This window comes from Cannabis sativa, chromosome 6, assembly GCF_029168945.1.
Source record: "Cannabis sativa cultivar Pink pepper isolate KNU-18-1 chromosome 6, ASM2916894v1, whole genome shotgun sequence".
NCBI classification, from domain to species: Eukaryota; Viridiplantae; Streptophyta; class Magnoliopsida; order Rosales; family Cannabaceae; genus Cannabis; species Cannabis sativa.
The window spans coordinates 20,698,888-20,770,976 of NC_083606.1; the positions used below are offsets into that span (position 1 = coordinate 20,698,888).

The 72,089-nt window shown below is 31.5% G+C and overlaps 5 protein-coding genes across 6 annotated transcripts; 2 read left to right on the forward strand and 3 right to left on the reverse strand.

The window, feature by feature from the left end:
- The first annotated feature begins 12,177 nt into the window (after positions 1-12,177).
- On the forward strand, positions 12,178-14,993 carry LOC115695848 (uncharacterized). The gene is made up of 7 exons (XM_030622937.2): positions 12,178-12,867; positions 12,987-13,064; positions 13,197-13,231; positions 13,318-13,373; positions 13,648-13,743; positions 13,899-13,982; positions 14,664-14,993. The coding sequence occupies exons 1-6, from the start codon at positions 12,457-12,459 to the stop codon at positions 13,958-13,960; spliced, it is 738 nt and encodes a 245-aa protein (XP_030478797.1). The 5' UTR covers positions 12,178-12,456; the 3' UTR covers positions 13,961-13,982; positions 14,664-14,993.
- LOC115695849 (uncharacterized) lies at positions 14,945-16,286 on the reverse strand. Its single transcript, XM_030622938.2, has 4 exons — positions 16,060-16,286; positions 15,898-15,968; positions 15,462-15,551; positions 14,945-15,173 (listed from the first exon to the last, which is right to left on the reverse strand). The coding sequence occupies exons 1-4, from the start codon at positions 16,181-16,183 to the stop codon at positions 15,150-15,152; spliced, it is 309 nt and encodes a 102-aa protein (XP_030478798.1). The 5' UTR covers positions 16,184-16,286; the 3' UTR covers positions 14,945-15,149.
- Positions 16,287-20,849: 4,563 nt separating this feature from the next.
- LOC115695717 (uncharacterized) lies at positions 20,850-22,657 on the reverse strand. Its single transcript, XM_030622786.2, has 2 exons — positions 22,392-22,657; positions 20,850-21,465 (listed from the first exon to the last, which is right to left on the reverse strand). The coding sequence occupies exons 1-2, from the start codon at positions 22,546-22,548 to the stop codon at positions 21,074-21,076; spliced, it is 549 nt and encodes a 182-aa protein (XP_030478646.1). The 5' UTR covers positions 22,549-22,657; the 3' UTR covers positions 20,850-21,073.
- An 8,040-nt stretch (positions 22,658-30,697) lies between these two features.
- LOC115724575 (monodehydroascorbate reductase 1, peroxisomal) lies at positions 30,698-44,070 on the forward strand. 2 transcript variants are annotated; one of them, XM_030653890.2, is made up of 3 exons: positions 30,698-32,252; positions 32,493-32,569; positions 42,129-44,070. In XM_030653890.2, exon 3 carries the CDS (start codon positions 42,183-42,185, stop codon positions 43,842-43,844), a length of 1,662 nt encoding a protein of 553 aa, XP_030509750.1. In that variant the 5' UTR covers positions 30,698-32,252; positions 32,493-32,569; positions 42,129-42,182; the 3' UTR covers positions 43,845-44,070. The 2 variants fall into 2 exon arrangements, with proteins under 2 accessions (XP_030509750.1, XP_030509752.1); XM_030653892.2 differs by lacking the exon at positions 32,493-32,569.
- An 18,344-nt stretch (positions 44,071-62,414) lies between these two features.
- Positions 62,415-66,291, reverse strand: LOC115694735 (G-type lectin S-receptor-like serine/threonine-protein kinase At4g27290). The gene is made up of 7 exons (XM_030621826.2): positions 64,748-66,291; positions 64,550-64,657; positions 63,954-64,099; positions 63,646-63,856; positions 63,305-63,542; positions 63,079-63,229; positions 62,415-62,990 (listed from the first exon to the last, which is right to left on the reverse strand). The coding sequence occupies exons 1-7, from the start codon at positions 66,024-66,026 to the stop codon at positions 62,682-62,684; spliced, it is 2,442 nt and encodes an 813-aa protein (XP_030477686.1). The 5' UTR covers positions 66,027-66,291; the 3' UTR covers positions 62,415-62,681.
- Between the last annotated feature and the right edge of the window lie 5,798 nt (positions 66,292-72,089).

A 72,089-nucleotide genomic window follows, 5' to 3' on the forward strand; every position in this document is an offset into this window, starting at 1 on the left:
CACAGTAAGCCCGCATTGTTGGGTTTTATGCCCTAAATAAAACTCATTTCAATATAATCAGATTTACTTATTAATATAGATCAGAAATAACATTTAATGTTGCATGGTTCACATGATTTATTTCATGATTATATGTACATAATGTATGAATTCATCTGAAACCCTTTTCACATACTTGATCCTGTTTATTGTGCCGTCAACACATTGGAAAGTAAACATGACTATGTGAATAAAGTTTCCTAGATTTATCAGACATAGGGTTTTACTGATATGATAATCTACAACAGAGTTTACTTGCATTTGGAGAAGTGCTATGTTCTTTCCAGAGCATTGGTTAAAGTAAAGCTCAGGTTGGATGCATGGAGTATGCATCGGAAGGGACCGATATTGAACTTTGACTTAGATTTATTAAATTTACCGTAATATCTATTCAAGTCAATATCGCCTAGTTGATCCTAGATCAAATGAACTTAATCCTGATATGATTAGGCTCAATCTTGAAAGGCTATTCGTGTTCTTTGATTTGTTAGTTAAGCCTACTTTTAGGTCAGGGTGATACGTACATTTTGGGAACACGGTAGTGCAATTGAGTGGGAGCGCTATCATAAACATGGAATCTATAGCTTCTATCTGGCGAATAGTAAGCAAAGGATGATCTCCTTCGAGCTTGACCAAACGAACATAAATGGTGGAGTACTCATTTCACATAAGCTGAAATATCATTTATACGGGGTCAAGTGTTTTAAGGAATAAATACATTGTAGGGTGTAACGGTAATTTAATCCTTTTTACAGTGTAGATCATTCATATAGAGGATCATTGATCACATTAGGATTATAACAATGGATAACTAATGATGTGTCTATATGGTGGAACATATAGAGCATTCTATATACTGAGAGTGCAATTCTAAGTTCTATGCGTGGATTCAACGAAGAATTAATAAGTTAGTGAATTTTAGTGCTAAATTCTTAATCTACTTATTGGAAGCTCGGTTATATAGACCCATGGTCCCCCCACTAGTTGAGATAATATTGCTTGTAAGACTCATGTAATTGGTTTTGATTAATCAATTATAATTCTCAAATTAGACTATGTCTATTTGTGAATTTTTCACTAAGTAAGGGCGAAATTGTAAAGAAAGAGTTTTAGGGGCATATTTGTTAATTATGATACTTTGTATGGTTCAATTAATAAATATGATAAATGAAAATATTATTTAATAATTATTTATAGTTATTAAATAGTTAGAATTGGCATTTAAATGGTTGAATTAGAAAATTGGCGTTTTTGAGAAAATCAAATGCAGAAAAGATAAAACTGCAACATTGCAAAAAGTGAGGCCCAAATCCACCTTGTATGGCCGGCCACTTTTGTAGGGTTTTCCTTCTGATATATTTTCATTATTTTAATGCCAAATAATTCAAACCTAACCCTAGTGGAATGCTATAAATAGATAGTGAAGGCTTCAGGAAAATTACACTTAAATTTTCTATTTTTCCTTCAGAGAAAAACCTGAGCCTTTCTCTCTCCCTATCTTTAGCTGTCACTTCCATGCGTTATTATTTCTCATTTATTTGGGAAAGATAATTGATGTGTTTCTTTCCTATAAATAGAGAAGCCATTTCATTATTCAGGGATCTGAATTCTATTCTTCAAGAGAGCTCTTATGCTGTAAAATTGTAAGCTTTCGAGAGAGATCAAGAAACTCAATTGCTTCTCTTCTCACAAGTAATACAAGTAAAAGGGGAGTAGGCTATTACCACTATCACGGAGTTGAACCTCTATAAATTTGTGTGTTCTTATTGCTTGATTTTATTTAATACTTATCATTTATTCTTATCGCTTTAATTGACATATCTTCGTTGGCTAAAAGTGAGGTCAATAATTTATTTTGTAATAAATAATTTTCTTAAAATTTATTATTTAAATAAATTGCGAAAAAGACAAAGTATTATCAAGACAAAGCCATCACCATTGTCTGGTTAAGATAATGTTGATGCTAGTCACTATGTAAGGACACATTGATAGGCATCTATGAGGTAAGATGAGCCCCACTAGATTTATTTTTAGATTAATTAATTAATTTATAAGATAAATATTTATTTAAATTTGAATTTAAAAAGTGGCTACAAATATTTATGGTGGTTGAGATATTCTCTCAAAGTTGTTGAGAGATTCTCTCCTGATGGTTGAGATATTCTCTCAAGTGGTTGAGAGATTCTCTCAATTGACTATTAGATATTAAGTTTAAGCTAAATATATAAATTTAAAATAAATATCTATAACAAAATCAGGTACAAATATTTATTCAAAAATATTTAACTATTATTATTTTAATTTTTGAAATAATATATATCTTATTTAATTAAACCTTTATTATTTTAGTAGTTTAAATTAATATATTGGTATATCCTAAATCTATATATACGTATAATTTAAGAAACCTCAATAGGTTAAAAAAAACTTTTCATTATTATTCACTTAGATAGAAAATAATTTTTTTTGCTCATGTGTTGAGGAAAACTCAAGAACATATATATTTTTATCCAAATTAGCCCACAATCATTCTTATGTGTGGTGGTGGATTTGGAAGATCGCAGTGCGGGTTTGTCATCACCATATTAAGGATACAACTTACAAAAAGATTTGAGGATACCCTGATTCACTTCAAGAGGTAAATATATCTTTTCTTTTATTTCAGATTCAATATATGTACATATGGAGATCTTTGAGTGTGGTACGATGATAATCTCTATAAATGCTTTCATCGCGCATTTGATTTAGTAACACAAAACTAATAGAAAGCAGAGGAAGTATTGCTTCTGGCTACATTTCCATTCAACATAATTATTTGTTGGATCTTTCCCATGGGAGTAAGGAGTCTCCATTGAATCCTTGAAGATGAATTAGATAGGGCATGAAGTTCGCTTTAGTTAGCCCAATTGTTTGAAATGTGGCCTTGAACAGGATATTGACTGAGCTTCCATTATCTACTAAGATTCTAGATACTCTTTTATTGGCATGAGCCTTAATCACGAATGGATCATTGTGGGAAAAGTGAACATATCTTGCATCTTCTTCAATGATTGTTATTGGTAAATTTATCATTCAAGGCCTTTGTGTTGGCGTTTGCACTTTCTTGTTCAAGCTCATTGAGGCATCTTTTTTGAGTGTTTTTGGTACTTTCAGCAATGTATGGGCCTCTAGATATTGTAGCAACGTGACCATTCACTGGAGGTGAAGCAAAACCTTGTTGGAATATATTTTACTAGGATCTTAGATCTACTCACAAGTATGTTGTTTAAACACCCTAAATATGAACTTTCTAAAACGATAAATTAAACACATATAAAGTTAAGAAAACCTTACATTGATGCAGCGGAATTAATGTCTTCTTCCACTCAGATCTCTAACCCTTGTATCCTTTCTGTAGCAGAGTATAATCAAGATCTAAGCCCGAATGTCCTTCTTCTTCAAGTTTGATCCTTCACAGTCTTCCAATCTATGATTGAGTTACTGCTTGCTGTGTGTGGGCACTTACTCTTTCACTAGGGCTGAAATTGATGAAGGGAAAAGAGAAGAGAGGGTTTCCGCCAGGTATAGAAAGTGAGGAAGGCTCAGTTTTTCTGAAGAGAGAAATTTCTGTTAGAAAGCTAATGAAAGCATGTGTTGTGACTGAGCCATCACTTTCTATTTATAGGCAACTACTAGGTTTAGGTTAAGAATTATTTGGCATTAAAATAATGAAAATATTAATTTGAAAAAACCTCATTAAGTGGCCGGCCAAGGTGTCATAGTGGGCCCCACTTGATTTTGCAGTTTTATCAAATTTTATCTCTATTTTCTCAAAAAGGCCAATTTTTCAATTCTAACTTTTTAAATGCCAAAACTAATTATTTAATAACTAAAATAGATTATTAAATAATATTGTCATTTAATTTAATTATTAATTAGACATATAAAGTCCATTAATAAATAAATAAACCTAGAAACTTTTTTCTTTACAATTTCACCCATGCTTAGTGAAAATTCATAAAATTAGACATAGTCTAACTTTAAAATTATAATTGATCAATCACGAATCAATTAATGAGTCTTACAAGCAGAATGTTCTCAACTAGAATGGGGACCATGGATCTATATGCTGAGCTTCCAATAAGTGAACCAAATTTACCAAGTAAATTCCTACTTATTAATTCTTCGTTGAATCCACTCTTAGAACTTAGAATTGCACTCTCAGACTTATATAGAGCATATTGTATGTTCCACGATATCAATATGCTATCTCATTTAACCATTGTTATAATCTTATTGTGATTTAAAGATCCTTTATATAGATGATCTACATCGAGATGGGATTTCTTTACCGTTCTCACCCCTCAATGTATTTTGCCCCTTAAAACACTTAGCTACATGTAAATGGTGTTTAGTGATCTAATCATTAGTCAGTTAAACAAGAGCTCATCCATTTACTTCTATTTGCTAAGCTCGAAGGGAATCATCACTTGACTTCTATACACCAGTAGAAGCTATAGATTCCATATTTATGTTCAGCACTCCCACTCAATCATACTATCATGTTCCCAAAATATACGTATCACCCTGACCTAAAAGTAGGCTTAACTAATAAATCAAAGAACATGAATAGCACTCCTGAGTTGAGCCTAAGCATATCAGGATTTAGATTCTTTTAATCTTAAGATCAACTACTGATATTGACTTGGAAAGATATGTATAACGGTAAGTTTGTAATATCTTAACTTAGTTGCAATATCGGTCCAGTCCAATGTATACTCCATACATTCGAAACTAGTATACTTTACTAATGTCCTGGAAAGAACATAACACTTACTCCAAGTGTAAGTACATCGCTAATTATCACATTAGTGTAAATCCAATAACACTGATGAAACAGGGACCAATACTTTTGATTCATATGATCACAATCACATTCCACTGTGTTGACGATACTGTAATTGTGAATAAACATATGGTCTGGATTTAACTGATTCTGTGTGTAAATGTAATAAACATATTTAAACCATTAGCATGTAGAATTCATGCAAACATCAATCACTTCAAATTTCTTATATTGATAACTAATCAGATTGTAAAGAGTTTTATTTAGGGCATAAAACCCAACACACCTAAAGGGTAGAGGTTCCCTGGTTCGGGTGTTTGGGTATTTTCAGATGCCTAAACCTTTGGTACCCCTGAGGGGCTTGGATTCCCTGAGCTTGTTGGTAAACCTCTCCCCGAGGAGGGGTTATAGCTGCTTGCTATCCGAGAATGACCAGCTAACCTTGGTCTACCCTTTGTCTTGGATAAATGATTGGAATTCTCACCCACTCATGGAGACGCCCATTCTTGATGAGATTCTTAATCCCGTCTTTCAAATTATCACATTCATCTGTCGTGTGCTCGACATCACCATGGTACTCGCACCTCTTACTAGGATCCCTTTTATATTTTTACCCTTGTACATCGATGGTGGCCTTTTGTAACGAGCTGTATTGCACAGAGCCATGTGGACATTCTCTCAAGGGTCTATAAAATTAGTATACTAGTATACTGGGCTTCATATCCTTTCTTTACTTTCTTCAGAGACTCACTCCATCTCTGACTCTTTCCATTCCACTTATTTAGGGACTGACTTACTTTTGCCTCTGAAACTTCTGTTTGTTGGTTCAACTGCGTTTGTCCGAGAGCAGCATTGTATTCGGTCTGTTATGCTCTGAAACCACAAAAATTTGTTTATGGAAGTGAATACTCTGATTTAGTGGGTCTGTAAATAATTGGAGTTATGTATTGGGTTCTAGGAGGGACAATAGACGGAATCGACAGTTGTGGTGTATGTTGGATTATGTTTTACCAGGATCTAGATTTACTAACAAGTATGTTTCATTAACATCCTAGTATGAATTTCTAAAAACAATGACATTAAACACATATAAAGTTTTAGAAAACCTTACATTGGGTGCAGCGGAATAATATGTCTCCTTCCACTCAAATCTCTAACCCTTGTATCCTGTCTGTCGCAGAGTATCACCAAGATCTGAGCTCGAATGTCCTTCTCTTCAGTTTGGATTCTTCACAATCTTCCAGACTATGATTGAGATACCACTTGATGTGTGTGGGCACTCACTCTATCACTCAAGGGTTCAAAAATTTGAAGAAGAAAAGAGGGAGAAGTGGTTTCGGCTATAGATGGATAGGAGGCTCAATTTTTCTGAAGGCAAAAATTTCTCATTTTCAATCTCTATTAAGTGTGAGCCATCACTATCTATTTATAGGTAACCACTAGGTTTAGGTTAGGAATTATTGGGCATTAAAATAATGAAAATATTAATTGGAAAATCACCATTAAGTGGCCGGCCATGAGTTAATGGGCCCCACTTTGGTATTTTGTAATTTTGACAATTTTCATTTCTATTTTCTCAAAAACGCCAATTTTCCAATTCTAACCATATAAATGCCAAAACTAATTATTTAATAACTAAAATAAATTTTTAAATAATATTGTCATTTAATATATTTATAAATTAGACATAATAAAGTCTTCCAATTAATAAATAAAACTTAGAATCTCTTTTCTTCACAATTTAGCCCTTGCTTAGTGAAAATTCACAAACTAGACATAGTCTAATTTTAGAATTATAATTGATTAATTAAAATCAATTATTTGAGTCTTACAAGTAGTATGGTCTCAACTAGAATGGGGACCATGGGCCTATATTGAGCTTCCAATAAGCTGAACTAGAATTCACCAGGTAAATTCCCTAACTTATTAATTCCTTGTTGCATCCACTGTTAGAATTTAGAATTGCACTCTCAGTCATATAGAACGCTCTATATGTTCCACCATATAGATACGCTATCACATTTAACCATCGTTATAATCTAAATAATCAAAGATCCACTATATAGATGATTTACATCGAGTAGGGATAAATTTACCGTTTCACCCCTCAATGTATTTTGATCCTTAAAACACTTAGCTACTTGTAAATGATGTTTTAGTGAACTAAAATGCAATCACTGAAACAAGAGCTCTTCCATTTACATCTATTTAGCTAAGCTCGAAGGAAATCATCATTTAACTTTTAAAAATACCTATAAAAGCTATAGATTCCATATTTATGTTTAGCGCTCCCACTCAATCATACTACCATGTTCCCAAAATGTACGTATCACCCTGACAAGAAAGTAGGTTTAACTAACAAATCAAAGAACATGAATAGCACTCCTGAGATTGAACCTAAGCATATCAGGATTAAGATCCTTTGATCTAAGATCAACTAGTGATATTGACTTGGAAAGATACAATGGTAAGAATTATAATATCTTAACCAAGATCAATATCGGTCCAGTCCGATGTATACTCCATACATTCGAAGCTAGTATACTTTGCCAATGTTCTAGAAAGAACATAACACTTATGCAAAGTGTAAGTACACTTCATCGCTGATTATCACATCAGTGTAAATCCAATGCACTGATGAAACAGGGACTTTGTCTTTCGAATCATATAATCACAATCACATTCCCCTGTGTTGACATTACTGTAATTGTAAATGACTATATGTTCTGGACTTAATAGATTTTGTATATATATTAAACCACAAACATGAAAACAACATGAAAACATAAATGACTTCTAATCTTTTATTGATAACATCAGATTAGATTGTAATGAGTTTTATTTAGGGCATAAAGCCCCAACAGTGTACACGTGGCATTATTGACATTGAGTGATGGTGCTGAAGCCACTCTAAAAACTCTGGTATAGGCTTCTTCCAACCTAATATATCCTTGGGCCCTTGTCAAAAAATCTGATTGAGTATCAGACCTTTGTGTTTGCGATTCATTCCAGAATAAGGACCCTACTGCAACTCCAGATTGTAGGGCCACTAACTTCATATCGTCATTTACATTAGTTTTTGTTGTCACCTTCATCATTCGATGGGTGTAAGCCTTGAGGCTTTCTCTGGGTTGCTGTTTGATGTTGTTCAGCGAGCTATTCATATCGAAGTCCTTGGAATCCATAAATTGCTTTTGGAACATGGACTATAAGTACTTCCAACTTTAAATGGAGTTGGACGGTAATCCCTTCCACCAATCCTTGACAGATTTGGACAATGTCAAAGAAAAACACAAACACTTCGCATATTCGCTGACTTGAACTACTTGATCATCCTATTGTGCTTGGATAGGTGGGCCCTAGGGTCCTTTTTCCCTTGTACAATTCAATTTAAGGCATTCAAAAAAATTTCGGCAGTTGTGCATCGATGATTCTCTTCACGGATGGTTCTGGATCCTCATCTTTCGAGTCAGATACGGCTCCACTTTGTTTCCAAACCAAACGGTCTGTGAGCTTTGTTAATCCAGCTATCTGATCTTCTAGCCATCTTATATGATCATTTAGGAGCTCGCGTCCTCAGACTCTATCATTGATGTTATTTCTCAAATCGCCTCCATTAGGCCTTGCTTTCTCACCCTTCGCTTTTTTCTACTTCGCATTTAAGTGAGCCCCAAGGTCCGTCATTGACATGCTATCTTTTGGGTCTAGGTCCTCCACCTAAACGCTCTAGTTAATAGAATTATTGTGGCAGTTTTTCCATCCCCAAATGTTAGGACCGTGTACATAAGCACTGACCCATTGTACTGCATGAATCTACCCTGGGAATTGATTGGTTGGCTTGGCCCTGGCACTTTATTCTCCCTTTCTCTCAGTTGGGGTTGGTCAGCTACATTTCTGTTGTTTAGTGGATCATTATTTGTGGGTCTTCCCAGAGGGGTACCCATTATGCCCTTCCCTTTGTCATTCATTAGGGGAAGAGGGCCCAGTTCCAAGATGGTTACACTTTTTATTAGGAGGGTTTTTGCTGGGGAGGATATCTTGAGCTTGTAAGCATGCAAGAGCTTCTTGCATTTAACGTGGAAACTTCCTCTTACTTGCTAACATCCTTTGGGTGTTTGCAAGTTTTTACTGAAGCTGTATTACTTCGAGATCTTGCTCGTAATACTCTTCTTCATACACTTGGTTATAGTTTTTGTTGTGGTCATCCTTAGAGCCATCTACATGGCCATCCCGCTCATCTTCCTCAATAGGATCATTTACGAGTTGATTCTCGTGATGTTAGTCTTCTAGGTGTGAATGATTACCTGCCTCTATCGTTTCCCCTTCCCCCGTGGCACCCACCTGAGTGTTTGTTAGGGGGAGCTAGTTCTCATTGTCGTCGGCAACACCGTCCTTACCATCTTGAGCAAGAGGCTTGAACACTACTTTTCATGTTGCAACCATCGTTGTAGATGACAATTTTGGTAATTGTTTCCTCAACTCTCAATGGAAGTACCAAAATATTTACCAAGATTTTGAAAATAGATTATAAATAAATAAGATTAAGAAAGCAATAAATTAAAGAAGAAGAAAGAAGAATTTTTATGTGGTTCGACTGTTAATAAACTCTAGTCCACGAGTCAATATTATTGAGCTAGAAAATTTTCAACGTATTTCTTACAAGTATTTTTTCTCTAGAGGATGAACCCTAATTCTTAGGACTTGATCCCAGAAATTGCTTTTCTACTTTTGCTTGATTGGGTAATGTTCTATTTATAGGTGAGATCCGGGTATGGGAAAACCCATACCCATTAGGGTTTAAAGGTGTCAACTACGTCCACTATGAGGTAAAATACAATATATTGATTTTGGGTCAATTAAGTGAGGCCCAATCCATGAGGCACGATTTTTTGCACGAGAGAGGACCATTTGAGGTGTCATGCGTAGCCATGCCCATAATGAGAATATCAAATAATATATCTTGGAGAAAAAGGTGATCTCTTCTTTTAGTGGTGCGCACACTCCCCAGGTCAGACGTAGGGAAAAAAACTCTAACACTGTGGGGCCCTGTGTCTGTAGGGCTCCACGTAAGGTGATGTTCAAAAGCTTTTTGAGTGCTTCTTCGATTGCCCATCTCCGAATAGCCCCATGAGGGTATCGAGACTGGTCCTAATGGAGTCTTTGTCTTCTAGGTTGAACGACATCTCTTGGACCGAAGCGGTTCGACCTTGTTAGGTTGGTGCGACTTTGCTAGTGGGTTGAATTGCTATCCTGATTGGGCCCAGGTTTGGGTCTGCCTTGACGGATGTTCGACTTTTGAATTGTACACATCATCACTCCAAAAATACAGATAACACTAACAAAATTATATACCACTATTATACATTACAAAATAGCAAATAAAATATCATCTAAGAATAAAAATATATCTTAAATAATAAATCTATATTTTGCAACAAAATATATATAAGAAAAATCCATAAAAAATAAAAATAAAACGGTATAACTTTCAAATATTTTTATTTTAACAAAACTAATAAAGACATAACATGATATTTTAGGGATATATTTGTAAATCTTAAAAAAATATAGGAAATATGAAAATTTTATGTGGCAAAAAATAATTTAAACAATAAATAGTGTAAACAAATTATTTCTTTTTATTAATTTATAAATAAAGACATTTACTTACATAATGTTTTTAGGCCATTTACTAAGTCCATTTGGCATGCAAGATTGGATTAAATTATGCTCAATGTAATTTGTGTTTTAGAATGGAGTGAATTATTCTTTTAATAAACACAAATCTAATTTAAAATATATTTAATTTAATAGCTAATAATTATAACATAAATTTTAAAATTAAATAATAAAATTTGAATCATAAAGTTAAATAATAAGCTTTTGTAATAAATATTAATATAACATATATAAATAAATATATATGACAATTAAATTAAATAATGTATCATGCTTTAATATAATAAAAAAATACAAAAAGACATAATAATGTATTTCAATAATATTTTTTTCATAATATTTTAAACTAATTATTTAATTAATCTAATAAAACTATTACATTATTAGCATGAGAATTTTTAGTTATATACAAGTAAATTAATTATAAAACAAAAAAATGTAAAAAAAAATACAATTACATAATTTTATATAGTTTTGTAAATATTTACATGTAAATACTCATATTATATAATAAAAATAAATATAAATATTTACGATTTTAACATGTTGATTATTTTTACTTAATTTTTTTTTTATATAATAAAACACATAAAGCTAAATATAAAAAATCATAAGTCAATATTATATTTTAATATATTACTAAAATCATATGTTTATTAAAAATTTAATACAAAATTAAAAAAATATATACAAACATATTTACAAATTTTATTTATGTTTTATAAACAAGTATAAATGTTCATTAAATATTTAATTATTATTATTATTATTATTTATTATTAATCTAATATATTTATTATGAAATTTTTTTAGTAGAATCAATATAATTTATTTACTAAAAATTCATAAATAAATTTAAAAATTAAACATTTATGTTTATTTTTTGAAGAAACACTTATGTTTATAAGTTATCCAGAAATATGTTTAAAAAATGAAACTATAACTAAATGTAATATTATGTATAAACAATATGTTTATATTTATATTAATAATGTTTATAAATTATTAGTCTAATATATTTATTATGATAATGTTTGTGATAATATTGTTGATATAATGTATTTATTAAAATTTAATAATAGTTTTATAAATCAAATATGCATATTTATTTTTTATTTTTATAAGACTTAGGAAATATTTATTACCTTATATAGATTTTATAGAAAAATAAAATTATGTTTGGGTATCTAATATAGAATTTATAATTAAATATAAATAATATTTTTTTTTGTATTATATAGTGTAAAAAAGTGATATAATGTATGCAAAACTATACATTCCTGTTATTAAAATTTTAATATAAATATTTTTAATAATTCAAAGAGAATACACTATATAGTACTATATTGTTTGTATTAGAATAAAAATACATATTATTTAATTAATATTATTTTAAAATTTTGATAGCATATATGATAACTCAAAATTATATATTTTTACTAATTTTTATATATAAATTTTGAAAATAAATTTATAAATAAATTTTTCATTCTTTCACTAAATTATTTCTAAATCTAAAATATATTTACAAAATTTAAAATTAAAAAAGATGGATAAAAAGATAATCATGAATTATTTATCTTACATTATTGGATGAGATAAATAATGTCTCACAAATAAGATTAATTAGATTAGTGCATGACTTTAGTAATATTGTCTAGACTAGTCTAATTTTGGACAAATAATTTCATGCAAATGAGATTAATTAGATTAATTATGGAATTGGAGATTGGGTAGAGCCATAGAGGAGCTCTAGAGAAAAGAATATTGAAAGTGACTAAAAACTGAGACCAAAAAAAAATCTGTTGGCTTTATATTTATTAAAGCATTTAAGTGACCATGAAATCCCCCATAGATTATCCTAAACCATTATGTGGAGATCTTCCCAAAAATAGCCAATAGCCCAATTTGCCATGACAACTGCTCTTCAGTTCTCCATCAATTTTTCACCTTGCCAATTGCACACCTTGCATGGTGACACATACCGAAAGCCCATTACTTTCAGAGCCACAAAAGTTTGTACTTTACATCATAGCAAGTTTAAATTGAGAGTTTACAAGGAGAAATGGTCTTTCTTGGTAGAAGAAAGGTGGAAAGATGAGATTTTTCTGAGGAAAAACAGGAAGAGGAGGGGGGTTCTTGTGAGGTTTAATGAGGGTTTTGGTTTAAATGGTGGTGAGAATGGTGGAGGTGGAGGTGGCGGTGGGAAAGACGATGGTGCCACTGCTAGAATTCTGGGTAATCTAGCTTTGGCTATCGGGTTGACCTATCTTTCCATGACTGGACAACTTGGTTGGCTGTTTGATACCATTGTTTCCATTGGGGTACTCTTTCTTGCTCTTGCCTTTAAGCTGTTTGATTATTTGACTCTGAATATTTACTTAATATTCTTGTATTTCTTAATTTGAAAAATATTCACTGATTTATCCTTATTCATGCTCAGCTTCTTGCAGTTGTTGTACCCATAGTTGGTATTGGAGCTTTCCTCTGGTGGGCAGGACGGGATATAGTTCAGGACACTGTAAGACCCTTTCTATTTTCCTTTCTTTATCTTTTTCGTTGAACAAGTCTAAAAGAATTATGGTTGTGAAATGATGTTACTTGTGCATTCTTACTCTATATTTGCTTGCCTAATTGACTGGTAACTTTCCAGTGCCCAAACTGTGGAAATGAGTTTCAGATCTTCAAGTAAGACTTGTTTGTAGCCTCATATTCCTGTACATCACATCCACGAAATTTTTCTTGTATTGATTTATATTTTTTACTTTTTACAGGTCTACTATGCAAAGTGATTTGCAGTTTTGCCCTTTCTGCACCCAACCTTTCTCCAGTAAGAGTTTATTCTTGACCCTTTTGCCTCTTTGCATTCCAATTTTTTAGTTCATCACTCTTTCTACTATTAGACTATAGATGTCATTGGAAAGTTATTTTATTGCTAGCTAGTTAGTTAGCCATAATGTTCCCCTTGTGTCTCTAAGCTGTTTTTGCTTATGATCTCTGTTCCAGCCATATCTTAACTGGAGAGATTATCTAAACATTTATTCAAGTTTTCTCTTTTAGATTAAGCTAGAAATCTTCTTATCTATTGTCATTTCGTCTGTCAGTTGTGGATAATAAATTTGTTAGGGACTCTGTCAAATTCTCCAACCAGTCTACAACATTCGGAGAAGCCTTCAGTGATTTCACTCGTTCTAGAAAAGGTTATCCCACTGAACATCTTCTGTAGTTTTTTCTTTCACTTTATCTTATTGAGAACATCTTCCTCCATTGATATTCGCACACACGAAAATGAGCCCTTGGCTGAACAATTTTTACTTGTCTGAATTGCTTTTAATGAATCTCTACAATATTGCAGAGAAAAAGTATTCGTCCAAGGCAGTAGTTGATGTAGAAGCCGAAATTAAAGATGCAGATTGAGACTTTGTAGTGTAATCATGTGGTATGTTGTAAATTTCATCGAATAAAGTTTACATGCGTTATTCATAAACATGTTTTTAACATCCTATGATTGTAATTAGACCCAAAGACAGTATTTACTGAATAGAGAATACCAAAGACTGACAGTCTTTTACTTCACATGTTTCCCTAATTTACATTAAAACAGAGATTAGAATCTAATTTAGTACTAAAATAGAACAAAAGAAATTTCACCGTACAATGGGATGGGAGAAATACTTTTCTTTTTCTACCAAAATGATAAAACAAATACAAAAAAGTATTGGAATGAGTTAACAAAGAAATGATAAGATATGTAAACATAACTCGTCATGTGAAATAGTATTAAATAATAATTTTCCCATGAAGACAATTTTACAGGTAATGGTAATAAACTGATGCTCTAGTATAAAATTTTCATATATACGTGTATACATATTATATTGGTCGCATGGATTTGAGGGTGATTTTTTTTGCTTACCTTAAACTGCTTATGGATTCGTTTGATTTATGCAGTTCATCAAATTGCTTTGGAGATTTGTAAATACAATAAATGCCCATTTAACATTAACTGTAGCGATTAACCACTTTTTATTTTCCTTAGCCATTATAGAAGTTCATTGTGTACTAGTTCAAAATTTACTCTTCGATATTTTATGTCTAAGATGACGATTTTGTTGTACAGATATGTAAATTTGAAGTGGAGATACCCTTTGTGAACAAGCCCATTGAGCCAGACTTTAAGAATTAAAATGGTTTCAAAGTTGCAAGTGAGAAGCCAAGTTTGATAAGAAAGAAAATTCAACCTATATAACTTTTGTCGACCAAATGGCTACTTGCAGTCTTCCTTAATAATATTCTATTCTTTTGTATTTATAATTTTGATGCTCATGTAAGGAAAGATATGACATAAGTATAGTACATACATTGTTAAATGAGAATCTATTGGTTAGAAGACTAAGCTCATTGGCAATTGCCTATTAAAGCAACTATTAGATTATGGAAAGAAAAAAAATATGAGTTACTAATAAACTTATCATTATTAGAACAAAATTATGTATACAGGCAACTATAGGTATATATATTTTTATACAAGCCTAAGACGTTGATGAACATAGAAAATCCACTGTGTTACAACAGGAGTGTGCCAAGTACTGAATCAGCCTCAAAACTAGTGTGATGGTTCTCCAACTTTCTGCAAGAAAAAGTTATAAAAAAATATCATATTCTGAGAACTAGCTTAAAAATATGAAACAAAACATTTGTTTTTTCTGAATATCCAGTTCAGATTATAGAATATGATCAACAAGTACACTCTCAGGAAGAGAGCAACAGCTAATAATAATAATAACATGATAGATAGGCCATCCAGCCAGGCAGCCACACTCTACCATGCTTTGATTCACCATATAAGAACAAGACATAAAAGCTTGTCATAATTCTAAAAATTAAATTAAGTAAATCAATCAAACTATCACCATACCTTGTTATTCTTGTTCTTCTTGTCTCCCATGAAATACTTGTATCCTTCGTATGTTAGGATCCCGCATGCAGTTAATGTTATTATAACAAACTGCAAATGAAAAGCTTCAATTTTTATCATGACATATCCTATCTTTTAGACCATGTTTTTTTTCTATATAAATTCTGAAAAAGCTCTTGATCCAATTTTGCAAATTCAATCCTTTTTTTTTTCGTTTGATGTATAATCTTGACAAGTGTACATTTAACCAGTTTAAGAATATAATCTATTATTGGCATGAGGTAGATTGGGAATTGAAAATTGATAGTACAAGATTTTATGTGTGTGTAAAACATAAAAAAATAAAAAGAAAACCTATAATCACTGTATGATAAGTGTTTGGTCAGTGATAGAAGGGCTTTCTTATTATTAGTACAAAAAAAAAAAAAGAGCTTACAGGTTCTCTCTTCCATCTTGCTGGGTTCATTGGGTCTTCCCAAAAGTTCACCTTGGAAGTTCCGTGATGGTCTGTAACACATTCAATCATATCACACATGACTAAACTCGATCAGATTATGAAAAGCTTATACATATTAGATAATTAATTAGTAGTATTTACCAGCAGTACGACCGGCTAGGCCACGCCGATGGAGTAGAGTAGCTGCCTGACCCTGAAAGGTGGTTGAGGCCGCTGGTTTAGGAATCGAAAGCTGAATCATATTCGCCATTGACCGCACCGCCATTGTTCGATGATTAGAGTAAAACAGAGTGAGAGAGACAGAGATACGTGTTCACCCTTCAGAAATCAAATACTTGTAGCATCATCTAGACCAAAAACTACATTTTTTATTGTTTATCTTAGCATAGAAAAAACAATATAGTATAAATATATATTTTTGGTTAAATCTATATTACACCCAAAAATAATAATTATTTTGGTATATTTTTCACTTGTTTTACCATTAATTTTATAGTCTAATTTTTTTTTTTAATTATAGTTATTTAATTATTTTAAAAAAATTTCAAATAATTTATAATATTAAAAATAAAATTTAACATTACTTAAAACACTTATATGAGCTAAAATAGCTCAAAAGGTAAAATTATTAAGAAATATTGTTAAAATAAAAGGCTTCAAGGCTCAAAATTTTAAATTATCAATAGTGTAGAGAAGCACTATTATTTCTTCAAATATTATTTTAATAATTTTTTCTCTCCTTTAATTCTCTATCATTTATTTTTTGATTTTTTTTGGTTTATATAATAATATATAATAAAAAAAATATAATATTTAAATGGTGTAGAGAAAAAATAGAAAAATAGATGTATGATGTAATGTAAAAGTGTGAGGTAAAATAGAAAAAAAAAAAAAAAAGTAGTTTTGGTGAGGTATTTTGAAGAATTAGAGTAGAGAAGCTAATATGAGTGCTCTTACTAAGTGTAAAAGAAAAAACTGTCACAAATTATTTAAATTTTATTCCTAACATTATAAATTATTTAGAATTTTTTAAAAATTTACCAATAAATTTAAATAATTACAACAAATACAATTATATATATGATAGACTAAAAAAACTATCTTCAATGGCGAAACTAGGGCTATTCATATATTATACAATGGGAAATTTACAAAAATACTGGAATTTAGATTAATTTTTACAAAAATACTGTCACACAAATTTTTTTTCAAAAATACTGTGTTTTTATAAAACACCAATAAAACACAAAGCAGAACAACTCAAAACAACAGTAGAACACTAGTAAAACACCAGTAGAACACCAGTGAAAACTTAACACAGTATACTGCAGTATGAAACTTATAAAAAAATACAGTAAAAAAGTAAAAAATACTGCCTGACAGTATTTTTGTAAAAAAATAGTAAAAATTAGTATACCATGTAAATTTCCCTATACAATTCGTGATTCCAAACCCCAACTTATCCGCCACGTGACATTTCCAGCCTAAGACCGAGTGGTTAAAGCCCATATAAAAGTCATCCAAGGAGATGGGCCCAAATTGCATAGAGATATGGGACCTCAAGCCCATTCTGAGTACGCGAAGTTGTCGGGCTCAGAAAGCGAACCTCGTCCAGACGCTAAGAAGGAATTATTGCCTCCTAAAAGACTATAAAACAGAGTTCTTAAGCAAAAAACAAGAAAATGAGAACGAGAGAAAAGGGAGATGGAGGAAGTGTAGACTTGGTGAAATGATTGCCCAATCTCTGTAAAAGACAGAGACTAGAGCTTACATAGCAAATACATTGAACAAGATACAAAGCCAGCTCACACAAATTATGACTATTTATGTGATTAAATTTGAGCAATGTCTTTAGTTAACTGTAATGAGTCAATTGTGAGACTTTAAATTGATCTAAAAATAATGCTAGGAAGATGATAAATTCCTATGAATTGTGTGCTTAACTGTGGTTAATTCATTAAAAAAAAAAAAAAAACTGTGGTTAATGATTGCTCAAGATTAGTTTTTTTTTTTAAAAAAAAAAAAATCACGATAATTGAATTATCAAAATTTGCTAATATTTGAGAAGATAAGTGCATGGATAATTATTAATTTTTCATCTCAGCCACTCTAAAACTTGTTCGATAATCATTTGAGGTAAAATCGATTAATTACATATAATTTTGAGATATGATATAGACAATTTTTTTAGATCGATTGAACCTTTCAAGCCCACCCTATTTGTGAATTCCCTAGTTTTACCAAAGTTGAGCCTAAATGTTGAAACTTTGTTTTTTTCTTTTTGACCCTATACAATAACCTTTGAGCCTAAAAGTTTTCTTTTCCTTATTCATCCATTTTCACACCATAGTCTATGAATGATTTTTGGTATTGGTAACGGTGTGTGGATTTTGTGGAAAAATAGTATTTGGTTATGTATGAGTTAAGAAAAAAAATTGAAAAAATATTCCCTTAGAATGAATGTTTGTAAGTTGCCTAGATTAGTCTATCTCCATAAATTTTAAAGCTTTATCTAAGTTAAATAAATTGCATGTTTCATGGATTTACTGCTTAGGTAAAATAGTTAATTATTAAGCGCTTCGCTTTGATTACGTACAATAGGGAGATCAGGATAATTGACTACTTCAGCTTTATCTACAAGATTAATAGTTTGATTGGAAACTGAAATTACATTTATTAATAGGAATTAGGAATAATTGTTGACGGTGGCGAATAACCTTTAACTAGTTTCTCATATCATAGTCTCTCTTTAAACTTGTTTTCTTTTTATTTTTATCATTGCTATTTTATTCTAATCATCAAAATCCCTTCTCTAATTCTAGTTACTAATTTGTGAATAACTGAATAAACATAGTCCTCGTGGGATCGACCCTTACTTACAATTATACTAAAATAATTGGAGATATTAGAATTAAAAAAAATATATATATTAAATTTGATATGGCATACGACATGCATCAATTGCCTTAGTAGTTGCCATGTACTCAACTTCTGTTAAGAATAGAGCTATCGCCTTTTGTAGATTTACCTTCCAACTCACACATCTTCCTTGCATTGTGAACACATATCCTATGATAGATCTTCTTGTGCCTATGTAGCCTGCATAGTCTGAGTCTACATAATTTGAGACATTAACCCGTGTTTTGTAGCATTTGCTGTAGGTAAGACCTAGATCAAAAGTGCCTTTGATGTATCTCATAACCTACTTAAAAGCATCCCAGTGCTTCTCTCCAGGGTTTGCAATAAACCTGCTAATAATGCTCATTGCATATGCTATGTCTAACCTTGTACAGACCATAGCATACACCAAACTTCCAACCCCATTAGCATAGAGTACTGAGTTCATGACTTCTCTTTCTTGTTCTATCTTGGGAGCTTGGTCTTTGGACAGTTTGAAATGGGCATCTAAGGGAGTTGACACAGGTTTTGAGTTGTCCATTTTGAACTTCTGTAGTACCTTTCTAAGGTAGTTTCCTATTGTCAAAGTCAGAGATTCAGGTTTGTTTCTTCTAATTTCAATGCCTTGTAATTTCTTAGCTTCACCTAGGTCTTTCATCTTGAATTAAGACTTCAATAGTGACATCATTTCTCCAATCTCACTCTTACTTTTCCCTATCAACAATATGTCATCAACATAGAGAAGAAGAAAGAGTGTACCATTTAAGTATACACATGGTTATTGAAATCTTTCTTTTGTGATTTTCCTCTAACAAATAAGCTTTCTCCATTGTCACCTTGATTGTCCTCTGTTTTCTTCTTAATTTCCTTCAAATTTAGAGCTGTCTTGACTTCGAACATTGTAAGAGTTTCTTTGCCATAGAGCATTGCATAAGCAAAGTGCTCATAGGATTTTGGCAAAGAACTCAGCAGAATAATGGCTAGATCTTCTTCTTCTTCTTCTTCTAATTTCACTCCAATGTTGCTGAGATCAAGAGTGATTTTGTTGAATTCATCTAAGTGATTCCTCAAATTTTTCCCTTCATCCATTCTAAGAGTGTATATTCTCTTCTTCAAGTATAGCTTATTGGCCAGGGACTTCTTCATGTATATGGTACTGAGTTTGTTCCATAATCATAAAGCCTTGTCTTCACTAGACACCTCTCTTAGGACTTCATCACCTAAATTGAGAAAAATGGCACTATGTGCTTTAGTTTCGATCTCCTTCTTCTTGTTCTTCTCATTTTCAATCTCCTTAAGACTCTCTTCATCAATTGCTTCTGAAATTCCATTGTGGACAAGAAATGCCTTCATCTTGATCCTCCATAACCCAAGATCATTTGTTCCATTGAACTTGTCAATCTTAAATCTTGCAACATCCATCTTCTTGATGATTTTTGATGTCTTCATATCTGAATCTTGATTGAGCTAATCCCTTGCTCTGGTATCACTTGTTATGATTGATCATCACAATTGACAATCAAAATTGGATGGTCATTGACGAGCTATACACATGACCAACAACAACAAGAGATGTAGCAGAAAAAAAACAAGCAAGAACAAGAGATTGATAAATGTTGATTTAATTGATTTATGGAGATAATTACATTGAGAGAATGAGAGAAGTAAATCTATACAAGGCTATATTGAAATGAATTGAACTCTAAGTATTTATACCATTCAAACTCAAAACAGAAAAGTACAACTTGTAACTAACCAAAATACAGTTAACAAAAATAACTATCAACTAACTTGTATCTAGCTTTCTTTCAAAAAAAAAAAAAAAACTTGTATCTAGCTTTGACATGAGATGGATCACCGTACATAAAAAACTACAAAAATACTATAAAACCAATAATTCTATATATAGAATAGAAATGTATATTAATTTGATAAAACTGAGAAATAAAATTCATATTTTTAAGAGAAAAAAATAAATAAATATACTTTTTTTAATATTATATGGATTTTCCCCCACATCAAAATAAGCAAACTAAGATAAAGAACCAATAATTAGAAACATTATCATTACATATATTAAGTTTTTTTATCACGACTATAGGAAAGGACCATATTTATTTATACATAAATATTTGTAATAACTGTAGCAATAACTGTACCAAGCCTATAAAATATTCATATATTTCCTAACACTAGCTAGCATAACCTCACGTCTTTGTGGTTATGAAAGCAAAGTCTGCTTAATATACTTCCCATTTTATAACCTGGAACGAATAAAAACCATCTTCTTATTCTCTTGAAGATCATATGCTTTCATGTCTTCCTCTGGTTTTTTCTTGGAAGATTCTAATTCCTCAACGGGTTTTGTTGATACCTTGTCTTGTTGCTTTAAGTCGTTCACGCCTCCTTGAATCTTCTCCATCTTTGCTAGCATGTTTTCATAACTTGATTTCTTCAAAGCTTCTGATTCCCTCACATTGTTTGCAGCTGATATATTATGTTGTTTCTCTATATTGTTCATGTCATCTTGCCTTTTTTTCTCCATCATTAACTTGAAATCTCGTGCCTTGTTCTTTTCACTAAAAGGAAGCAACGGAAATGGATCTTCCTTTAACTCTTCTTGCTCAACCTTATTGATATGCTTTATACCTGCAACGATCATCAAATGGTGAGAAACTTAGTTAATTAGATGCGTTCTTATTCAGTATAGACATTTTCTTTACAATTGAAATCATTTCCAACAACAACAACCATTAAAATCTCAACGAGGTAAGTTTTTTATTGTTATGAGAGGTATTATCATTTACGCAAAGAGAACTTAGGAGTAGTGATACAAGCCACATATGCAGTCAATAAGATGGGCAGAGAGCCAAGAAAATCATTAGAATCATTGAAGAAACGGTTCCCAGTAATTTACAGATGCAAAATCCTAAAAACTCATTAATTGTAATAGAAACAAACAACTTTGGTTTAGGGCTAAAATTTGTGATTCAAAGAGATAAACCGTAGTAAATTAAATTAAGAGACAAAGTCAATCGGATTCCTAAGTAATCGAACACCAGGAAAATCTAATTGATATGAGTGATGTTTAGGATACACACTTTTGACACACATAAAATAAAATTATTATTAAGAACTCATTAAAAATCGCATGGTCTCATACTTGGCAGCAAATCTGTTTGTCTAAAATCACCCACATCTCATGGGAGGAAATCATTAGCCTAAACTACAACTCCAACTAACTCTATTTGGCGTCAAAGTAATAGAAAAACGATAAAATAACTTAATTTTTTGCGCAGCATGACATTTATGGCCGCTCAAACTATCAACAATTGTAACGCGTATATAAATTCAAAAAATTCTCAAGCTGCAATGTGAAAGTGGTTAAAATATTCAATCTAATCAAGCCCATCAATCCAAATTGGTTAAAACATAATTTGTTTTTGCATTATGAACAAGTGTTGAAGATTCCACAGCATGCCAACCACGAATATGAAATTAAATTTTTTGAAATATCGAAGTGTTGCTTTTTTAATTAAAGAAATCTACAGGTATTAGAGAAAGAGAGAACAAACCATTTGATAATTTGGGAAAAGAGTCGAAGGTGGAGTCGAACGCGAATTTGGCGACGAAATTCAGGATTTCACCGATTAGCCCTCGACGTTGGACCTTAGATATGGGTTTTTTCAAGCCCGTTTCGTTGGATCCCTGAATCCGAATTGCTTCCGCCATTTTCCGTTCCTTGCGTACACTAGTAATGAATGAAAGTATATTTACTCTTCTTTTGTGCTATATTTTCTGCCAAAGGTGAAATTTGCCGGACTTAAAATATTTACAAAATAGTCTCACTTAATTTATTATATGCAATGCAACCATAATATATTTTTTTTTATTGGGAAATAGGGTGTAAAAAGAACACCCAGCAAAAAATATATAAAATCAGCAAAACCACCAGTCACAGTACAGAACAAACAATAAAAGCCCAAGTGAAGAAAATTAATACAAGAAAACATCCACTAAGGGCTCGTTTGGTACGTCGTATTGTATTGTATTGTATTGTATTGGATTGTGTTCTATTGTACAATGTTTGATATTGACTTGTATTAATTAATTATGCAAAGTTATAATATATTTTCAGTACACTCTATCCCAACACCAACTACGGGTCTGGGTCCGGCTTCCGAGTCTGGGTCTGAGTCCCAGGTCTATGTCCGAGTCCCGGGTTCGGGTCCAGGTCTCGGTCTGGGTCCGGGTCGCGGGTCTCAGTTCGGGTCGAGTCCGAATCCGGGTTCAGGTCCCGGTCCTGGGTCCGGGTCCGGGTCCGAGTTTGGGTCCCGGTTTGGATCCGGGTCCCTGTCCGGGTCCGGTCAGGTCTGGGTCCGAGTCCGATCAGATCTGGGTTTGGGTCCGGGTCCGGTCCTCGGGTTTGGGTTCGGATCGGAGATTGGTGTTGACCCCAAATCCTTTGTAAATATTATAATACAAGTTAATACAGACCATTTATTATGTATTAAATAATACAACATACATTGTATTAAAAAATTTGGTCGTAATAATTAATAGAATACATTGCTTTATCCATAGTGTTATTTATTATTTAATACAATACGACCCTTATATGGCGTACCAAACGAGTCCTAACTAGCCAATATTAGGACACCACTCAACATAGTCGTCCAGCACGCTAGGGTCAGGCGCCACCTGTGAGACTAAGCCGAAAGTGTTGGTGCTGAATAGGGGTGTTCATCCAATCCAATCCGCACTATTTTGCTCATAGTGCATCCAATCTGCACTAAGTGCGGATTTTATTTTTTAGATTCAATCCAATCCGCTCAATAGCTCAAATTCAATCGAATCCAATCTGCAAACGTGCGCATTGGATCGATTATTTTAGATTGGTTACTCTTTAATATTAAATTATTAGATATTTATGAAAAAAATATTTTTTTTTTCATATAACTAGCAACAAAATAAAATAAATTATAATTATTTATGCTCCAACAATACATTAAAATAAATAAATATCATATTCAAAGGAAGAAAAAAAAATTGTATGTATAAAGAAATGTTTACTTTTATTTTAAATTGTATGTAGAAAAAATTTATATATAAGAATAAAATATACATTTGATTTATTAAGTTTTGAAATATAATTGTATTATATGTATTACACTTTTAAATTACTATTTTCTTTACATTAAAATATTATTTGTATGTATAATTTTTTTTTTTTTTTATAAAGATGTATAGATTGGAATGGATCGGTTACTTTTACATGTCAATCAATATCCAATCCGCACAAGTGCAGATTTTGAATTTTCCAATCCGCACAAGTGCGGATATTCGCACTTTATTGGATTGGATTGAATCAACTATTTTATGAACACCTCTAGTGTTGAATGCCCATTTGGCGATGTTATGCGCCATGTAATTGCAGCTTCTTGAGATGTGAATTACTTCCCACTCCCTGAACTGACTGTAGAAATTGAGAAAGCGTCCTCTAGTTGTGGAGAGAGTATGGTCCACATCAAGGTCGGTGTTGGTGTGGAAAGATTTTGTGACCACATCGTTATCACATTGGAAAATTACCAATTTATTATGACCAAGCTCCACTGTGAGTTCTGCTACCAGACAAATTACATGAGCTTCACAGAGTAAGGGTTCAGTAAAATGGCACCATGCTATTTTGATGGCCAAAATGTCTCCCCATTCATTCCTAATAACAACAACTACATAGAACCATCGACAATCACATTGACATCTGAGTTGCAAGACACCCAAGATGATGGAGGGGTCTCCAAGCTAAAATTAACTCTAATGAGTTAACAGCTAGGAGTGATCCTTTATGCTTTTTTTTTTTTTTTTTTTTTTTTTTTTATCGTGTTGATAAGTTGTGGTAGGGGATAAAACTCCTTTATGAATTTTCCCATTTCGCTCTCTCCAAACCGCATCCACAATGCAAAGGGTTGAAACCATGAATTCATCAAACGAGACATTCGAAGGTCGATTACGAGAAACTTGGAACCAATTAAGCCACTCTCTCCAGTTTCCCACCTTTAAATGATCCGTTATGATTCCCCAACTTGTACTAAATCAAATTACTTTTGCCAAACAACATTCCCAAGAGACATGGATTGTAGTTTTCAGAGCACTACCACACAATATACAAAGATTTGAATCTAGATTCATAAATGAAGACAATTTACCTTGTTGTGTTGTCTGTTTTAAATAAAATCCATTTCATTATAATCAGATTTACTAATTAATAAAAGATCATAAATCATTTTATGTTGCATGATTCACATGATTTATTTCATGATTATACTTAATGTATAAATTCCATTAAGTCCAAAACATATATATATATTTATTCATAATTATGGTGTCGTTAGCACAGTAGAATATAATCATGATTATATGTTCAAAAGTTTAAGTCTCATGATTTGTCAGTACACTGAATTTAGACTGATATGATAACTGGCGATAAGGTATACTTACACCTTGGATAAGTGTTATGTCCTTTCTAGGATATTGGCAAAGTTTACCAATATCGGATGTATGGAGTATATATTGGGTTGGGCCGATATTGATCTTGTATAAGATATCATAAACTTACCGTTATATCTTTCTAAGTCAATATCACTGGTTGATCTTAGGTCTATAGATCTTAATCCTGATATATGGTTAGGTTCAGCTTAATTATATTATTTATGTTCTTCAAGTTGTTCGTGAAAGCTAACCAATGGTTCTTGTTGATATTTACATCTATGGAACATGGTAGTTCAATTGAGTGGGAGCGCTAATCATAGATATGAAATCTATAGCTTCTATAAGTATATAGAAGTAAAACGATAATTTTCTTCGAGCTTGGCGGAATAGAGATAAATGATTGAGATCTCATTTCAGTAATTATATTAGTTTACTGAAATATCATTTATAGGTAGCTAAGTGTTTTAAGGATAAAATATATTGAAGGGCAGAACGGTAAATTTGTCCATATTCAGTGTAGATCATATATAGAGGATCTTTGACTATTAGAATTGTAACAATGAATAATCATAACGTATCTATATCTTGGTACATATAGAGCTATCTATATAATTGTGAGTGCAATTCCGAATCTATAGTGGTACAAGGAGGAATTAATAAGTTAGAGAATTTACTATGTAAATTCTAGTTCTACTTATTGGAAGCTCGGTTATATAGGCCTATGGTCCCCTCACTAGTTAAGATAATACTGGTTGCAAACTCAGTTGATTGGTTTTAATTAATCAATTATAATTCTAAAATAAGACTATATTTTATTTATAAATTTTCACTAAGTAAGGGCTTAATTGTGAAGAAAAGAAGTTTTGGGGTAATTTATTAATCAAGAGACTTTGTATGGTCTAATTAATAAATAATATAAATGTCAATTTTATTTGATAATTAATTATAATTATGAAATAAATAGTTTTGACATTTATAGGATTGAATTGGAAAATATGATATTATTGAAAGTAGAATAGCCAGTTGAAATAAGGTGGCAAAATTGTAACTAGAGATTGGTCCTTATGTGGCCGACCACTCTAGTTATTTTTGCCCAATATTTTGTTCTTTTTTAATCCATATAACTCAAACCTAAGCCCTAGTTGAAACACTATAAAAGGAACATAATGCTCTCATCTCATCCAACTATTCACTTCAACCAAATCAAATCTAGCTTTCATTCTCTTGCAACTAGAAGATGAGAGACACCTTATGAAGTGATTCAAACCCTCCTTCATTGTTCTTCAACCAACTCGCCCATAGTGATAGAGTTCCATGCCCACACATAGCAAGTCAAGTACTCAATTATAGTGAGGAAGACGGTGGTAACCAACCCGAAGGAGAGAAAGAGATCTAGGCTCAGATCATGATAATACTCAGCGACAGAAAGGAACAAGGGTTAGAAATCTGAGCGGAAGGAATCATATTATTCTGCTGCAATCAATGTAAGGTTTTCTAAACTCTTTGTGTTTAATTTCATTATTTTAGAGATATTTATATTTCGGATGTTAATTCAACATACTTGTTAGTAAATCTAGATCCTGGTAAAATATTCCTAACAACTGGTATTAGAGCCATGGTAATGATTTACTTTCATGAAATATGAATTTAAAACGATGAATACACTAATTGTGTTAATTTGGATGTATTCATGTTGGTTTATGTGTTGTTTGATGATTGAATGTGTATCATGAAATTTTTCCATGAAAATAATTTTATTTTCGTTTTGAAAATAATTTATTTGGATTCCTTGTGAAAAATTAAGAAATTTTTGTTTTAACGAAACTTAACTCCAATAAAAAACGAGAAATTTATGAAGGTTTGAAAAGTGGGTGCACATGGTGTCGAAGCTTGGTGCCCGCATGGACCAGAAGCTTTGGACAAGAAGCCCATACGCGCGCAAATGCTGGGATAAATTGTGTCTGAAGACATGGTATCACCCCATTCAGACACGCGTGATGCTGCATGCACGCCGAGGAGGACCTTGCAGCTGACTGAGAAACCTCGGTTAAGGAGGCTACAATACTCCTAGTTTGCGCGCACCCAAGGCTGTGTGTAGCCTATCTCGTGGGTAGCTTGCATGGTTGAATCCAAAATGCAATTTTTGTGGATTTTTTCTACAAATTTTGAATTTTTCCAATTTCAAACCCTAAAAATTAAAATAAAATATTAATTTTAATATTTAAACTTTAATATCAAAATTTATAAATTAATAATTTAATTTTAAATAGATAATTATTAATTTTAATATTTTGAGGTTTAAATTTAAAAATTTGATTATTTTTTTTTTAAAATTATGGTCAGATTTTAAAAATTTGATAATTTTTTAATTTTTTTTATATTATTTAATTATAAGGTTAGATATTTTAATCGTGGGTATATTTTAAATTAAAAGATAGTATTATTCTTTTAATTTGAAATATTATATTAAAATAATCTTATAGGATAAATTAAATAATTGTAAATTTAAAATTAAGCAACGTATTTTTGTAGACATTCTAACCATAATATTTTCAAATTCAAAAATAGATTATTTTGTGGAATATTTTATTTTTTATAAATTATATGTTAGAAAAATAAAATTTTATATCATTTTACTTATCAGACATTTATAAATAATATTTAAAATATTTAAATAACCTAGATATTTTGTAGAACTTTAAAAAATGCTCAATTTAAGATATTTTAACATATAATTTAGAAAATTGTCATTTAAAATAAAATAATAATTGACTAACCGTATGTATTTTAAAATTGGCTTATTTTACTATTTTAATTTTATTAAATTATAAAATTAGAAAATAATATTAAAAATATATATTTGGTTATTGTCAAATAATTTATCTTATTAGATATTTAATTTAATTTGATAAAAATAATTCAAATGAACCTACATATTTTAAAATTAGTTTAAACTTAAAATTTTGAAAAGATATTTAAGGTTGTTTGAACAACCCTAAATTTTTAAAATGTAGTTGGTTAGTTAAATGATAATTTAATTATATATGTAATAAATATCTTATTTCACATTTGTTACATGGTATTGTTTGTTTTATTTAAATTGTTTATTCAATTTTTCTACAAACCTATTATTTATTTGATCTAAATTGCTATGTGGTATACCTAAAATTCGGCTGGTACTTCAGAGGAGGACACTTGTCAACCTCGAAGAATACGAATCAACAAATATAATGATAATTATATTAGAAGATATTCAAATGGAATAACTCATTAAATGCGGGGCTGATAGAGTATATATATAACTCGTTGACTGTAAAGTCTTAAGCGAGACACGAATGTACAAACTATTAATTCACATATTGATGAGAAACTATTTCGTATATGAAGACACAATCATAAGGACGACATCAGTAATACAAAGCGAGGCACCAACCTCGCTACGTAGGAAGAGATTGTTGGAAATTATTTTACCAGGATCTTAGATCTACTCACAAGTATGTTTATTAACATCCTAAATATGAACTTTCTAAAACGATAAATTAAACACATATAAAGTTTAAGAAACCTTACATTGGGTGCAGCGGAATAATATGACTCCTTCCGTTCAGATATCTAGCCCTTGATTCCTTTCTGTAGCAGAGCATTATCAATATCTGAACCTGGATCTCTTTCTCTGAATCTTTGATGCTGAAACTCCTTTGCTGATGATCTTTCTTCACGATCTTCCTCACTATGATTGAGGTATCACTTGATGTGTGTGGGCACTACTCTAATCACTAAGGATTTCGAAATATTGAAGAAGAAGAGAGAGAGTGGTCAGCTAAAGATAGGGAGAGAGAGAGGCTCAGATTTTCTGAATCAGAAGAAGTGTTTTTCCTGAAGCCTTCACTATCTATTTATAGCATTCCACTAGGGTTAGATTTGAATTATATGGCATTAAAATAATGAAAAAATCAATTTAAAATATACATATAGGTGGCCGGCCATACATAAGTGGATTGGGCCTTGGGCTTTGCAATTTTGCAATTTTAACACCTTTTGTATCTGATTTTCTCAAAAATGCTAATTTCCTAATTCAAACATTTAAATGCCAATTCTAACTATTTAATAACTATAAATAATTATTAAATAATATTGTCATTTATCATATTTATTAATTGAACCATACAAAGTATCATAATTAACAAATATGCCCCTATAAACTCTTTCTTTACAATTTCGCCCTTACTTAGTGAAAATTTCACAAATAGACATAGTCTAATTCGTGAATTATAATTGATCAATCAAAACCAATTACATGAGTCTTACAAGCAATATTATCTCAACTAGTGGGGGGACCATGGGTCTATATAACCGAGCTTCCAATAAGTAGATCAAGAATTTAGCACTAAAATTCACTAACTTATTAATTCTTCGTTGAATCCACGCATAGAACTTAGAATTGCACTCTCAGTATATAGAATGCTCTATATGTTCCACCATATAGACACATCATTAGTTATCCATTGTTATAATCCTAATGTGATCAATGATCCTCTATATGAATGATCTACACTGTAAAGGGATTAAATTACCGTTACACCCTACAATGTATTTATTCCTTAAAACACTTGACCCCGTATAAATGATATTCAGCTTATGTGAAATGAGTACTCCACCATTTATGTTCATTTGGTCAAGCTCGAAGGAGATCATCCTTTGCTTACTATTCGCCAGATAGAAGCTATAGATTCCATGTTTATGATAGCGCTCCCACTCAATTGCACTACCGTGTTCCCAAAAAGTACGTATCACCCTGACCAAAAGGTAGGCTTAACTAACAATTCAAGGAACACGAATAGCCTTTCAAGATTGAGCCTAATCATAACAGGATTAAGATCATTTGATCTAGGATCAACTAGGCGATATTGACTTGAATAGATTTTACGGTAAGTTTAATTAAATCTAAGTCAAAGTTCAATATCGGTCCCTTCCGATGCATACTCCATGCATCCAACCTGAGCTTTACTTTAACCAATGCTCTGGAAAGAACATAGCACTTCTCCAAATGCAAGTAAACTCTGTTGTAGATTATCATATCAATAAAACCCTATGTCTGATAAATCTAGGAAACTTTATTCACATAGTCATGTTTACTTTCCAATGTGTTGACGGCACAATAAACAGGATCAAGTATGTGAAAAGGGTTTCAGATGAATTTATACATTATGTACATATAATCATGAAATAAATCATGTGAACCATGCAACATTAAATGTTATTTCTGATCTATATTAATAAGTAAATCTGATTATATTGAAATGAGTTTTATTTAGGGCATAAAACCCAACAGAGATGTAGTCGAGACATGGTGCCTATGATCCCACAAGATACATGCCAATTGTCGAGTTGGAGAATCGCCGTCTCAGGCGCCGCCTGGAGGAGGCAAACTAACAAAATGCTGAGTTGGAACGGAAGGCAGCCGCAGCCAGGGCGACACAGGAGAACAATGCACAAAATCAACCTAATCCTGGAGTGAGGAGACCACGAGCAGACCTCGTGGCTCACGAACTAGGAGGCAAGAAACGGCTCTGGAGAATCCTAAAAACGCTCAGGAAGAACAACCTTGGGAAACTGAGGGTGTCCCTGAGAATGAACAACCAAATGATCAACCAGAGCCTTCTCACAGAAATGAGAACATAAGGCGACCAAAAACCAGGGAATAGGAAATCCCTCGTGAGAACGAGCGAAATGATCCTAGTCGGGACTCAACCTGGGACACGTGGGTCACCAACCTGATAAGGAGATACTATAACGAGGAGTTTGTTAAGTCTTAACTAACTTAACAACTTAGCACTTGCAATCACCGACTTTAGGATCTATGTCCTGAACCTATAAATACCACCAACACTTATCTTTTTCAGGGGGTATGATTCACATATGAGTTTTTTGAGAGGTGATTTTGAAGAGAGGAAGATTGAGAAGAAGAGAGAGAGAAAGGTATAGAGAAAATAGAAATATTGGGTTTGGGTGTTGTATGAAGAATATTCTATAGATGAAGAAGATTCTTCGGTAAGAGTGTGAGAGATGAACACTTTGAGAGAATCTAATAGAGAATTGCTCTCGACTATATTGTATTTTGTTCTTGCTCAATCAATCAAGAAGATTTTTGGTGGTGTTCCATAAATAGAGTAGAGCCATAGACATCGATCTATAGAACTTGAACCAGTATATATCTTGGTGTTGATTTTATTGTTTTATTGCTTTTATCCTTTTTGATTTTAGATACTCTGTTCATCCCTATTTTATCTCTATTTCGTGTTTATGGATTGTTATTCCTGCCTTTGCTAATTTTTTGTTGATTAAGTTTTAGTGATTTGATTCTGCACATTAGTTGTAATTTTTTCTCATCTTATTATATGGAAATGTTGGAACCAAACTTTAAAATAAAAAGTGTAGAAGGATTTTGATTTCGACTACCATCTCAGAGTAGCATCAACTCCACTCTATGTAATTAAAGCTCTTTTCCAGCTTGGAAACTCTAGGTAAATGACCTTATTAGTGTTGGGGGACCACTCTAACTCATCTGCATTGTGGAAATTAGAAACTCTAGGTACATTTTATTCTTGCTCTTGTTTCAAGAAAAGGCTTAGTATCACCTCATATTTAATTAGTCTAAAAGAGAAAGAGGAAGCAGAAGAAGAAGAATCAGCCACTTGATAAAGAGCTTTTTTATTTGACATTATCTTTCATGACTTTGGCCCCATTTTCATACTTTACTTGCCCGGCCAAGTATGAATGCATGTGATACCTTGCTTCTATGACTCCCACCTTTTCATTTTCTGATATCTTATAAATGGAACAGACTTTTGGCAGGATATTTGGTCATTAAATTTGACTTCTGATCTTCTTGGTGCCCTTCGCATTGAAAGGAAAAGATTTCCTGCTTGTTCTTGCCAGTCAACCAGGTACATTTTCATTTTTCTAAAATTCTAGTACAAGTTAGTCTCTCCTATCCTATGATCCAACTTTACAAACCTCGGAGGTTAAAATTCATGCATAACACTAGTACTAGTGTCTCTAAATATTCCATTATTATATGCATGCGTGGACTATACTTCAGTTTTACTATTTTGGCTATGAATTACTATACATCTGAAATGATAATGTTCAAAGTGGTAATGTTTTTATTTTCTTTTTTCTTCTAGCTAGGACTCATCTTATGGTCAAAACAATTATATGAATTAGAGATAGAAACTCAGTTGGATGAAAGCGAACTTGCCTTGTAAGTCCTAATCATATTCTCTTCTACTATGCATTCCACTCATTACACTGATACAACATACTCTATATGTTACTTTAGTGACACTTCTTTCACAAATAAATATATTGTGACACTCTTAACTCTTTGACACTTGTAAAAACAGTTTTTAAGGTTCGATTCTATAATTAATGATAACTGTGTTGAATGAGTGAAAAATATAAGTTAATACATGATTTGTCAAAAAAATGGAAAGCGTATAAATTATAATAGCACTACCTTAATTTATTATGTAGGAAACCAATAAGTTGACGAAGAATAAGATTTAAATTGTGTAATATTCCTCACTTTTGTTTGTGCTAGTATAGTTTTCTATAATCTTTTTCAAAAAAAAAAGTATAGTTCTAGAATCAATGTGACATTGTAGGTACAATACATTCAAATGCAGGTTGCCAAATTATATTAGGGATTTGTATTGAAATTTGTATATATAATAGTGAGGATGAAGTAATATTAAATAATTTGTAAGAATTTAAAGTTTGTACCTAAGTAAAAATAGTGCTTTGAACAACATTATAACCTTTGACATTGTACAAAGTGTAGGACTTTTCAGAGTGTCTGAACTTAAGTGGCATTTAGTTGGGAGGAATGAAAATATAGGAATGGTAATAGAAATAGAAATAGGAATGCGAATAGGAATAAGAATGAAATGGAATAAAATTTAAAATGTAGAAAAAGTTGATAATAAAATTATTAAATTTTTTCTCATGTTACATTGGAATTTTCTTTCCTTTCATTTTAAAATGTAATAGTCATTCTACCAAAATAGTAGAAAGGACATTTTATTGGAATGACATTCCAATACTTTAAAATCCTGCCAAACAAAAGAATAGAATGACAATTGTTTCCTTTCTATTCCATTCTGTCTCATTATTACCTTCAACCAAACGCCACCTTAGGAACTAAAATCTTGCATATATTAAAAGAGCTAATAACTGCTACTATTCATGAAAAGGTCAATCAAAACGATTAGTCTAATGAGATTGCACCTTTAGTTCTTTTCCTGCACTTATATATATTAATAAAATTCTACAGATATTTAGAGGGGTGTTCATCCAATCCAATCCGTACTATTTTGCTCCTAGTGCATTCGATCCGCATTAAGTGTGGATTTCATTTTTTGAATCCAATCCGCACAATAGCTAAAATCCAATCCAATTTAATCCACAAAAGTACGGATTAGATCGGTTATTTTAGATTGGTTACTTTTTAATATTAGATTATTTATTATTTATGAAAAAATATATTTTTTTACATAACTAGCAACAAAATAAAATAAATTATAGTTATTTTATGTTTTCAACAACACATCAAAACAAATAAAATAGTAAATAATAAAAGAAAAAAAAAATTGTATGTATAAAGAAATATATAATTTTATTTTAAATTGTAAATAAAAATTATATATAAGAATAAAATATACATTTAATTTATTAAGTTTTGAAATATAATTATATTATATGTATTATGCTTTTAAATTACTATTTTCTTTACATTAATGTTATTTGTATATATAATTTTTTTTTTATTTTTTTTTAAATATGTGTGGATTGGATTGGATCGGTTACTTTTACATGTCAATCAACATCTAATATTTTAAATTTTTCTTTGAAGAATTTTGAATTTTTCAATCCAATTTAATCCGCACAAGTGCGGATATCCGCACTTTGTGGATTGGATTGGATTGAATTGAATCGTGCAAATTGAATTATATCGGCTATTTTATGAACTCCTCTAAAAGCCCAATAACTATTACTATTTATGAAAAGGTTAACCAAAACGATTCATTTAATGAGATTGCAGTTTTTATTTTTTTCATGCACTTATATATATTTGAATAAGATATTAAAAAAATTATTCAACAATAAGAAATTTATTATCACACTTCCTATAGTACCGCATCTCATCCTTTCACATTTTATCAATATTTTCTTCTTTTCTACTTTTTATTTATTTATAAATCTACGTTGTTGAAGAAATCAACATATTAACTTAATTTTTTTTTTTTTTTTTTTTTTTTTATGTATTTTGCAATTTAAGAATGAGAAACTATAATAAATTTCTTTAAATAAAAATAATCTTATCTTGAAGATCAAAGTAAATTTATAAATAATTAAAAAAAATTGACTACCAAACTTATAGTAGAAACAAAATTACTTATTACTAAAAAACAATATTTAAATACAATGGAAGCAATCTTAGTCACATATTTTTCAAAGATAAGAACATCAACAATGGAAGCAATCTTTAGTGTTACTTAAGCAGGCCCGGCCCTGGGCATAGGCGGGCTAGGCCTGTGCCTAGGGCCCACCCAGCTCAGGGGCCCAAATTTTTTTTTTCTTCTTTTAAAATTATATATTTTTTTTTACCAATTTTGAAAAATACCACATTTTTTTCTAACATAAGGGCCCAAATTTTTTTTTTCCCTATGGCCCACTTTGTTTTAGAGCCGACCCTGTACTTAAGTGGACTTATTGTTAGCTCTTACCCAATTAATTTTTTTTTTTCTTTTTATAAAAAGAAAAGAAAAAAGCAGAGCATCGTTGCTATACAACGACTCAACTACTACGTTAACTTTACAAATCTCTCTACCTCTCTCCTCCACCTCCACCTCCACCTCGGACGAGTAATTCCTCATACAACTCACATTAAACTTGCTCTAATGTAGGAATGATCATTTATGTTTAGCTATAATTTCTTTATTTTAATCACAAATTAATTGTGACCAAAAGTTTTTTTCACTTAAATATGCATATTTTTACCATGACAAAAAAATGCATATTTTTAATTAATATTTATAACTTAAAATTCAAATACAATAAAAAAATTATTGCTAGACTTTTACTCCCTCCCTCATCTCTTTCATATATTTATTTTTTTTTTGCTTAATTTTTTAAATTTACATTGTTAAAGATGAGCTCATTAGTTCTTTTTTTTTTTTTAAAAAATGTATTTAGTAATTTAATAATTAGAGACCATAAGTAAATTTCTTTAAATAACATTATTTTATTTCTAAAAAAAAGTAAATTTATAAATAATTATAATATATATTAGCATACATATGCATATTTTATCATTTAAAAAATACATATTTTTAATTAATATTTGTAGCTTTCTCCCATAATATATCATACTATTATTATTTATATCTCATGTGTCTTTAATTTAATAATTATTTTAAATTACAGTAATAAATTTTAAAATAATTAATACAATTATATATATTAATTTAATATGTAATTTTAATTTATCTTTATTAATTATGTTTTTTTAATATCAAGAATCTTTCCTATATATTAATATATGCTTATGTGAGTTTATGTAATATTTATTGAAATAATATTAATATATTTTAAATTAATTGATACTTAAAATTTTTTAAATAAAAAAAAAAATCCGAATAGGATTATACATATGATGGTAAGCATTATCCTTTTAATGGTTGCTATTTAGTAAATCTTTTGTATATATTTTATTTAGAAAAACTTTGTATTCTACTATATTTACTTTTGATTGAAAGAACTTTTTATTATTATATCAAATTTTTATGTATGTGCAATTTTTTATTTCATTTTAAAGTTTAGTATCAAATGTATTATTATTTAATTTTTTGAACAAATCAAATGTATTACTTTATTAAAATAATTCTTTATTTTTGTGTCATTTTCTAACTATATGTATTTTTTTTCTTTTATTTCAATGTCTTCTAATACATATTGTATTAAAATTATATGTTCGATATATGTACAGGGCCGGCCCAAGTATTAGGCAGCTTGGGCCATTGCACAAGACCCCCATTTTTTTAAGGCCCAATTTTTTTTTTCTAAAAAAAGACCTATTTTTTTTTTTGATTATATGTACATAAATAAAAAAAAATTATAATTAAAAATTTATGAACAAATCTTAAAAAAAAAGCTAGTAATAGAATTGTAGTTTTTATGTACACGGTTTTTTTTTTCTTAAAAAAAAAGTCCAATTTTAAAATTTTGCACAAAACCCCCAAAATACTTAGGCTGACCCTGTATATATGTATAACATAAGATACTATTAATAATAATTGTAATAATTATCTAAGAATTTCATCATTAAACATATTTATGATACAAATTATTCATATTCATAATTTACTTTCAACTAACTTTATGATTGTTGTGATAGATCATCAGCCCTTAACAATCGAGATTAGGTGTTCAAAGAGCAGAACACATGAACAACAATAGCAGCAAGAATGCTATTTCAATAAACTACCAAAAACAATGACCAAAACCAGCAAGAACAAGTTGAATGAACTATGTTGTTTTATTGATAAAATGGAGAAATTACATTGAGAGAGAGAGAGAATGGAAACTGTACAAGGCTAATTCTTTACAAAGAATTGAATTCTAACTATTTATACAATTCGAATTAGAGACAAAAAACAAAAAACTAACTTGTAACTACCTAAGACAGTTAATAGAAATAACTGTCAACTAATTCTAACAAATTGTGTCAAATTTTGGCATGAGATAGCTCACTGTACAATGAATCTTCCTTGATCTGTTTCATGATAACATATAAATCAACAACGAGTTGAAAAACACTAGATAGCTTGATAGGAAAAATTAGTAACATCATGTTATATGAAGTAGATCAAGACCGTGTTTAAAACCGTCGCCTATAAGGGTTCATTAAAAAAATCGTATTTTATTAAAAAACGTCGCTTATTTTGTTTACTACGATTTTAAACCGTTGAGAATACTAAATTTTTCCCGACAGTTTTAAATAGTTGCTTAATTTTCTTAGCGACGGTCCCAAAAAAAAAAAAAATCGTTTTTAGGACCGTCGCGAATTCTAATATTTATAGTAGTGTAATCACATCAAACAAAATTAACAATTAATAATTGAAAGTTTAAAGATTAGGGATAATTTTTATTGGAATAATAATAGTAATTAAAATTAATTAAAATAATAGAAAAAATAATAAAAAACATAAAACAATTGTACAGAGCCACCTTATTTTTGTGGTTTTTTTCTTAAACCAAACCACATATACGTTTTTTTTAGTTTATCAAACCGCTCTGCAAAATCTTCAAACTACAAAAATTACACTACAAAAATATAATGTTGTGTAGTGTGATTTAAGCAATTTATACTATCATCATTATCAAATATTATAATAAAATTTAAAAATCAGTATAATAAATTTTTAACAATACAAAAAAAAAATTATTAAAATTTAATCATATTATATATATTTATTATCAAGTCATTATATAAAAAGTACTCTAAAAAATTATGTAATATACACATATATTACATATATTTGTTCATATAAAAAAAAACAAAATGAAAAAATTGTAAAAATTGATAACTTTGTAATAAATAGTGCGGTGCAGTTTAAATTGTAATTATTAAATTTAAAATCACAAACCGCACCATACCGTACGGTTTGACAAAATTATAAATCATAACCACACTGCAAAGGATTTTAAATTGTATTTTTTTTTTGCAGTGCGTGCGGTGTGTGCGACTAGATGAAAATCCCTATCACCTACCCTATCAACACAATATATAGATATAGTTATAGATAGTAGTTAAATGAGCATTGCTATTCCGCACCTTAAATGCCTAACACCGTACTGATGTGGCGTGTTTTGAATGGTTGGTAGTTTTCTGTATTATTTATTAATTAAAAATATGTAAGATTCAATATTAAATTCCACCAATAACATTATGTCACATTTTGTGGTATTTGGCACCTTAAAGTGTTACTTAGTATTTTTTTAATTAAATAAGAAAAAAAGAAGATAAGCCATATTAGAGCAATTATAGAGAGCCATCTCACCTACCCTTACAACACAATCTATATATCTATATAAAACTAAATCTAAGAGTTGTGATGAGGCATTTTACATTTTTTTCTAATCAATTTTTCTAATTTTGTGAGTGGTTATCTTTTGCTCAAAGATTAAATATATATCACTCTCAATTCTTCAATATACAAAAGTTCATTGAAAAACTATTTATAGGTGCTTAATATAAATTAAGCTTTTATTTTTTTCATATTGATTTGTCCTAATATTAATTTTTAATCTATGGGTAATTGATTACTATCTTATCCAATTAGTTATATTTTATTTAGTTTTCCTTATATATTTATTTGAATTTGTATAGTGAGTTGTTTTCAAAAATTAATTTTAAATTTAAATTTTTTAACAATTTAATAGTAATTATTTTTAATAATTATAAATAAGTTATTTCATTATTGTTTTTATTTTTAATTATTAATTAACGTATAAGTTTTTGTAATTATTATTTTTATATTAAATATATTATAAATTAATTTTAGAAAATTAATTTTTATTATTTATATAAATAAAAATTTATATGTACTTTAAGGGAAAAAATAATAATATTTTTCTAAAGTTTTAGTGGTTCAAAAGTTAAATATTTATATTTTTTTTTTGTAATTTATTTGTAAATATCTATATATATTTAAAGGAGAAGTATGAGGCAGTGATGTGGCGGTCTAAAATCTTTCCAAAGCTATTTTTCCTTTTTCTCCTTAATTCTCTCAATTTTTTAATATATTTTTAGAGCACAAATTTACAAATTAATATTTTACTATTATTTTAATAAATTTTCTATAAAAATATCTATCTTAAATAAATTATTTTTTAAAAATTATACAATAATAAATATAAACTAAATTTATATATTAAGTTAAATAATTATTCAATTATTTATATATATATATATTCATAACTATATATATGTGTGAAGTTTTTTTTTACTTTGCAGAATATAGGAAAAATAATTTTTTTTATAGAAAGAATTTACTGTGAATCAAACATTATGAATTGAACAACAAAACAAACAGGTGTGAGATTATGTAAAAGAAGAAAAAGGTGTGAGATTATGAATTAAATTTTTTTCATAATGTATTATTTTTATATCCCGATCATATATAGTTGATGTCATCATTGTAGTTCCTATTGATGTTCTCAAATTTTTAAACTTAACACTCAATCTAACGTTTTGTTAGTTGATCAATAAAGTGCTACATGTAAATATAGTATTGGTCAAACTAATAATTCTTTTAGAAAAATAATTTTAAGAAACAAAAATTAATTAAAATAAAATCATATTATTCAAAAAAGAAAAAATATTATATACACATCAAATGAAATAAAAATTAATTTTTCCATCTTCTTCCAGGCATATTATATCTTTACAGATTAACAATAATTTTTTTGGTAAGAAGATTAACAATAAACTTTGATTCTCGATTCAAATGCTATTTTTCAATTCTATTTTCATATATTCAAAATTCTCATTCCATAAACTTTCTACTAATATTTTTCAATCAATGAAATGAAAAGGCAAACTTTAATTCTCGTATGAAAAATTAAACTCTCAATCCTAATAATCAATATAAACGACATCAAATTTTAAGTTCTAAAAATCTATAAAAATAATAATAAATAAAAATAGATATCATAAACACAAACTCAAACATTAGAACCCCAGTAAAATACTAAAACTCAAACTTTAAAAACACACACAATAAAATTAGAACCCAGAACTTAACACACACATCAGAATAAAAATTTAACCATAAATGAGGATTTATGCTACTATTTTTCGAATATCGATATTTATTAGCAATAAATTTAATATTTTAAGTATTTATATTATAAATTTTTTAATAGCAAAGTTAAAATTTTAATATAATTTTATTAAGTAATTATTATTAATCAAAATACATAATTTATTTTTTATATATAATTTGAGATATTTTATATATCTGTCGCGAAGCGCGAGATGTTTACTAGTTTATCTAATAATGAATAGAAAATTCAATATATATGTCCACTATATATACATACTATTTCAATACTTTTTTTAATATATATACATAAGTATTACTTTTTTTAAATATTGTTTACACAAAATTTTATATTTATATATGTCTATTTAAATTTATGGCTATTTTAGTTATTATAATTTAAAGAAAACTATGTTTATAATAAATCTACAATAAAAAAGTGTAAGATTGTTAAGAAAATTTTAATTCTAACAAATATTTTTATATCATTTAAATTTATAAATTTTATATTATATAGTAAAAGAATAATATATGCTTATAGGGTAAAAAAAAAAGATTACTTGGTTTGTAATAAATATTAAGCTCATTTGTATTTGTGCTAATTATAAAATATATAAATTCATCACTGATACTATATTGCAAAAATTATAATTAACTAAGTATAAATATATTTATTTCTATTATTACAAATGGTAAATATCATTACAAAAGTTATTAATTTACTACTTCATTTTCTTAAATGATAATTATTTTTTTTATAAATTAGAAGGAGGATTTAAATTGTTTCTTTCAATTAAAAATAGAATCTAAATAGTATTTTTTTTTTAAAAAAAAACTACATCACCAGTCACAAGCATAATTTATTAAATTTAGAAACTATTATTTTTTTATAAAAACACATGCAATTTTTTTGTTCTACCATTTTTAATATATATTTTTTTTTTTATGAAATTGCTATCATTCTATTTTAAAATAGCAAATTATGTTTCTAATTTCAATACTACGACTTTGTTTATAATATACACAACAAAATATTATATTTTAAATTATATCACTAAATAAGTACAATATATATATATTTATGAAAATATTATAAAATTTGGGTAACACTACGTAAAGCGCGGCTTAATTCTCTAGTTATATAGATATATCAAAATAGATAAACAAGTTCTTTCCATTTCAGAGGTTGAGACTAAATGTATGTTAGGTCTAAATGGGTGTTAGTATAGTATTGGTATAAGTGAAGGGGTTGATAATGCAAATTATCTTTATTTATTTAGATCATACATAGTACCTAGTACAGAAGAATTCTACAGTTAGTATTCTTATGACCGAAAAGTATAAACAATCTTGTCTTGACAGATTTCAGGTCTTCAAGACAAATTTAGCACATACAAACTAACATGTATGTCTTATTGTTCTTAATTGATTACTAGACCCTTCTTATCTTATGTCTCTCCTCTTTCTTGAACTTCAACTAGGGTAGACCACAACTTTTTAATTAGAGCAAAATGATCCGTTTTCTCATGTATAAATAAATGTCTTTCTTTTTTGTTCAGAAAAAAAAATATCTCTCTTCTGAATAATGTTGCAAAGAATAAGAAAAAGGTGGTAGAAGATTATAATGTTACATAGGAAAGGGGATTATCATTTATTCAAGGAATTATTTTTGTTAATGATCAATTTTAGAATAAGAAATATTTAAATAAATGGGAAAATTATGTCAAAAAATTTAAATTTAAATTTAAATATCTTTAGAAGGAGGTGGAGAAAGGGAAAAAAAAATAAAGAGGTGGCTAAACTCATGTAGATCATTTTTCCCTTACTCATTAGTCACATTAAAACGTCCCTCACTTGAATTAATATACATGTATCCCTCTTTAATATGGATCTATAAACTGACTTTTTTATTAACTGTTTAACATTCTTATGTAGGAACTAGGAATATCTTTATTGGAACTTTGCATTGGATTGTTCTTTATAATCAAGATGTTCAGGTGGGCACAACCTATCATAAAGTATTACAAGTACCACAAAGAACTTGAAGAAAGCATGAGAAATCTCAAGACCATTTTAGAAGGTTTATATATAAAAAAAGATGATATAGAACAAAGATTACACACTAAGCAGATCTCTGAACACGAACAAGAAGCTAAGGAATGGTTAAAAGAAGTTGAAAATGTCACAAATGAAATTCATTCCATTGAGCAAAAACTTGGAGCAAAGAAACAATATCTCTCGCGTGTATGTCTTGGAAAACTTGTTGATGAAAAAACTACAAAAGTAAAGGAACTTCTCCATAGAGGAAGTCTCTATGAATCCCTTGAGAAGTTTTTCAAGTACATCATTCTTGGAGGCGGTGTCTCAGCTGGTTATGCAGCAAGAGAATTCGCCAGAGAAGGACTTAAAAGAGGTGATTTGGCAATCATTTCTAAAGAGCCAGTGGCCCCTTATGAGCGTCCTGCCCTTAGCAAGGGTTACTTGTCTCCAGAAAGTCCCTCGAGGCTTCCTGTTTTTCATGTTTGTGTGGGAAGTGGAGGGCAGAGATTGCTTCCTGAATGGTATAGAGAAAATGGGATCTCATTGCTCCTTAACACACAAGTAGTCAATGCAGATTTGTCTATGAAAGCTCTCACCACATCAACAGGGAGAATCTTCAAGTATGAGACCTTAATCATTGCTACTGGTTCAACAGCAGTGAACTTAACAGATTTTGGTGTAGAAGGAGCTGATGCAAAAAATATCTTCTACTTGAGAGATATTGGTGATGCTGAAAAGCTTGTAGAAGGTATTAGATCAAAAAGAAAGGGAAAAGCAGTCATTGTTGGAGGGGGATACATTGGTCTTGAAGTTGGAGCAGCCTTGAGAATCAACAACTTAGATGTCACCATGGTTTATCGCGAAGCATGGTGTATGAGTAGGCTTTTCACATTAGAAATAGCAGCTTTCTATGAGAGTTACTATACCAACAAAGGAATTAAACTCGTAAAGGGTACTTCAGCAATTGGCTTCAATTTAAAGTCAAGAAGTGGAGAGGTCAAAGGAGTGAGATTGAAGGATGGTAAGGTTTTGCAGGCTGATATTGTTGTAGTTGGCATTGGTGGAAGGCCTCTTACTTCATTGTTCAAAGGACAGATTGAAGAAGACAAAGGAGGTATTAAGACAGATGAGTTTTTCAGAACAAGCTTTTCGGATGTGTATGCTATTGGAGATGTAGCTACTTTCCCCATGAAAATATACAACGAGATGAGGAGAGTTCAGCATGTTGACCATGCTAGAAAGTCAGCTGAGCAAGCTGTGAAAGCCATCAAAGCTGGTGAACGTGGGGTATACATTGAAGAGTATGACTACCTTCCTTTGTTCTATTCAAGGGTTTTTGATCTATCATGGAAGTTTTATGGAGATAATATTGGCGAAACTGTGATTTTTGGGGACCCTGATCCTTTGTCTAAAAAGCCCAAGTTTGGATCCTACTGGATTCAAAGTGGCAAAGTTAAGGGAGCGTTCTTGGAGGGGGGGACTAATGAAGAAAATGAAGCTATTGCCAAAATTACAAGGCTCCAACCTACAATAGTGGATTTAGAAGAACTAGCAAAGGAAGGTCTCTCCTATGCCTTAAAATTATCTATAGTTCAAAACTCAATTCTATAGATTATTAGAGTGGATTTAGTGTCTATGAAATTAGTGGCTTCAGCTTCCTTACCTTGTTCTTTGTTTCTTTTCAAAGTGTTGTGTGTGTGTTTTTCTTATTATGAGCTTGGGAATCAGTTCATACAATTTTATCTATTTGACAATAATTTGTGCTTGCGGTTCTATGTGTATCTTTTTTTTTTTAGTATTTTTCTTTTGTATGAGAAATGGAAGCTTTGTCCAACAATTTCTTGAAAAAAAGAAAATATTAGCTATTTTCATTTTAGTGGACTTATATTTTTAATTTTGTATGTAATTTTCAATTTTGTAAGCAACAGGGTCGGTCCTAAAATTTAGTGGGCCTTAAAAAAATATTTTGGGCCCTTAGTTAGAACTAAATGTTGTATTTTTTTAAAATAAGTTAAAAAAAATATATAATTTTAAAAGGGAGATTTTTTTGGGGCTCCTAGGCTAAGTAGGCCCTAGGCACAGGCCTAACCCACCTATACCAAGGGACGGGCCTCGTAAGCAAAATTCATAAATACCAGTCTTTGATATTAAGAACCAAAGTTTTAACATTTTAATGTATTACACTTAGAAATAAGGACTTTTTTTCTATTATAATAAAACAAAGGAAAAAAATTACAATAATACATTGGGCCGACTATTATAACAATTATACAACCCACATAAATAAAATTATAAGAATACTTTTTACACATAATTTCAAGCCGCACAACACATGAACCACGCTTCTCATCCTCGAAGCCACCGTGTGATCAAACGAGGGTGACAACAGCAAATCAACCCATTCGATTGATGATTCACCATTAATTCCAGCAACGTGACCTGAGAAGAAGAAGAAATTAATTAGAAAATCAATCATTGCTGATTGGTAAGAAAAAATATGCATATAAACTGGTTTGAACACAAATTCAACCATCAATTACGATTCAAATTCTACAAAACTAATCCTCCATTCACATTATAGATTCAAAAAAATGTAGGCCTGAACTAACAATTTTTGGAGTTCTCGACTAATTCAAAATAGATATAATTTATAATACATGTATCAATACATTAGATAATATCATAATTGTTGCATTGCAGTTGTTTTTTTAGATTTTCAATCTTGTAATTATTCAATACTAATCATGACAATGATAAGAAATTCACATTCATCTAGCGCTACAGATCTAGAAATATTGATTTAAATTTTTGTTTCTTTAAATTTTCATTACAGTTGGCTTTCTGTTTTATTCACACACTGATAATTGAAGGCAACGCTCTCCTAAAATACAATATATAACATGGTCAGTATTTTTTATTTTTTTCATCGACTTTATTTAACGTTGGTTTATAGTATTCTAACATTTATTTATCCACCAAATTTTTTTTGACATACAACTAATTGTTAATCAGTGTGTTATTCTAATTTTTATCCACATGACGTGGCATGTCCATGTAGACAAGACCGAGGCCACATGGAATATAGTATGTCAATAGGTGAGCAAAGTCACCATGCATAACACATCAATTGATAAGGATTTCGAATTCTTAGGCAAGATCAAGTTGCAAGAAAATGGCCAGCCATGAGGGTCTGGCCGGACCACACCCTGACCGGCCAAGGATAACTATGTGTCGGCCAGCCCCAAATAGAAGGTAGGTCATCCAACATATATAAAGAGCATCACCGGAAGCCTGATTGAGTGGTGGGGTCCACATCCATCCTCCTAGATGGGTCACGACTCAGTTTCAGCTATGAAACGGCTCCAAGAACCCACAAAAGTTGGGATTCAACCCCAAACTATCTACCTATCTTTTTGGAAAATTAATTAGTTATTTTTGTAACTTAAATATATGATAAAAGGCTGATGTTCCCTAGTTTTAAGGGATATTTACTTACTTGAATATAGATCTTTTGTAAAGCTCTAGAGCACTCTCACACGCCATTACCCAAGCCTTAGACACTTAGTCTATTTTCTCATCTCACTTGCTCAGTATCTGTCATACATAAGTTCTCACCATTAATTGGAACATTCAAAAAGAACAAAAGATAGAAATTATATGGTAAATGTAACGTCCCCGCTTCAAGCTTCCATTGGGTCTTTACACCCACAAAATAATGGCTCTTATACATGAGTATGTCACTATGGCTGCTTCATGGACTGACGAGTGTTTCAAGCATGCTTTGTCCTCACTAGCACGCTTCCTAAGAAAACTTCCCAGGAGATCACCCATCCTGAAATTACCCCAAGCTAAGCAGGCTTAACCGTGGAGTTCTTTCGTGATGGGCTACCGAAAAACAAGATGCAGCTTCTTGATATAGGTAGTACCAATCAATCTATTTAAGCTTTCTTCAACTGTGTAGTCCCATACCTACACAGTCTCAGAATCATCCCACTTGACCTTCCCCAGGCGATGTGGGATTACACAACTTACCCGATATTTTCCCTTACGGATCACGAGACTACTAACTGTCATAATCACCCCTCTTACGGGGTCCGACGTCCTTGTAGACCACACTTCCGCCTGGGTCAAGGCTCTGATAGCATTTGAAACGTCCCCGCTTCAAGCCTCCATTGGGCCCTTACACCTACAGACTAATGGCTCTTATACACGAGTACGCCACTCTGGCTGCTTCATGGACTAACGACTAACCCTACAGACCAACATAAGTGTTTCTAGTGTGCTTTGTCCTCACTTGCACGCTTCCTAAGAAAATTTCCTAAGAGGTCACCCATCCTTAAATTTTCCAAGGCTAAGCACACTTAACCGTGGAGTTCTTTCGTGATGGGCTACCAAAAAACAAGATGCACCTTGTCGATATAGGTAGTACCAATCAATCCATTTAAGCCCTCTTCAACTGTGTAGTCCCATAACTACACAGTCTCAGAATCATCCCACTTGACCTTCCCCAGGCGATGTGGGATTACACAGCTTACCCGGTATTTTCCCTTTCAGATCACGAGACTACTGACTGTCATAATCACCCCCTTACGGGGTCCGACGTCCTTGTCGACCACACTTCCGGCTGGGTCAAGGCTCTGATACCATTTGAAACATCCCCACTTCAAGCCTCTATTGGGCCCTTACACCTACAGACTAATGGCTCTTATACACGAGTACGCCATTCTGGCTGCTTCATGGACTAACGACTAACCCTACAGACCAACATGAGTGTTTCTAGCCTGCTTTGTCCATACTTGCATGCTTCCTAAGAAAACTTCCTAGGAGGTCACCCATCCTGAAATTTTCCCAGGCCAAGCACGCTTAACCGTGGAGTTCTTTCGTGATGGGCTACCAAAAAACAAGATGCACCTTGTCGATATAGGTGTTGGGTTTTATGCCCTAAATAAAACTCATTTCATATAATCAGATTTACTTATTAATAAAGATCAGAAATAACATTTTATGTTGCATGGTTCACATGATTTATTTCATGATTATATATGTATATAATGTATGAATTCTTTTTAAGTCCAGAACATATGAGTTTGTTAAAGATTATAGTGTTGTCAGCACAGTGGAATATAATCTTTATTATATGTTCAAAAGTTGATTCCCTGATTTGTCAGAACACTGGATTTAGACTGACATGGTATAATCAGCGATAGGCATTCTTACACCTTGGAAAAGTGTTATGTCCTTTCCAGGACATTGGCAAAGTTTACCAGTATCGGATGTATGGAGTATACATCGGAAGGGACCGATATTGAACTTTTATTAGATATGTTAAAACTTACCGTAATATCTATTCAATTCAATATCAACTGTTGATCCTAGATCACATGATCGAAATCCTGATATGGTTAGGCTCAATTTCAAGAGTGTTACTCGTGTTCTTTGATTTGTTCGTTAAGCCCAGTTTTGTATCAGGGTAATACGTACATTTTGGGAACACGGTAATACAATTGAGTGGGGGAGCGCTAACATAAATATGGAATCTATAACTTCTATTTGGCAAATAGAAGTAAAGGATGATTTCCTTCGAGCTTAACCAAACGAAGATAAATGGTGGAGATCTCATTTCACTTAGGTGAAATATCATTTATACAGGGTTAAGTGTTTTAAGGATAAAATACATTGTAGGGTGTTACGGTAATTTAATCCCTGTACAGTGTAAATCATCTATATAGAGGATCATTGATCACATTAGGGTTATAACAATGGATAACTAATGACGTGTCTATATCGTGGAACATATAGAGCGTTTCTATATGACTGAGAGTGCAATTCCAAGTTCTAAGTGTGGATTCAATGAGGAATTAATAAGTTAGGGAATTTACTTGGTAAATTCGGTTCGACTTATTGGAAGCTCGGTTATATAGACCCATGGTCCCCATACTAGTTGAGGCCATACTGCTTGTAAGACTCAGTTAATTGATTTTAATTAATCAATTAAAATTCTAAAAGTTAGACTATGTCTACTTTATGAATTTTCACTAAGCAAGGGCGAAATTGTAAAGAAAAGAGATTTTAGGTTTATTTATTGATTAACAGACTTTATATGTCTAAATTAATAAATATATTAAATGGCAATATTATTTGATAATTATTTCCAAGTTATTAAATAATTAGAATTGGCATTTAAAAGGTTAAATTGGAAAATTGGCATTTTTGAGAAAATGGGAATGGAAAATAACAAAATGGGAAAGTTGCAAAGTGAGGCCCAATACCCTTTGTATGACCGGCCCTATGCATAGGAAATTCCATTTGTAGTTTCCATTATTTTAATGCCATACAATTCTAACATAAACCTAGAGGGTTTTCTATAAATAGAAAGTGTTGGCTTGAGGAAACTGAGACACACATCTTTGATCACTTTGTTTCTCTCAGAAAAAGCCTCTCACGCCACCTTCTCTCTCTCTTTTCTTCTTTGTAATTTCGAAACTTTGAGTGAATGAGTAGTGCCCACACACATCAAGTGGTATCTCAATCATAGTATGGAATACTATGGAATTTCTGCATCAAAGAAGGAGAAAAGAAGATCCAGGTTCAGATCTTGGTGATGCTCTGCTACAGAAAGGAATCAAGGGCTAGAGATCTGAACGGAAGGAGTCATATTATTCCGCTGCACCCACTGTAAGGTTTTCTAACTTTATATGTGTTTATTTTCATTGTTTTAGAATTCATATTAGGTTGTTAATCCAATATACTTGTTAGTAAATCTAGATCCTGGTAAAAATAATTTCCAACAACTTGCACCAGAGCCATGGTAATGATTTACTTTCATGTAATATGAATTAAAACGATGATTGCATGTTTCTGTGTTGATTTGGATGGTTTCATGTTGGTTTATGTGTTGCTTGATGAATGTTGATGTTGTACAGTTTCGTTTTCCATGAAAAATATTTTTTCAATTTTTGAAAATATTTTATTTGGATTCCTTGTGAAAAATTAAGCAATTTTTTTTTTTTTACGGAACTAGATTTCGATAAAAATTGAGAAAGATATGAATTTTGAAAAATCGGGATTGAAGGCTGTCAAGGGTGGTGCTCATGCGCACCAGACCCTCGGATCAGCCTCCCCATCCGCGCGCGTCCCTCGGTCCATCACCCTGCAGCTGACCGAGTTTTCTCGGTCAGGCACCCTGCAGGCGCCGAGCTTCCTCGGCGTGAGCACCCCATCCGCGCGCGTGACAGGCTGCTAGCAGCCTCTCCTGGGCTGCAGATGCAGCCTACTGGGCTGCTTTCCCAAATTGCGAATTTTTGGGATTTTTTCCCAAAAATCCATTTTTTTTTCATGGGATTGTTTCCCAAAATTCATTTTTCAATTTTTAATATTTCTAAATTGAAATGTTTCCAATTTTAAATATTTTCAATTTGAAATTTTTCCAATTTTAAATATTTCTATTTTTGGATTGTTTCCAATTTTTAAATATTTCCTATTGTGGTCAGATTTAAAAATTTGTTAAGTTCTTTAATATTTATTTATTATTTAATTATAAGATTAGATATTTTGATATTTAAGATATTTTAAATTAAAAGATAACTTTGTCTTTTTATTTAAAATATTATATTAAAATTATCTTATATGACAAATTAAATAATTAATAAATTTGAAATTAACATAGATATTTTTATAGATATACTTACCATAATGTTTTTCAAATTCAAAAAAAAATTGTTATTTTGTTAAATATTTAATTATTTATAAATTATAAGTTTAAAAATGATATTTTTTCTATATATATCATTTTTTCCTTATTAGAAATTTATAAATCATATCTTAAATATTTAAATAACATAGATATTTTTGTAGAGATTTGAATATTGCTTAATTTGAGATATTTTGACATATAATTATGGTAATTATTATTCATTTATTATTTTATTCCTAAAATAATAATTATCTAACCAAATCTATTTTAGAATTGGTTTATTTTATTAAATTATAAGATCTGAAAGTGATATTGGAGATTCTTTCCTTTCAAATCATTGATCTTATTAGATATTTAATTTGATTCAAATAAACCTAGATATTTTAAAATTAGTTTCCTTTATTTGGTTAGTTTAAGAATAATAATTTAATTATATTAATATCTTGATTCACATCTGTTACATGGACAATGTTTGTTTATTTATATTGTTTATTCAAAACTTTTTAACAAACCTATTATTTATCTGATCTAAATTGCTATGATTAACTTATTGACAGATCATGATCCAATGATCTGATTTTAATCATAGTTCAATTGACGATAGATCTTATAAATAATTTGTAACAGGTAAATTTTATACTTCTTTCATCTGTGTAAACCTAGTAACATGATAGGGTCCATCCAAATCATTTGACCTGTGTGAGCCTATATGTTTGCTTTTGGGCTTAGATACATATAGGAAGCCCATTTAAGTTTTTACTAAGTAAATGGACTAGGTTGCTAAAATAAATTTTGACATAAGGAAATTTATTTAGGTCCAATTAGATTTGGGCTTATTCACTGAATAACAATTGTTTATTTTAAGGTTAAATTCCTCTCTTTTGGGCCTTGTGTGAGAGTTGGGGGTCATAGAAGTGGGTACGACATACTGAACCCAGCTCCCCCTCACATGAACTACCCCAATTGTGAAGGCCCATTTGTCTTATTTAAATAATTGTATTAGGTTAATTATATTAGTCTAACCTAATTAAAATTGAATTAGCAACATAATTAACTTTTAAAATATATGAAATTTATTTTTCATTGTAATATTTTAAAGTTAATTTTAGAAAAACACTTAGTCAATGATATATTCTAGATAGTTATTTCTAGTACTAGTTATTATTTCTAATATTAAATAGGAAAATATCATAGATTGTGAAATTAATTGTTTCCTAATTAATTTTGGTACAATCTAAGTTTAGTATATTTTCCTAGTATTAAACTAGAATTAATAATTAAGTTTCCTCTTTACTTAATTATTTGTTTCTTGAATTTAATACATTTAATTAAATTGAAAATTCAATATCTAAGTTGATTTTCATCATGATACTTTAATATTGTTATTTTCATGTTATTTAATTAAAGTTGAAAATTATTTTAAGTTTGGAATTTTATTTCAGAATAACTTAAGTTTGAATAATTTTCAAAATATATTTTATTTTATTTTATTAATCATTTCCCAAAATTTCGAAATTGCATCACCTTGATGCAGAAATTTCGAATTTTATTTGAAAAATAGATTAAAGTTGAAAATTATTTATTTAATTTTGGACCAACTTAAATCATTGATTTTTTCATTTAATGATTAATTAAAATAAATGAACTAAAATATATTATAATTAGAAATTGGATTAATTAGTCCGTGAAAGTCTAGATAGATATTATCTGTTTTGCTTGAAGTATTTTTCTAGTGAAATTTAATTAAATAGAAAATTAATATTTAAGTTGATTTTTTAATCATGATACTTAAATATTTGAAATTTTTCTTAGATATTTAATTAAATAGGGAAATTATATTTTTTGTTGAAAATTAATTTTTATTAATTTTGGGCCAACATAAAATTAGAGTAATTTTCCAGGATTTATTTTATTTTATTTTAAAGCATTTTCGAAATGCAATATATATTTATAGAAAATTTAAATTTGAGTTGTAAATTAATTTAAATTAATTTTGAAACAACTTAAATTGAATAATTTTCTAAATATTTATGGAAATTATTACTAAGATGGAAATAATTCACGTTATTTTCGTATCCATCTAAGTATAATTTATAAATATTAAATTAAAATTTATATTTGGAATTTTTCATTCTAAATTGGAAATTTTAATTAAATAAATATATATTTAAAATAAATGGATTAAAATAAATACTAGAAGAAAATACGACCCTTCATTAAATAATGAGCTTTATTATTATAAGGATATTCGATCTCCATTGTTGGTTTTACATAGCTATTGTTTTAGTGAGTAATCCTCCCTAATGGAGGAACGTTCATTAGCAAGTTAGCACCGTTTAATCTCGAAAGATAAGTAATCTTGTAAGTTTTTTTTATATAGTTTATGATCACCCTAATGGTGGCGACTATATAAGACTTGCAAGAATATGAAACAATGGTGGAAGCTCATAAGATAGAATAGCCTTGACTCTCGCCTAAACGGGACAACGCGGATTCACATCTTGATCGAATAAAAGGTTGCTAGAATGTTTGACATTTTAGATGAGCTGACAACTCTATTCAATGAATGATAGCTTTGACTCTCGCCTAAACGGGACACTGATATCAGTTTGTTAAAAACCTTGGAAATTATTTAGGATTGTATGTTTTAGTATTTTTACTTGTCATTCCTACTTGCTATGTGCTTCATAATTTCTGAATTGTGTATGAATTTGTATTGAACCATGTTATTTTCTGTTATTAAATCGTAGTTTAATTTCGAATCTTCATTGTTGGTCTAACTTGGTTTGTTTTTCTAATGAGATAAATCCTTAATGGATTTTCACCATTAGACTAACAGAATAGTGTTAGATCTCGAAAGATAAATATTGTATATGCAACATCTAGCTGTTCATCAATTGATGACACCTTAGACTAGTGTTTTACAATATGAAACAAGAAGATTGTATAAATAAGATTACTTTGACTCTCGCTAATCGGAGCATCGTTGGATTCTTATTTAAAACGAAATTATCCTAATTCCTTTTAGCTTATTCATTTCGAATCAGCTTAATGACATATCATTGGATGAATGGTCTATAAATCATGTAAAGTCTTATTTTCTCTTAAGAAATTAGATGACGCATATGATTATATTCCCGGAATTCTATCCCTAAATGATATAAATCCTCAATCTTAGATATCTCCTACTTGTATAGGCAAATCATAGAGTTAGATTAGTAGTGGTGGTCCAAGAAAGAATTACTAATTATACAGTTACACTTTCACAAGTATTTCATAACCATTTTCTTTCAATGGATTCAAACTGTATGAGTTTAGTATTCTGTGACCAGAATCCACTTGCACTATTCTAAGAACTCTTTGATGTAACTTAAGTCATCAAAAGATTCAACAACATATTTTATAAATCTATGGCATTTGTATCTTGTTCATAGTGGTTTTGACAAGATCATTCTCTGCAAAGAGTTAATATGCCTATATCCACTGAAAGTAATTTCATCTCATTCGCAGATGGATGTACATTCAGGGGTGGATATGAGTTTTCGTTGTATTCTTAAAACGATCACTCTAGATTTTACCTTATGCAAAAGAAATTTGAAATGTTTGAAAAATTTCATGAATTTCTAGCAATGGTGAAGGTAAGTGGTTAAAGATCTTGCGAACTGATAGGGGTGGAGAAAAAGGTAGTAGATATGCAGTTCAAAGATCATTAATTTGATTTTGAATTATATCCAAACTTACCTCCCCAGAAATTCGAGTTGCATATTGATGATTAGTTACTAGTCATTGCCTAAATCCTTATATGGAAATAAAATTTCAGAATGATGCAATGGTTGTATACTTAATGTAAATCATTACTAGATTCATGGATGACCTAATCGAAATCTCAAGAAAAGCTAGAACTGCTAACCCTGGTTTGCATGTTGGTTAGCTATTCTAAGTGATTAGGGGTGGAGCATTTTTCTTTCCAATGGAAATCTATAGAAGCTTCACAACTTCTTAGATATAAATTTTATTTATCTAAGGAAAAGTCTCAACTATTCCAGAAAAGATAAAGCCATGAAAGAATTTCTTAAGTCAACAGTGAGAGGTCTCAGATATGCTTTTGTATGCCTTAGACCAGACACCTGCTGTTGAGTGGGAGTAATGAGTAAGTATCAGATTAATCCAGGAGAGGAACATTGGAAGACAATCAAGTAAATCTTAAGATTAAGAAGAGGAACTATATGTTAGTCAATAAGGGTGTTTGTTTAAAACTCTTAGACTACACCACATCAGATTTCAAGACTTGCCTTTGTGCTAGAAAGTCTGCTGATGAGATGGTGATTACTTTGGGGGTGGAGTAGCGATTTTGGAGAAGTGTAAAAACTTATCTGAAATCTCTTGGTCTACCAGAGAGAGACTGAATGTTAAAAGTTGCAGGAAAGATACTTATTCAGTCTAAGGAAAGTTCTATACATTTGTGGCAGTGTTCCAACTTGCCTTAACTACTAGGGTTACTTCCTGAATAACGAAAGAGTAGTTGCCCAAAAGTATAGAATCCAGTATCCCAAAAGAGTAGACATATAGAGAGGAATTTCACATTATCAAAGATTTTGTGATTAAGGAAGAGTAATAGTGGAGAAGAGGTTGTGTTTAATTCAACCTATCAGATCCTATTACGAGGAGTATACTACTATTACACTTGATAGGTATATCAAGGTGTTAGTGATTATTTGAAATGCACTTTTTGTTTTATATTAGTGCAAGTGGGAGTTTGTTGGGTTTTATGCCCTAAATAAAACTCATTTCATATAATCAGATTTACTTATTAATAAAGATCAGAAATAACATTTTATGTTGCATGGTTCACATGATTTATTTCATGATTATATATGTATATAATGTATGAATTCTTTTTAAGTCCAGAACATATGAGTTTGTTAAAGATTATAGTGTTGTCAGCACAGTGGAATATAATCTTTATTATATGTTCAAAAGTTGATTCCCTGATTTGTCAGAACACTGGATTTAGACTGACATGGTATAATCAGCGATAGGTATTCTTACACCTTGGAAAAGTGTTATGTCCTTTCCAGGACATTGGCAAAGTTTACCAGTATCGGATGTATGGAGTATACATCGGAAGGGACCGATATTGAACTTTGATTAGATATGTTAAAACTTACCGTAATATCTATTCAATTCAATATCAACTGTTGATCCTAGATCACATGATCGAAATCCTGATATGGTTAGGCTCAATTTCAAGAGTGTTACTCGTGTTCTTTGATTTGTTCGTTAAGCCCAGTTTTGTATCAGGGTAATACGTACATTTTGGGAACACGGTAATACAATTGAGTGGGGGAGCGCTAACATAAATATGGAATCTATAACTTCTATTTGGCAAATAGAAGTAAAGGATGATTTCCTTCGAGCTTAACCAAACGAAGATAAATGGTGGAGATCTCATTTCACTTAGGTGAAATATCATTTATACAGGGTTAAGTGTTTTAAGGATAAAATACATTGTAGGGTGTTACGGTAATTTAATCCCTGTACAGTGTAAATCATCTATATAGAGGATCATTGATCACATTAGGGTTATAACAATGGATAACTAATGACGTGTCTATATCGTGGAACATATAGAGCGTTTCTATATGACTGAGAGTGCAATTCCAAGTTCTAAGTGTGGATTCAATGAGGAATTAATAAGTTAGGGAATTTACTTGGTAAATTCGGTTCGACTTATTGGAAGCTCGGTTATATAGACCCATGGTCCCCATACTAGTTGAGGCCATACTGCTTGTAAGACTCAGTTAATTGATTTTAATTAATCAATTAAAATTCTAAAAGTTAGACTATGTCTACTTTATGAATTTTCACTAAGCAAGGGCGAAATTGTAAAGAAAAGAGATTTTAGGTTTATTTATTGATTAAGAGACTTTATATGTCTAGATTAATAAATATATTAAATGGCAATATTATTTGATAATTATTTCCAAGTTATTAAATAATTAGAATTGGCATTTAAAAGGTTAAATTGGAAAATTGGCATTTTTGAGAAAATGGGAATGGAAAATAACAAAATGGGAAAGTTGCAAAGTGAGGCCCAATACCCTTTGTATGACCGGCCCTATGCATAGGAAATTCCATTTGTAGTTTTCATTATTTTAATGCCATACAATTCTAACCTAAACCTAGAGGGTATTCTATAAATAGAAAGTGTTGGCTTGAGGAAACTGAGACACACATCTTTGATCACTTTGTTTCTCTCAGAAAAAGCCTCTCACGCCACCTTCTCTCTCTCTTTTCTTCTTTGTAATTTCGAAACTTTGAGTGAATGAGTAGTGCCCACACACATCAAGTGGTATCTCAATCATAGTATGGAAGACTATGGAATTTCTGCATCAAAGAAGGAGAAAAGAAGATCCAGGTTCAGATCTTGGTGATGCTCTGCTACAGAAAGGAATCAAGGGCTAGAGATCTGAACGGAAGGAGTCATATTATTCCGCTGCACCCACTGTAAGGTTTTCTAACTTTATATGTGTTTATTTTCATTGTTTTAGAATTCATATTAGGTTGTTAATCCAACATACTTGTTAGTAAATCTAGATCCTGGTAAAAATAATTTCCAACAATAGGTAGTACCAATCAATCCATTTAAGCCGTCTTCAACTGTGTAGTCCCATACCTACACAGTCTCAAAATCATCCCACTTGACCTTCCCCAGGCTGTGTGGGATTGCACTGCTTACCCCGTATTTCCCCTTACGGATCACGGGACTACTGACTGTCACAATCACCCCCTTACAGGGTCTGACATCCTCGTCGACCACACTTTCGGTTGGGTCAAGGCTCTAAAACCATTTGTAGCGTCCCCACTTCAAGCCTCCATTGGACCCTTACACCCATAGACTAATGGCTCTTATACACGAGTACGCCACTCTGGCTGCTTCATGGACTGACGGCTAACCCTACAGACCAACATGAGTGTTTCTAGCCTGCTTTGTCCTCACTTGCACGCTTTCTAAGAAAACTTCCCAGGAGGTCACCCATCCTGAAATTTCCCCAGGCCAAGCACGCTTAACAGTGGAGTTCTTTCGTAATGGGCTACCAAAAAACAAGATGCACCTTGTCGATATAGGTAGTACCAATCAATCCGTTTAAGCCCTCTTCAACTTTGTAGTCCCGTACCTACACAGTCTCAGAATCATACCACTTGACCTTCCCCAGGCGATGTGGGATTGCACAACTTACCCGGTATTTCCCCTTACAGGTCATGGGACTACTGACTATCACAGTAAAGCCTGTAATTTGCATAGTATTATCTCTAAATTTAATACAACTAAAAGGGGAGTAGTTCATTACCCGCTAAATAAGGGGGCCGATTCTTTATAAATTATTGTGTCACTTTTATTATTTTCTTTTACGATTTACACGTGGTGATTGTCAATCATAAATAAGACTTCGCTGTCAGTTGACCAGATCTGAGGTCAATATTTTAGTGCTTTCATTGAGAGCATTATTTGTCATCAAGATCAATCATCATGGTTGTAACTAGGAGAACCGCCACCTCCACTTCCTCAGGTCTTCCTCAAGATCCTATGATGGCTGATCCCAATGTTCGAGTTCCTCCCACCACGGGAGGTCTCACTGATTTGATACACTGTCAATTCACCGAATCCTACAGATCCATCCAATACCACTAATCTCGTTGATCCTACTAACTTGGTGAATCCTAATGCCGCCCATAATAGACATTCTAGTAGCCCCTCGAGCAGAAGGTCTTGTCAACACAGAACAACCTCTACGGAGCGCAACTAGGACTGTTCCTCGGTATTATGCAAGGGAGATAGGGTAAGGAATTGGTAAACTGGCTATTGGTGAGCCTCATGTGGACCTGGGAGAGGATATTGAGCTAGCTAGGCTCAAAGAAGCTGTAGGCCAGGTCACCTACACAAAAGAACCACGTGTTGTTGGTTGTGATGCTTTTGCCTCACAGAGATGCGAATTCCTAAGATAGATGGACAACTAGGAGGCTATCCTCTAGGCCCATTAAGCGGAGCTAGACTGCCGTAACATGGAGGCTGGTGACCTGATAAGGCAGTTCAATGAGAGACTGTTGGAAGAGGCTAATATCTAATAAGAGATCATTTGCAAGGAAGACTAATCAACAGTTCAGGTAGGGCCTATGGGAAAACATCCTTAAGCACGAGGACAGACCTTTCCCTGCCCAAAGACGGTCAAATCTTGCCAAGCAGACCATATGGGAAGAGTAGTCAGCCCCAGGCACCATGAGGTGTTTGGGGACGGCCAGACATTCTTGGAATAGAAGCATCACCAATAGGACAACATAGTGATGCTGCTCCTTGGAATATTTAGGAAAAAGTCATTTTAAGGCCTATTTTTAATAAGCTTGGTCCTGGGATGAGTAGAAACACACATGACAACTTCAACTCGAGGAGCGAGAACTAAAGTGACTTTGTTGTGCCACTGAACAATAATTTAGGCAGGTGGATCTGCCAAATCCAACTTATTGGTACGATCAACCTCTCGTTAATAAACAAGCTGATTTGGCCAGCCAAGGGAGAGCAACCAGCCAGAAGATACCCAACCTAGAGCTAGCCAGCAATAGCCAACTGCCAAGCCTAGGGATGACCGACCAAGGCAAGTCCTATTGGGTTTTGTGCCCTAAATAAAACCCATTTCAATATAATCAGATTTACTAATTAATAAAGATCAGAAATCACATTTTATGTTGCATGGTTCACATGATTTATTTCATGATTATATTTAATGTATAAATTCTATTAAGTCCAGAACATATATATTTGTTCATGATTATAGTGTTGTCAGCATAGTGGAATATAATCATGATTATATGTTCAAAAGTTTAATTCCCTGATTTATCAGTTCACTGGATTTAGACTGGCATGATAATCAGCAATAGGTATACTTACACATTGGATAAGTGTTATGTCCTTTCCAGGACATTGGCAAAGTTTACCAGTATCGGATGTATGGAGTATACATTGGAAGGGACCGATATTGAACTTGGATTAGATATGATAAATTTACCGTAATATCTATTCAATTCAATATCACCTAGTTGATCCTAGATCAAATAATCTTAATTCTGACATGGTTAGGTTCGATCTCAAGAGTGTTATTCGTGTTCTTTGATTTGTTAGTTAAGCCTACTTTTTGGTCAGGGTGATACGTACATTTTGGGAACATGATAGTGCAATTGAGTGGGAGTGCTAATCATAGATATGGAATCTATAGCTTCTATAGGTATTTAGGAGTGATACGATGATTTCCTTCGAGCTTGCTAAATAGAGATAAATGATAGAGCGCTCATTTTAGTAATCATATTAGTTCACTATAATATCATTTATAAGTGGCTATGTGTTTTAATGATAAAATACATTGAAAGGGTGTAACGGTAATTTTATCCCTATGCAATGTAGATCATCTATAGAGGATCATTGATTATTGGGATTATAACAATGGATAATTAATAGCGTATCTATATCGTGAAACATATAGAGCGTTCTATGTAACTGAGAGTGCAATTCCAAGTTCTATGGTGGATGCAATGAGGAATTAATAAGTTAGTGGATTTACTTGGCAAATTCTAGGTCTGCTTATTGGAAGCTCGGTAATATAGGCCCATGGTCCCCATACTAGTTGAGACAAACTGCTTGTAAGACTCAGTTAATTGATTTTAGTTAATCAATTACAATTCTAAAATTAGACTATGTCTAGTTTATGAATTTTTCACTAAGCGAGGGTTTTAATGTGAAGAAAAGAGATCCTAGGTCTTATTTATTAATTAAGAGACTTTATTAAGTCTAATTAATAAATATATTAAATGACATTTTTATTTGATAGTTATTTTAATTATTAAATAAATAATTTTAGCATTTAAGTGGTTAGAATTGGAAAAATGGTATTTTTGAGAAAATAAGATGGAAAAATGAGAAAATGGCAAAATTGCAAAGTGGGGCCCAATATCCATACATGGCCGACCACTCTATAGCATATTTACCATTTATTTTTTTTTTTCATTATTTTAATGCCAAATAAATCTAACCTAACCCTAGGTGGTTTCCTATAAATAGTTAGTGATGACTCACACCAAAAGATGATGAAAAATTCACCTTCAGTAAAATTTTCCTGAGCCATCCTTCCTTCTATTTTCGAACCACATTCTCTTCTTCTTCTCTTCATATTTTCATACCTTGAGTGATAGAGTAAGTGCCCACACACATCAAGTTGGTCCTCAATCATAGTATGTAAGACTGTGAAGAATTCAATCAACAAGAAGGAGAATCGGGCTCAGATCTTGGTGATACTCTACTACAGAAAGGATACAAGGGTTAGAGATCTGAGCGGAATCAGTCATTTAATTTTGCTGCACCCACTGTAAGGTTTCTCAAACTTTATATGTGTTTATTTCATTGTTTTAGAGAATTCATATTAGGATGTTAAATAACATACATGGTAGTAAATTTAGATTCTGGTAAAATAATTCCAACAAGTACCTAGCCAAGGGTTGGCCGGTCGAGGACAGCAACTCAGCTAAGGCTTGACCAACCATGGTCTGGCCGACCAAGGGCTCCAACCCAACTATGAAAGGCCACTCAGACAAGTGTCCACCGCATCAGATCCATCTATGCAAGCACAATTGGATCAAATTAGAGACATAATAAAAGGCCTAGCTGGCCCAAAGCTGTCAGACCTAGAACTAGACAAGTCAAGGGGATATCCATTCTCTGCATACATCAATGCATTACCTTTGCCTAAGTTCAAGATAACAATATGAAAGATGTATACTGGGAGAGAAGATCCCCTAGCGCACATAAAGTACTTTGAGATGCAAACATATCTCCAAAAAGTTACTGGGGATGTATGATGCCTATCTTCTCGGTAACTTTATCTGAAATAGCCGAGCAATGGTATTTTAAGCTGGTTTTGATTATATAGAAGTAAAATTTATATATGAGTTTTTAAGTTTTTTATGGTATTCGTTCTTATCTATGATGATTTATCACATATTTTGTTGTTTTAAAAAAAATATCGTATTTGGTGCAATTAAGTTTGCATGCCATATATATATATATATCAAAACTTTCTTATTTTCTCCCATATTTTGTAAATGACTCATTTATTTGAGCTAATATACTAAATTAGACTAAATAAGTGATCTAATTAAATGAACACAATAAACATCTTATTTGGTATGAGATTTGTAATGTATAATACCTAATAGTAAACCTATTTAAAGTTTATGGGCCTCTAGGTAGTTTGCTATGTAAAGATTTTTAGGGTTTGGTCCCAAAGCTAATCTTTAAGGGATTATTTCACAAATATATAAAACCAACAAAAAAATTACAAAAATACGGTTGTACGAAATTTTAAACATTTTTTATGATTTTATTTACAAAATATACGGTATTTTTATGTTGTACTCTTGTTACTTTGTTGTTAATTTTTTGTTATCTGTATATTATTTTTTGTTGTTGTTTTGATGTTATTTGAATGTTATTTTCCTGTTACTTTTATGTAATTTTCTTGTTGTTTCTATGAAAAATTGTAAAAATGTAAAAAAAAAAATATTCATTAAACGTAAAAATGTAATTTTTTTTACAAAAAATGGTACCTAATGTAATATCAATCTTTAACTACTCCTCCTCTTGAGAGAAAATTAGTCAACCGACATCATGAATCAGGCATTTTCCTCTTATTAATTCTTTGAGTAATACATGAGCTTCACATTATATACCATACAATATACTAGAAATAAAAAGGTGAAAACCAAATATTTATATTAAAAAAGAAGAAAAAACGAGAGCATGTATTATAGATCAACAATCCAAATCAGATGATACAGCCTCTTATCTGTTTTTATCCTTGTGCCAAAACATTGTAATATGGTACAACATCCTATAGATTCAGTCTTGTTCGTCCTAATATGCGTTTTCTCAAACCAATCATTTCCTTAGAAGCTTAGTGAATATTTTTTTGTACACTTTCATAAGACCATTAATTGAATTCCATATTTTTTTAAGAAAAAAAAATTATGACTTTGCTTTAATCCTCCAGGACAATAATCTTGTTGGGGCTGAAAAAAGAAGTTTCCAAGTTACCTCTACTTCTAACCAAATTAGAAGAAAAATCATCCATTAACTAATGCTACACCTAATGATTGTTTATGCTTTTGAGAAAGAACCCTGCAGAGCACAATGACACAGTTATAAGGTTTAAACATATAATCTTCATCTGAAGAACTTTAATGTAATTTATATAAATACAGTAGACCCTTCCCTTAAAAAAAATGAAGAGAGAAAGAGAGAAAGTCCTGCACAGTAATTAAATTTTGGAACATTTTTATAATTGTTTCCAAATCATTGAATCAATTTGACAGGTGGTAGGAATCATGGAATTTGGTGTTTCTTGTTTTCTGTCATATAGTTGTAAATTTAATTCACCATGAAAATGTGTGTGGTAAGATGTTCAATTTTTCCATTCCTTATTTATATACCATTTGCTTCATCTAACAGGCATATATACATTCTATATCTAGTTTTTCTAAGACAAACGAATCACTTTTGTATAGTTCTATGTATACATATATCCGGCTGACATGGTTCACAAAAATCATGTAGCTCATAGTTTCATATAGATTTCAGCCATCGTTTAGTAACAGCAGCCAAAAGAAACCTTCATGTTATCCATCAAGCTTGTCTTGAGCATATAGTAAAAGCCTTATCGAGCCTCAAGCAGTGATATGCTCATTTCATTTGTAGAAGACAATTCAGGCTTAGAAGAGGAAGTGTCTCCTTTTATTGAATCTTTCTCCAAGAAATAGCCTGGTGCTTTGGGTTGAGGAAGTTCATTTTGACTACTCAACATCAAAACAACCGATGCCATGTTCGGTCTGTCAGCAGGACTTTGCTGTACGCATAGAAGGCCAATATGGAAGCAGCGTAAGACTTCACCTAGATTTTCATACGAAGAGACTAAGCATTCATCAAGCAATTCAAGCGGCCTTCCTTCCTTCATCAATGTCCAGGCCTAAAAATATCAAAATTCGTTGTCATCAGTTTTGAGAACTAGGAGATATTGCTCTAAATAACAACAAATGAAGCTTATTGACACTTACATGTCCAATAAGGGTAAGACCATTGTTTTCGTGGTGAAAGCCTCTACTCTTTTTTCCACTAACAATCTCCAAGACTAATATACCAAAGCTGAAGACATCTGATTTAATTGAGAATAAGCCATCAAAAGCATATTCTGGTGCCATATAACCACTGGAAAAGACATGATCGGTTAGAGAAAATGGAACAAAAGCATAGACAAAAAATAAAACATGCAAGAATACTCACTATGTTCCTAGAACTCTGTTTGTTTTCTCTTCTATTTGATCTCCTCCAACAATTCTAGCCAAACCAAAGTCTGAAATCTTTGGATTCATCTCATTGTCTAGTAAGACATTGCTAGCCTTAAGGTCTCTATGTATTATTCTGAGTCTAGAATCTTGGTGGAGATACAAGAGACCTCGAGAAATTCCACATATAATTTGATAGCGTTTTGTCCATTGAAGCAGTTTTCCTTGCGCTTGATCTAGTAAATGTATATTCAGAAATGAAGCAGGAAAAAAAAATTGAAAAGTGGCAACAAAATAAAGAAACTATGAAATATATCATAAGGTTCTTAGGATACTGACCAAAAATAAAAGAGTCAAGACTTTTGTTGGGCATGTATTCATAAACCAGTAAGTTTTCTTCTCCATGAATGCAACAACCAAGAAGCTTTACAAGATTCCTATGTTGCAGCTTTGCAATTAGCTTTACTTCATTTTTGAACTCATTTACTCCTTGTCCAGAACTCATTGAAAGCCTCTTTACAGCAATTTCTTGTCCATCTTCTAATGTACCCTGAAATTCTCACATTAACAAACTGGTTGCTTTTCTCTTGTCAATGTATATATCATTTCTTTTCTTTCTAATGTAACTTTAAATATGGAAAACTTACTCTATATACAGGTCCGAAACCACCTTCTCCAAGCTTATTGTTAGCTGAAAAATTATCTGTAGCTATAATTATTGTAGACAGGTTGAACAATGGAAGCTCCAAATCTTCCTCTTGCCTTCCATTCTGATGTATTGCTTTGTTTTTATCTGTTATGTTTATAAGACAGAATGACTTGAAAATATGAGAACTTTTATAAACGAACTTCTCTCTCCAAAGATACCATACAACCCAATTTGATTAATTTATTTATTTATATCTTATTATTCATATTTTTTATCATTGTCAAACTTGATGCTTAATTGAGACCCTCAGAACCTCGATATCTAGAGAACCTATTTTCCCCATTTCGAGATACTACAAAAATTTTCAGATCAAAGAAAAGATACTACACAAATTGATCCAGCTAACATAGCGGTCAAAATCTATTGAAAGCAAAAAAGAAAAAAAAAATTAAAAAAAAAATTAGGCATTGACCCACTAAACTATTTATTATTGAGGAATTCAAGATATCTCTCCTTTCTTTCTTTGACTTAATGATTAACATATGGACCATTAGTCAAGAAAAGTGACTGAAGCAGAGAAACAGAAACCATCACCTTTTCTTCTCCTCGTATAAAAGCAATAAATCAGTAAAAGAATCCCAGAAACACCTCCAATGGCAGCTACAACTATAAGTGTTACTCGCAACTTTCGTTCAGATTTACCTATTTGACAAAGAAAAGCATATAATATGAATATGTAGTTAATTATTATACATAGTTAAATAAACAAATGCCAAAAAGCGGCTCATATACCTAGCTCTGAATATGGCATTCTGATATAAATGTCTTGTCCACCAGAGGGAAATTGTCGTATATCTATCAAATCACCAAACCAAATGACACAGCCACTGCCATCACCTCTAATATCAGAATTTGTATAAGCCATACAAGAACAGTTATTTAAACATATAGCCCTGCAATCCTTTAGATTCATCTTTTTGTTCAACCAAGTATTTGTAGTATCAGGCAGTTTCACCCCTGAAAATTTCAAAAACCCATCTTTATATCTATCAACGCAGCTCAATGGCACATTTCTCACACAACCATGAGACCAATCCATGTTATTCCACTTCTCCTGAAACTTGGGCTTGAACCCTTTTAAACACTGACAGATTGGGTTATCTCCTATAATACAATTACCATTGCCCCCACAAACACCATAGAAATCACAGTCATCTCTTGGTACCGATGAATAGCGCCGCCAAGTTTGTTCTGCTTCAATCCATGTAAGACGCTCCCTAATACTTGTGGTTTGATTCATAACAATTCTTGATATCACTGACTTATTCTTGAGGCCATACACGTAATAAACTTCATCATCATTGAGAACAAAGTTAAAATCATAAAGTGGGTTAGGCCTTAACTCTGGTGACCCACTTAGACGAAGGCCATTCCAAGGTCCAGTACGGTAGAATTTAGCAGTACCCTTTCGAATATAAGCTTCGGGAAAACTGTGAAGCTTTGGATTAAACTCAATCCCATAAGTGAAATCTCCAGGACAAGGGTCATCACTGCTTCTCCAAGCCGAGAGACGTCTTTTAACACCAGTCCTCAAGTCCCATCCCATTTTCATGTCAGGTAACAATGTATCAGAAGGGTAATCAAAGCTTCTCCATAAAATGGTATTAGAGTTTTCATCTCTCAGTACAAGATCTCCACTTTCTAGGAGTTGAAGCTTAGTCTTTAAAGGTTGTTTCAACAAGCTCGTGGACCAAACCACACTCTTGTTCTGACCCAAAAGCATAACATTTCCATTACTGTTGTTTATCTTCAACAAGCCAGAAGAATCATTAATTGGGCTGCAACGATTTGCAACCCAAACAACAGTCCTAACTGGTACGTTCTTGTACCAAATTCCCAAGTAACGATTCTTGGAGTTGCCTGGACTGAAGAAACCCAGCTCAAAGCTTGCTCCTTCAGAAACCAAATTGGCACCGTCGTTGATAGCGTGAAACCCATTGATAGTATCAATTACTGCAAAAGAAGCTGCGGTAAAGTGACTTAAAACTAATATAATAGTGAAAGCCCACATTTTTTTTTATTGCTGGCACTTGGTTTGTACTTGATTTTTTAAAACGTACAGGCAATAGAGACCCTTGTAGTTGTAAAGTTTGATTGTGAAATTATTGAGCCGTGACGACTGAGAAGTTGCTTGTAGGACACGGTGTTGACTACGACTAACAAGTTAAGTTCAGATTGAGATCACTATGAATATGATTGTCATCAAAGATGGATTATTTGGTTATTTGAACATCATAATAATTAATGAATAGAAGAAGCAACAAGTTCATATTTCCAGCTCATATAAAAACAATAAAGGAAACTAGTGGTGTAGAAAGAAGCAATAAGTAAACTTTGGTGTTCAACCAATTTTATTTTTCAATTATAGCCAGCACTAAGGGTTCAAGAAATAAATGAAGCAATTCAATTCAGGATATTAGCATATGCTCGAATTGGATTGAACTTGTGCGGATGTTGTTTCACCTCAAAAGGAAAAAGAAATTATAAAAAAATAATGTATAATTATGGGGACTTATTTAATCCCTCACCTCTAATTGAGGATTGGGGTCCCTCTAATGGGACAGAAATTATAATTGTATATAGGTGGGAACATAAAAAGCGCTAAACCGTGAGAGCCGCCCAACCCATTAGAATTCGCCTGCATGAAAACCGCCCATTAAAAACTCGCAAAAATTGGGTTGGGTTGGGTTGGGTTGAGTTTTAATAGCCTAAAAGGGGCGGGTCCAACCCGTACCCGCTAATTATATTTATATAAAGTTTAGTTCTTAAAGTTTTTGTTTTTATTTTATTTATTTTTGATCTTGTTTGTTACAATTTTTGTGTATGAAGTTTATTTTATCATAGTCTAAAATTAATTTAATTATGAACTTGTATGCCTTTTTAAGGATCTTTTTTAGATTGTTATGGAGTATGGACTTTATAAGAATTGTTATGAAATTTTCATAGACTATTATTATTATGTCTTGTTATGGAGTTTATAAAAATTGATATGAAATTTTTAAGAACTTTTATGCATTGTTATTAGCAAGTAAAAATTTTTTGTTGAATAATTTTTTTTCCTTGTGACAATATACTTTGGAAGTTTTGATTTTAAGCAACCTAAACCGCTCAAAAAACCGCATAAAATCGCCCAACCCAAACTTTTATTGGGCAGGTATGAGTTGTGATTTTAAAAAATTACCAAATAAAAAAACCGCTCAACCCAACCCATATCCAGCTCTAATTGTATACACTAATTGAGGTGATCTCATTGTAAACGGGGCGGTTGGGTCGACCCTCTTCCGCTATCGACTCCCCCCATCATCTGTTTGCCTTGCCACACTTCATACCATTAAGCTTTATGAATCAACATGCGTCAGCCTCGACTCGCCTAAGTCGGGCCGGGTCAGACCCAACTCAAATATTTTTTTTTCTAGCTAATATTTTTTTTTTTTTAAAAAAAAATAAACTTTTATATCTATATATATATATAAAAATTTTTACATAAAAAAAAAAGACAACTTGTTCACTAAAATACTTACGCACTCCTTGTTATCTCAATTTTTTCACAGTATGATGTGGCACTAAAAAGTTTAACACGTGTCGAATATGTACATAGTTAGACGAGATATACTCACTCAAGACTCTGTTCAAGGTACTTCAGAGTCAAGCCGAGAAAGGTCCATACCTTGTGCTTTTCCAAGCAAATTCAACATGTCAAGTTGAGTTCCCTGCTACGTAAAAAGAGACGTGGTATTAGTATATCGTTAAAGATATTTTCCTTAAATATCCCTACAACTCTATTTAGAGAAATTCTTATTTTTATGTGATTTATTTTACTGAGAGAATCATGAGACTCATTGTTTAGTTTTTTGAATTCTTCTCATATTTTTTCGATACATTGCACTAAAATAATTATAAACTTTCTCGAGAATATTAGGAAACTCATCCGGCCGAACCTTGTGATGTTCTTTATTCTCTAAGTAATACAACTAAAGGGGAGTACACTATTACCATAATCTTTGAGCTGAACTTCTATAAATTCTTATATTCTTATTTCTCATTATTACAATTTTACTAGTAATTGATCATTCAATTTCCTCGCTTTAAAAACTCAGTGTCGTTGGCTAAAAGCGAGGTCAACATTCGTGCTTTAATTGAGAGCAATCGCTAATACGAAAAGGGATATTCGCGACAGTTATAAAAAATACTATTTTTGGATAACATTCGCTAAAAAAATTAAACGAGCGTTTAAAACCGTCAAGAAAAATAGGGTATTCACAATAGTTTTAAAGTGTTGGGAGGTATAGGCTACGATTTTTAAACGTACCTTAAAAAATCTCGTGTATTTGTAAAAGGGAATTACCAACGGTTTAAAACTGTTGGCAGTTCCCATGCCTTTCAGATCAAAAATTTATTTCCAACATCTTAAATTTAAAATTTTTATTTTTCCCATCTTAAATTTTAGTTCCCTCCTTTTAAGATATCAACCCCCCAAAAAAATCATATCTCATTTTTTCAAAATTATATGTAAATTTTATTTCATTTCACGGCTCTCTCTCCTCCGCGAACACGAGCCACGCCGTCGCTCTTCTCCACCCTCTCTCGCTATGTCCCTCTCCTGCGCTCTCTCATGGCAGCACAAAGGTAAGCACAACATTCTCTTATATGTTGTTTAAATTTCTATTAGCCATGATTTGGTTTGTTGATCTTGATCTGTGTGTGTTCAAAATAAATTTGAAGCTTGCAAATTGAAGAAAGTTTCGAGGATTGTCAAGTGAAAAACAATCCAAAACTTGTAAAAGAAAATTTTAAGGAGGATGAAGACGAGGACAACGACGATGGAGGAGGATAAAACTTGTAAAGGTTTTGGAGTGGTTGTGACATATGCGAGAAGTGGTTTCGAAAAGGATGAAGACGATAATTTTTCTTGGGGCAATCCCCTATAGCGATGATTTAAAACCGTCGGCTATACTATAGGCCACAGTTTAAAACTATCGGCTATAGTATAGCCGACGGTTTTAAACTGTGGCCTATAGTTGTTATACCAAAATTCAGATACACTTTAGAATTTGACACGTGTCCAACAAAAGGAATGCGAATCAATTCTAAATGATACAACGATATCATTAAATTCATAATAAATAACTCGTTATTATTTAAAGGTTAAATAGATAATATTCAAAACTCATTTGACTTTATAGTCAATAGCGAGACAAGAATAACAACTATTGATCTGAGATTAACGAGATATAGATATGCCTCGGAATATACAAACAAGAAAGAAACATTCATCCATCTGAGCAAAATGAATGTATCTACATAAACTGCCTCACATTACATATAGCAAGGAGATCACCTCGCATTACAAAAGTCACAAAGAGAATACAACGAGATAGATACCTTCCAAACACTTAGCATTTTTTCTTATAAAGATGGTTAAGGAAGATAACTCGAATCAAAGAAGATGTAACCTTCCACGTCAGCATAACCATCAAAGGATAAAATTAAAGAACGGTTGGGTAGTTATTTAGTATTATCTCACATGTGATTTAAATGAAATGTGGGGATTGTCCACGTTTCATGAACAATTATATTTAAACCTATACCAAAAAGAATAACTCTCAACCTATACTCCTATAAATAGGGAAAAATTCAATGAGAAAAGGGACGGTAAAATTTAAGAGAGAATTATTATTATTCAAAATTAGATATTGTATTCTGTACTCTAAAAATATCTGTAATAAGAAGGACTCGAAGAGTATGTAGATTTTAACTACAAAATCACATAAAAATATTTGAAGTTATTATTTCTTTTATTAATTATTAATTTCTGTAGAATATTTATTACTGAAAGGCTATTTAATTTTGGTTAACAAAAATCTGCATTAACAATAAATATTGGTTAATATTTATTACTGATATTTTTCCACCGTCGCCTATTCTACCAAGTATCTGAGATGCTCGTATAAGCAACAGTTTTATAAACCGTCGAGAATTCTTTACTCGATAGTTTAAAATTTTTGGGAATTCAAGTTTTTAGTAGTGAATTTGAACATGATTTCATCCTTAATGAAATTTGATCCTCTAGCGATGGTTTTGACAAGAAGATCTGCATCAACTGAACCACACAATTTGATGGCAACATATCCAAAAGTCCAAAATCCCTTTGAGTTCTGTGTTGAAAACCCCAAAGCACGATCGCCACCTTGGGTAATCCACCCACAGTTCCTTCTAATGTAAATCCCATAAAAACTAGGGTTACAAACTCCCTCATTGCAGTGACACTGGGTGTCCGAATTTAGGTGTGCCAGTCAACTTTAGTGGAAACTGCTGCAAGACGATTTACATGCCCCTAAGTCACAACCTATGTAAAACTAGTAAGTGATACGCTAAATTGCTTTTCGGGGACTTAAACTCAAAACTAAAACTTTTTATATGATAAATAGCGTGTGTGGCAATACTCTAAAGATCAAGAACAAACTGAAAAATGTGACTTTAGGAAAAACACCACAAAAAAAATTTCCTTGTCCCTATCTGCTAAAAACAGTTTGCCGTTTTTAGCTGCAGATTTGCAGAAAATCTCATTTCTCCCTCAAAACTAACCCAAACAACCTACAAAGCTCTGGAAACATCAATTTAAGCTATAACCAACATAATCCAATAGAAAAAAACCATCATCAAACCACAAAACACAAATTCACCATTGAAGGTTCAAGCTTGAGCTTAAAAAATAAACTCAAGCTTAAACGCTACTAAAACCCACAAAACCTTCTCAAAATAACTTAATTAACGTTAAAGTAACAACAGAAGATATTCGCAAACAACCAAAACTCAAACAACAACTCAAAACCTAAAATTGTTTGTAAAAACATAGTATTTAACTAAACAAAACAAAGGGTACACATCTTACCTTGGTTTAGCTATGAAAACCCTTAGCTTCCTACTGAACTCTCCTTGAATTTGGTCTAAATTGGTGAATGAGTTTAGGGTTCCTTGGATCTTTGTTGTGGTTGAACAAAGATAGAGAAAGAGAGACTTGGATTTTTTTTTTCTTTCTATTTTGTGAAAAAAAGATCAAGTGTACTAAAGCATTATCCTCGTATTCAGTCTATTATCTAATTAATAAATTAAACATAGGATTAACTTAAAATCTACCCAAAAATGAATAATAAATAACTAGGGTAAAATATTAATTTTACCCTTACTTAAGCATGAAGTTATCTAACCACTTAGCGGTAAAATAGTCCTAATTCATAACCCCAAAAACTTTAGCATTTCAAATATTTAACTATATTTCCCCACTAATTCTAAGATACTACCATATCAAAGTGACTCTATAGGCCAAAGCGTTGCATTCCAATGTTACTGGGCATAAAATATGTAAAATATAAAATTTCATATATAACATAATTAATACACTAAGAATTCAAATATATCTCCATAATTGAGAAAATAATAATTCAAAGCCTATTTCTGACAATAAGTCCTAATAATCTATTAATTCCCATAATAAAGCTAAGCGGCATTACAATTATCCCCTTATGAAAATGATTTTGTCCTCGAAATCTAACCTTAATAACTCTGGATACTGAGCCCTTATATTAGTCTCTAATTCCCATGTGGCTTCTTCCACCTTACTATTTCTCTATAGTACTTTCACCAATGTTATGGTCTTATTCTGAAGGACTTTATCCTTTTTGTCAAGGATCTACACTGGTTGCTCCTCATCCGACAAATTTGGTTGGAGCTCTAGGATTTAATAACTCAGAAGATCGATTGGATCCAAGACGTGTTTCCTTAACATAGAGACATGAAATACGTTATGTACTACTGATAATGTTTGAGGTAAGGCTAGACGATAGGCTACAAATCCAACATTCTCGAGAATCTAAAAAGGCCCTATAAATCTAGAGCATAACTTGCCCTTTTTCCCGAAACATTTAACCCTTTTCATTGAAGGTACTCATAGGAAGACATGATCTCATACCTGAAATTCTATATTTCTGCGTTTTGGATCTGCATAACTTTTCTGCCTGCTCTGAGAGGCAAGTATTTTGGCCTTGATCTTCTCTATAGCCTAATTGGACCGTTG

What these genes read in the sequence shown, in the direction of transcription:
- LOC115695848 (XM_030622937.2), top strand. Translation starts at nt 12,457, where the DNA reads ATGACAACTGCTCTTCAGTTCTCCATCAATTTTTCACCTTGCCAATTG. An exon ending in GGGATATAGTTCAGGACACT is followed by an intron (nt 13,065 to 13,196) that starts GTAAGACCCTTT and finishes GTAACTTTCCAG; the next exon opens with TGCCCAAACTGTGGAAATGA. An exon ending in AATGAGTTTCAGATCTTCAA is followed by an intron (nt 13,232 to 13,317) that starts GTAAGACTTGTT and finishes TACTTTTTACAG; the next exon opens with GTCTACTATGCAAAGTGATT.
- LOC115695849 (XM_030622938.2), bottom strand. Translation starts at nt 16,183, where the DNA reads ATGGCGGTGCGGTCAATGGCGAATATGATTCAGCTTTCGATTCCTAAA. An exon ending in CCTAGCCGGTCGTACTGCTG is followed by an intron (nt 15,969 to 16,059) that starts GTAAATACTACT and finishes AATGTGTTACAG; the next exon opens with ACCATCACGGAACTTCCAAG. An exon ending in CAAGATGGAAGAGAGAACCT is followed by an intron (nt 15,552 to 15,897) that starts GTAAGCTCTTTT and finishes TTTCATTTGCAG; the next exon opens with TTTGTTATAATAACATTAAC.
- LOC115695717 (XM_030622786.2), bottom strand. Translation starts at nt 22,548, where the DNA reads ATGGCGGAAGCAATTCGGATTCAGGGATCCAACGAAACGGGCTTGAAA. An exon ending in TTTTCCCAAATTATCAAATG is followed by an intron (nt 21,466 to 22,391) that starts GTTTGTTCTCTC and finishes TGATCGTTGCAG; the next exon opens with GTATAAAGCATATCAATAAG.
- LOC115724575 (XM_030653890.2), top strand. Translation starts at nt 42,183, where the DNA reads ATGTTCAGGTGGGCACAACCTATCATAAAGTATTACAAGTACCACAAA.
- LOC115694735 (XM_030621826.2), bottom strand. Translation starts at nt 66,026, where the DNA reads ATGTGGGCTTTCACTATTATATTAGTTTTAAGTCACTTTACCGCAGCT. An exon ending in TCTTGACTCTTTTATTTTTG is followed by an intron (nt 63,543 to 63,645) that starts GTCAGTATCCTA and finishes TACATTTACTAG; the next exon opens with ATCAAGCGCAAGGAAAACTG. An exon ending in AACAGAGTTCTAGGAACATA is followed by an intron (nt 63,230 to 63,304) that starts GTGAGTATTCTT and finishes TGTCTTTTCCAG; the next exon opens with TGGTTATATGGCACCAGAAT.